The 72,089-nt window shown below is 51.3% G+C and overlaps 1 protein-coding gene across 1 annotated transcript; it reads left to right on the top strand.

Moving 5' to 3' along the window:
• Window positions 1-12,819: 12,819 nt before the first annotated feature.
• On the top strand, window positions 12,820-50,803 carry LOC142486422 (cell adhesion molecule 4-like). The gene is made up of 3 exons (XM_075585010.1): window positions 12,820-13,163; window positions 15,902-16,030; window positions 50,619-50,803. The coding sequence occupies exons 1-3, from the start codon at window positions 12,971-12,973 to the stop codon at window positions 50,726-50,728; spliced, it is 432 nt and encodes a 143-aa protein (XP_075441125.1). The 5' UTR covers window positions 12,820-12,970; the 3' UTR covers window positions 50,729-50,803.
• Window positions 50,804-72,089: the final 21,286 nt, after the last annotated feature.

Genomic DNA, 72,089 nt, shown 5'->3' with positions numbered 1-72,089 from the left:
TGACTGTACGGGGTAGCAGAGTGACTGTACGGGGTGGCAGAGGAGTGACTGTACGGGGTGGCAGAGTGACTGTACGGGGTGGCAGAGTGACTGTACGGGGTGGCTGAGGAGTGACTGTACGGGGTGGCAGAGTGACTGTACGGGGTGGCAGAGTGACTGTACGGGGTGGCTGAGGAGTGACTGTACGGGGTGGCTGAGGAGTGACTGTACGGGGTGGCAGAGTGACTGTACGGGGTGGCTGAGGAGTGACTGTACGGGGCGGCAGAGTGACTGTACGGGGTGGCAGAGTGACTGTACAGGGTGGCAGAGTGACTGTACGGGGTGGCTGAGGAGTGACTGTACGGGGTGGCTGGTATAGGGACTGTACGGGGTGGCAGAGTGACTGTACGGTGCGGCAGAGTGACTGTACGGGGCGGCAGAGTGACTGTACGGGGCGGCAGAGTGACTGTACGGGGCGGCAGAGTGACTGTACGGGGCGGCAGAGTGACTGTACGGGGTGGCAGAGTGACTGTACGGGGCGGCAGAGTGACTGTACGGGGCGGCAGAGTGACTGTACGGGGCGGCAGAGTGACTGTACGGGGCGGCAGAGTGACTGTACGGGGCGGCAGAGTGACTGTACGGGGCGGCAGAGTGACTGTACGGGGTGGCAGAGGAGTGACTGTACGGGGCGGCAGAGTGACTGTACGGGGCGGCAGAGTGACTGTACGGGGTGGCAGAGTGACTGTACGGGGCGGCAGAGTGACTGTACGGGGCGGCAGAGGAGTGACTGTACGGGGCGGCAGAGTGACTGTACGGGGTTGAGTTACTATACGGGGCTGAGTTACTATACGGGGCTGAGTTACTATACGGGGCTGAGTTACTATACGGGGCTGAGTTACTATACGGGGCTGAGTTACTATACGGGGCTGAGTTACTATACGGGGCTGAGTTACTATACGGGGCTGAGTTACTATACGGGGCTGAGTTACTATACGGGGCTGAGTTACTATACGGGGCTGAGTTACTATACGGGGCTGAGTTACTAAACGAGGCTGTTTTCTGAAGAGTTTGCGATGAGCATTTTTACGAAGGACCCGAACATTTCATTTTCCAGCCAGAAAGCACTAGAAGATTTCGCAGTGAAATACGCGATGCGCAGGACGGCAGTGGGATAAATGTACAATAAATTCCTTTTTTTGGACTCGGGGACCGTTACCCGCTCACTTGTTATAAATCCTTCCTGTCGCTTCTCTGCTGCCACCGCACGGATATAGAAACCTCACAGGCGTCCTGGTGACGCGCGGGCGGAACATAAAATGGGGTTTAATAGGACCTGCACACCCCGTATATCTCCCACTGCAGCGGCACACGCACACACAACACAACCTCCCACTGCAGCGGCACACACACACACACGCACACACACACACACAACCTCCCACTGCAGCAGCACACACACACACACAACCTCCCACTGCAGCGACACACACACACACACACACACACAACCTCCCACTGCAGCGGCACACACACACACACACACACACAACCTCCCACTGCAGCGGCACACACACACACACACACACAACCTCCCTCTGCAGCCCCGGAAACAAGGCAGAATCGTACTGTTCAGGACATTCCTGTGGGCCAGGGCTGGGCAACTCCAGTCCTCAAGGGTCCCCAACATGTCAGGGTTTCAGGATATCCCTGCTTCAGCACAGGTGCATCAATCAGTGACTCTAGTGGGCAACTCCAGTCCTCAAGGGCCACCAACAAGTAACCTTTTTAAGGATATCCCTGCTTCAGCACAGGATGCACAGTCAAAGACAGCCACTGATTGAGCCACCTGTGCTGAAGCAGGGATAACCCTAATACCTGGACCTGTTGGTGGCCCTTGACTGGAGTTGACCACCAGAGCCGCTGATGGAGCCACCTGTGCTGAAGCAGGGATATCTTGAAAACCTGACCTGGTGGTGGCCCTTGAGGACTGGAGTTCCCCAGCCCTCGTGTAGACAAAGACCCACTGAAAAAAGCATTCCTAATCAGGCCGTTCCCATGATGAGAACATTCCTTATCAATACAGTATATTCCCCTACAAAGACTTCCCTTTCTATAACAACATCCTAGGAACATCTCATGAGGCATTGTCTTATAAGAAGACCTCATTACGGAAGCTTCCTTATCAGATCTTCCTGCGTAAGGAGACACCATTAAAAGACCATCTCCTGGGCAGGCCTTCCACCCAAAGGAGATCTCATTATAGAAATGTCTCATCAGGCCATTCCTGGATACGGAGGACCATTCGTAAGGAGGACAACCTGAACACAAGTATCTCTCTTCCAATAAACCCAATGTAATAAGAACATTTCTCTTACATGAGAATATCCCTAAACGGGAATGAAGTTCAGTCACTTGACCTGATTTTACAAAGCTCTCCGTGAAGTCACTGGCCGTGACGTTACCCGAACTTAATGTCACATTAAAGGCTGGCCGTGTATCTTCAAAGAACATAATGTCAGGTAATGTTTTCTCCCATAAAGAGCATCGCTTAAACTGTAATGAGCATTAGTGCTAATGAGTCGCATTCCGTGCAAACGAGATATCGCCGGAATGCACCGTTAGGCCGCACCGAAACTCGGTGTAACTCAGATACAGGCCATGAAATAGGGGCTTTTGTGGGGTCTGAGTGGACGTAACGCCACAGTGAGGTTTCATGTAACTAACATAGCGTTATTTCCCCCTCTCTCTGAACGTGAGATAAAGATTTATTGTAGGGTCTGGACGGGTGTAACGGTGACTGATCTGACATCGCGTTATAGGGAGGTACCCCTATGTTACAGTAACGGGGTGCTAGACCTGTCCGGATGACACGTGCTTGCATAGAATTAGCCGTGTGGGCACCATATTAACTCTGAGAGTACCACGTCTGCTCCAGTGTCGAGGTACAAGCCCGGATGTACCCGAGCTGTGTGTACCTGACCCAGTACAAACGAGATAGTGACAGAGGCCCGGAGGCCCGCGTTAACCCCATCCTGTCGTCGCTCTGGGCCCGGAGGCCCGCGTTAACCCCACCCTGTCGTCGCGCTGGGCCCGGAGGCCCGCGTTAAGCCCACCCTGTCGTCGCGCTGGGCCCGGAGGCCCGCGTTAACCCCACCCTGTCGTCGCGCTGTGCCCGGAGGTCCGCGTTAACCCCACCCTGTCGTCGCGCTGGGCCCGGAGGCCCGCGTTAACCCCACCCTGTCGTCGCGCTGTGGCCGGAGGTCCGCGTTAACCCCACCCTGTCGTCGCGCTGGGCCCGGAGGCCCGCGTTAACCCCACCCTGTCGTCGTGCTGGGCCCGGAGGCCCGCGTTAACCCCACCCTGTCGTCGCGCTGGGCCCGGAGGCCCGCGTTAACCCCACCCGGTCGTCGCGCTGGGCCCGGAGGCCCGCGTTAACCCCATCCTGTCGTCGCTCTGGGCCCGGAGGCCCGCGTTAACCCCATCCTGTCGTCGCGCTGGGCCCGGAGGCCCGCGTTAACCCCATCCTGTCGTCGCGCTGGGCCCGGAGGCCCGCGTTAACCCCACCCTGTCGTCGCGCTGGGCCCGCGTTAACCCCACCCTGTCGTCGCGCTGGGCCCGCAGGCCCGCGTTAACCCCATCCTGTCGTCACGCTGGGCCCGGAGGCCCGCGTTAACCCCACCCTGTCGTCGCGCTGGGCCCGCGTTAACCCCATCCTGTCGTCGCGCTGTGCCCGGAGGCCCGCGTTAACCCCACCCGGTCGTCGCGCTGGGCCCGGAGGCCCGCGTTAACCCCACCCGGTCGTCGCGCTGGGCCCGGAGGCCCGCGTTAACCCCATCCTGTCGTCGCGCTGGGCCCGGAGGCCCGCGTTAACCCCACCCTGTCGTCGCGCTGGGCCCGGAGGCCCGCGTTAACCCCACCCTGTCGTCGCGCTGGGCCCGGAGGCCCGCGTTAACCCCACCCTGTCATCGCGCTGGGCCCGGAGGCCCGCGTTAACCCCATCCTATCGTCGCGCTGGGCCCGGAGGCCCGCGTTAACCCCACCCCGTCGGTGCGCTGGGCCCGGCCCGCGTTAACCCCACCCTGTCGTCGCGCTGGGCCCGGAGGCCCGCGTTAACTCCACCCTGTCATCGCGCTGGGCCCGGAGGCCCGCGTTAACCCCACCCTGTCATCGCGCTGGGCCCAGAGGTCCGCGTTAACCCCACCCTGTCGTCGCGCTGGGCCCGGAGGCCCGCGTTAACCCCACCCTGTCATCGCGCTGGGCCCAGAGGTCCGCGTTAACCCCACCCTGTCGTCGCGCTGGGCCCGGAGGCCCGCGTTAACCCCACCCTGTCGGTGCGCTGGGCCCGGCCCGCGTTAACCCCACCCTGTCGTCGCGCTGGGCCCGGAGGCCCGCGTTAACCCCACCCTGTCGTCGCGCTGTGCCCGGAGGTCCGCGCCCACCCTGTCGTCGCGCTGGGCCCGGAGGCCCGCGGTAACCCCACCCTGTCGTCGCGCTGGGCCCGAAGGCCCGCGGTAACCCCACCCTGTCGTCGCGCTGGGCCCGGAGGCCCGCGGTAACCCCACCCTGTCGTCGCGCTGGGCCCGGAGGCCCGCGGTAACCCCACCCTGTCGTCGCGCTGGGCCCGGAGGCCCGCGGTAACCCCACCCTGTCGTCGCGCTGGGCCCGGAGGCCCGCGGTAACCCCACCCTGTCGTCGCGCTGGGCCCGGAGGCCCGCGGTAACCCCACCCTGTCGTCGCGCTGGGCCCGGAGGCCCGCGGTAACCCCACCCTGTCGTCGCGCTGGGCCCGGAGGCCCGCGTTAACCCCACCCTGTCGTCGCGCTGGGCCCGGAGGTCCGCGCCCATCCTGTCGTCGCGCTGGGCCCGGAGGTCTGCGGGTTCTTTCCTATCTTGATGGATCTTTCTGGATAATGATGATGTTTGAAATAACTCAGCCCTGATCACTGGGAGTCTGAATCCCCCTCACATACGCCATTTACAATCTGGGGGGCACGTTTCCCGGGGGGGAGGGGGGTGTCCCGGGGGGGAGAGGGGGACATGTCCGCTCAATTTGGGTTTTTGTCCTAAATTTAGAAAGCTGATTACCTTATGTTTGTACCGATACAAAAAGCGTTGCACAGCTAAGTGCTTTTCCTTTCAGCTCCAGTATAGTTTCCTTTTGTATAGAGAGCGCTTATATGGGGCAATAGGAGGAGTTATAGGGAGGGGTTATATGGGTTAATAGGAGGAGTTATAGGGAGCAGTTATATGGGGTAATAGGAGGAATTATGGGGAGCGGATATATGGGACAATAGTAGGTGTTATGGGGAGCGGTTATATGGGGTAATAGGATGAGTTATGGGGAGCGGTTGTATGTGGTAATAGGAGGAGTTATGGGGAGCGGTTATATGGGGTAATAGGAGGAGTTGTAGGGAGCGGTTATATGGGGTAATAGGAGGAGTTATAGGGAGCGGTTGTATAGGGTAATAGGAGGAGTTATTTGGAGCGGTTATATGGGGTAATAGGAGTTATGGGGAGCGGTTATGTGGGGTAATAGGAGGAGTTATGGGGAGCGGTTATATGGGGTAATAGGAGGAGTTATGGGGAGCGGTTATATGGGGTAATAGGAGGAGTTATGGGGAGCGGTTGTATAGGGTAATAGGAGTTATTTGGAGCGGTTATATGGGGTAATAGGAGGAGTTATAAGGAGCGGTTATATGGGGTAATAGGAGGAGTTGTAGGGAGCGGTTATATGGGGTAATAGGAGGAGTTATGGGGAGCGGTTACATGGGGTAATAGGAGGAGTTATAGGGAGCGGTTGTATAGGGTAATAGGAGGAGTTATAGGGAGCGGTTGTATAGGGTAATAGGAGGAGTTATTTGGAGCGGTTATATGGGGTAATAGGAGTTATAGGGAGCGGTTGTATAGGGTAATAGGAGGAGTTATTTGGAGCGGTTATATGGGGTAATAGGAGGAGTTATTTGGAGCGGTTATATGGGGTAATAGGAGGAGTTATGGGGAGCGGTTATATGGGGTAATAGGAGGAGTTATGGGGAGCGGTTATGTGGGGTAATAGGAGGAGTTATGGGGAGCGGTTATGTGAGGAGGAGTTATTTGGAGCGGTTATATGGGGTAATAGGAGGAGTTATGGGGAGCGGTTATATGGGGTAATAGGAGGAGTTATGGGGAGCGGTTATGTGGGGTAATAGGAGGAGTTATGGGGAGCGGTTATGTGGGGTAATAGGAGGAGTTATGGGGAGCGGTTGTATAGGGTAATAGGAGGAGTTATGGGGAGCGGTTATGTGGGGTAATAGGGGGAGTTATGGGGAGCCGCACTGGAACCTGGATAAATGCATTTTGTCTGCTGTGAAGCCCAAGGATTATTTTAATAGAGGTCTTACATTAAAAATCCTGTCCGGCTTCATCTCCTCTCCGCTTTATACCTCAGCCTCACCACATTCCTCCTTCTCAAAGGTTGGGCATTTCTGGCCACAGCGCTTACAAAGGACCTCCCACTCCAGGCTGAAGGGGGCGCTGTATGCGCTGGGGTTACTTTAATACCATTACTTTGCTTTACCCCATCTTCTGATTGGGCCAGTCTATTATCAGGAACTATCTGCATAGTAGCAGCAATTTCAGGCTCTACAACCTTAATTTCACTTCCAGGCATTACAGGGTTAATGCTGTCTCCATTGCTGCTAATTACCACCTGCTTTTCTCCCCTCTCAGGGTTCTGAATCACAGGACCTGCTAATAAGCAGGGGATGGTTCTGTAAGTCCAGGTGAGCATGGGATCTCTGGCTCACTGCTCTCAGGTACAAACTCCATTTCTAGCTGCTCCTGATCTCCACCCAGTGGTTCTAGATTCTCACTTTGCTGCTCTCCAGCGTTCCCTGTAATCTCTGCAACTTCTCCCAGGGTGGGAGTCGGAGATAACCTAACCTCACAGGTGTCTGCTGCTTTCTTTGCATCCAATGGGCTTTTTACCAAATCTTCTGCTATTAACCCCGGGGATGCTGGAAGCTCTGGAATAGATCCTTGCTCACAGTCTGATACAGCCTGGGGTGATCCCCTCCCCTGAAGTCTTTGGACCCTATTTCAGGGCTGTTACCTTCTCCTGTGGAAACCTTTAGCCGCCGGTCCTTTGCTTTCCTTTCTTTAGCAGCTTTACCCTTTGGGATTTTCCTGGCAGTTGATTGATTTAAACTGTCTGAGTCTTCCAGGGATAAGTTCTCTGATTCAGCCTCTGTTTTATCTTTCCACTTTGCAGACTTGTTCTTGGATCTTGTTTCACTCACACTTTTTTTTTTTAAGGAGTCTCTGAGTTTTTAATGTGACTCTTACTGGAATTCCGGCTTCTTGTTCCACAACATGAATCGGCGCCTTGCTCTGCGCCTCGCTTTGCACTTTGCTCTGCGCCCCGCTCAGCACCGTGAGTTAGCATTTCAATTGTTTTCAAAAGGGAACGTTTCTGTTTGGCTGGATCCACCGTTATTTTAGTAATCTCACTCAATCTTGTATTTGCTCCTTGCGCCCGCTTCTCCCATAAGTGTAACATTTATTTAATTCAATGTTTTCTTTCTCTAACTCTGCCTTCTTCCTGTTATACCTGTGTAATAAAGCTTCTCTCTCTTTTCTTCCTGTTATACCTCTGCAATAAAGCTTCTCTCTCTTCTTTCTGTTATACCTCTGCAATAAAGCTTCTCTCTCTCCTTCCTGTTATACCTCTGCAATAAAGCTTCTCTCTCTTCTTCCTGTTATACCTCTGCAATAAAGCTTCTCTCTCTTCTTCCTGTTATACCTCTGCAATAAAGCTTCTCTCTCTTCTTCCTGTTATACCTCTGCAATAAAGCTTCTCTCTCTTCTTCCTGTTATACCTCTGCAATAAAGCTACTCTCTCTTCTTCCTGTTATACCTCTGCAATAAAGCTTCTCTCTCTTCTTCCTGTTATACCTCTGCAATAAAGCTACTCTCTCTTCTTCCTGTTATACCTCTGCAATAAAGCTTCTCTCTCTTCTTCCTGTTATACCTCTGCAATAAAGCTTCTCTCTCTTCTTCCTGTTATACCTCTGCAATAAAGCTCGGTTCTCTTCTTCCTGTTATACCTCTGCAATAAAGCTTCTCTCTCTTCTTCCTGTAATACCTCTGCAATAAAGCTTCTCTCTCTTCTTCCTGTTATACTTCTGCAATAAAGCTTCTCTCTCTTCTTCCTATTATACCTCTGCAATAAAGCTTCTCTCTCTTCTTCCTATTATACCTCTGCAATAAAGCTCGGTTCTCTTCTTCCTGTTATACCTCTGCAATAAAGCTTGGTTCTCTTCTTCCTTAAGCAGACTCTGTTCTGCTCTTTCCTTTCTCTCCAAACTCTCCTGTACCTTGCATTCAGGCTCCCCAAGGCCTACACCGCTGCTGCAGCCTGCAGCCTCTCCTACTTCCATCTCCAACTCACAGCCACCAACCCCTGGGTCTAAGGCCATCCTGGCTCCCCTGCAGGAGCTCACCTGCAGCCCATCCTGGAGGAGTTATAGGGAGCGGTTATATGAGGTAATAGGAGTTATAGGGAGCGGTTATATGGGGTAATAGGAGGAGTTATATGGAGCGGTTATATGGGTAATAGGAGGAGTTATAGGGATAGGTTATATGGGGTAATAGGGTGAGTTATAGGGAGGGGTTATATGGGGTAATAGGAGGAGTTATAGGGAGCGTTATATGGGTAATAGGAGGAGTTATAGGGAGCGGTTATATGGGATAATAGGAGGAGTTATAGGGAGCGGTTATATGGGGTAATAGGGTGAGTTATAGGGAGGGGTTATATGGGGTAATAGGAGGAGTTATAGGGAGCGGTTATATGGGTAATAGGAGGAGTTATCGGGAGCAGTTTATTTGACACAGGTCATACTGCATTTATAATGTCGATCCTTTTTGTTAGCCAGGTATTTGGGGTATAAGCCCTCCCCAGTTACACTGTTTCACACAGAAGAAAAAAGATTTTTTGACATTCAATGCAAACAAAGAGGGGAAATGTGTAATGTGTAATGTGGACTGACCTCGTTACAGGACAATAAAGAATACACACGGGTAAAACATAACAGCTTACTGTACACATCAAAGAACCCGTAATAAAGGTGACACCCGCTCGCAGGACCGTGACCACACCCCGTGGAGTTTACCCCAATGAACTAAGGTGCTCCAGGCCCCGGCCTGTCCCTACAGGACCAATCGCCCACCCAGGTGTGGGAGACAGCGCTGTCCCCCACTCGCCCGTGTATGGTTGGTGCACTTCGTTGGGTACCTGCCGGGTGTGTCCACACCCGGGCGCGCAGTGATGCTGATGGGATCCACGGATCCAGTGACGGTAACCGCGAAGCCTCCGCCTCTACGTGGGGTGGGTCCCGCAAGGATTGGACCCCCGTGTGAAATGTTCTTTGTTGCAGGTGTCTGGGCCAGATCACCTGAGATCAGAATGCAGCCGTGTCCTGACCGTGTCCCTCACTCTGGTCCCACAGGGCAGTGTCCCTATCTATGGGCCTGTCCCTGCAGCAACCACAAGCTGAGGGGAGTGACGACCTAGCTGGGGCCAAAAGGGGTCTCTGGCCTAGTGCAGTGGGTCACTGGGTCACTGACTCCCTGCACACTCACACACACCCCCTAGCTTTCTGCTGTCCCAGCTATCACTGAATCACTCACTAACTGTCTAACTGCCAGCGCAAGCTCCCTCGCGCCAAACTGCCTCTCTCCCTTAATTACAATTGCAGCACCACGTGACTACTGACCTAGAGGCTCATGGGACATGTAGTTCGCACCACGTGGCTACTCGCACCACGTGACAACTGCCCTAGAGGCTCATGGGACATGCAGTTCCCGTAGAGAGCCTTTCCCTATTGGCCACCGCTGGCGCGATCTTCTGCGCATGCTCGCTATTTGTAATGGCTGCCGCACCAGCGGAAGACACTGCGCATGCGTGCTCAAAGGCAAGATGGCGGCGCCCTGAGTACTTGCTCCCGTCGGAGCTCTGGGGAGCCTCTTGCCACTCCGGTGTCCCCCATACTCTCCCCAGCCTCATCGGAGGTGCGTGCACGCCCCCGCCGGCACCCGCGTTACTATTCTGGTCTGTGCTGAAGCAGGGAAATGTCTGCTGCTTAACACTCCAGGAATAAGAAGACACACATATACAGTTTTATCACAAAACACGGTGTTTCTGCCATGATTGGGTTGCACAGCTGACATTTTACAATTCCCCAATATGGCTCAGGGGCACCCAGCTGGGCCAATTACCTTTATTAAGGGCCTGGGTACCCCCTCACCGTCACACCTAGGAACCTAGACTTTGGGGGGGCCATTCCTTGAGTGGTCCTATTCATGCAGTATTGCGTTGCCACGACGATGTCGGAGCTCTCTATCTCCCGCTTTACTCCCACCTCTCACACTCAGTAATTCCCCTCCCCACATTCCATAACCCCCCACACGCAATAGCCCCCCTGCCCCAATGCTCACAGTAACCCCCCTTCCAAATATACACAATAACCCCCCCGCTCCCCGATACACACAATAACCCCCCCCATTCCCCAATACACACAATAATACCCCCCTCCCCCAATACACACAATAATACCCCCTCCCCCAATACATACAATAACCCCCCCATTCCCCAATGCACACAATAACCCCCCCCCGTTCCCCAATACACACAATAATACCCCCCTCCCCCAATACACACAATTATACCCCCCCTCCCCCAATACACACAATTATACCCCCCCTCCCCCAATACACACAATAATACCCCCTCCCCCAATACATACAATAACCCCCCCGTTCCCCAATGCACACAATAACCCCCCTCGTTCCCCAATACACACAATAATACCCCCCTCCCCCAATACACACAATAATACCCCCCTCCCCCAATACACACAATAATACCCCCCTCCCCCAATACACACAATAATACCCCCCTCCCCCAATACACACAATAATACCCCCCTCCCCCAATACACACAATAATACCCCCCTCCCCCAATACACACAATAATACCCCCCTCCCCCAATACACACAATAATACCCCCCTCCCCCAATACACACAATAATACCCCCCTCCCCCAATACACACAATAATACCCCCTCCCCCAATACACACAATAATAACCCCCCCCCCGTTCCCCAATGCACACAATAACCCCCCTCGTTCCCCAATACACACAATAATACCCCCCTCCCCCAATACACACAATAATACCCCCCTCCCCCAATGCACACAATACCCCCCCTCGTTCCCCAATACACACAATAATACCCCCCTTCCCCAATACACACAATAATACCCCCCACCCCCAATACACACAATAATACCCCCCTCCCCCAATACACACAATAATACCCCCACCCCCAATACACACAATAATACCCCCACCCCCAATACACACAATAATACCCCCCTCCCCCAATACACACAATAATACCCCCCCTCCCCAATACACACATTAATACCCTCACTCCCAAAATACACACAATAATACCCCCCTCCCCCAATACACACAATAATCCCCCCCCTCCCCAATACACACAATAATACCCCCCCTCCCCCAATACACACAATAATACCCCCCTTCCCCCAATACACACAATAATACCCCCCACCCCCAATACACATAATAATACCCCCCTCCCCCAATACACACAATAATACCCCCCACCCCAATACACACAATAATACCCACCTCCCCCAATACACACAATAATACCCCCTCCCCCAATACACACAATAATACCCCCCCCTCCCCCAATACACACAATAATACCCCCCTCCCCCAATACACACAATAATACCCCTCTCCCCCAATACACACAATAATACCCCCCACCCCCAATACACACAATAAAACCCCCCTCCCCCAATACACACAATAATACCCCCCACCCCCAATACACACAATAATATCCGCCCACCCCCAATACACACAATAATATCCCCCTCCCCCAATACACATCCTTCCTTGTTGTGGGGAGTCCTCGGGCTGTGGGCAGATGCAAGCGGGCGTGGGTCTCAAAGGCTGGTCCCGCCGTAGCAGGGGGGAGTCTGAGGAGAGGCCGGCTGGGCCCCTCACTGCTGCCGGCTGGGCCCCTCACTGCTGCCGGCCTGGGCCCCTCACTGCTGCCGGCCTGGGCCCCTCACTGCTGCCGGCTGGGCCCCTCACTGCTGCCGGCCTGGGCCCCTCACTGCTGCCGGCCTGGGCCCCTCACTGCTGCCGGCCTGGGCCCCTCACTGCTGCCGGCTGGGCCCCTCACTGCTGCCGGCCTGGGCCCCTCACTGCTGCCGGCCTGGGCCCCTCACTGCTGCCGGCCTGGGCCCCTCACTGCTGCCGGCTGGGCCCCTCAATGCTGCCGGCCTGGGCCCCTCACTGCTGCCGGCCTGGGCCCCTCACTGCTGCCGGCTGGGCCCCTCACTGCTGCCGGCCTGGGCCCCTCACTGCTGCCGGCCTGGGCCCCTCACTGCTGCCGGCCTGGGCCCCTCACTGCTGCCGGCTGGGCCCCTCAATGCTGCCGGCCTGGCCCCTCACTGCTGCCGGCCTGGGCCCCTAGCTGCTGCCGGCCTGGCCCCTCACTGCTGCCGGCCTGGGCCCCTAGCTGCTGCCGGCCTGGCCCCTCGCTGCTGCCGCCCTGGCCTCTCCTCCCCTGTCAGCGGCTCTGCTAGACAGCACAGCATCAGTTAAAATGACATGCACCTACAGGGGCCCCTAGGCACGTACCTACTGTGCCCGGTGGGTAATCCGACCCTGGGGGCGCGGGCAGCTACCAAGTCCCTGAAGCTCTCCCCCACATGCTCCGCTTGGGACTGTTAATCATCCCCTTTCCTGAGTCACAGCCATTGGCTGGAAGGCATGCCAATCAATGCCTGACTCTAGAACATGCTCTACCCATACCCACAGGGGGCAGCATGCGTATAGCGCTTTATATCGCCACGGTGCTGACGTATGTCATGTTCTATAGGGAGGGACAGAATTAACTCTTCTACATGAATTCCCATCCTGTCAGGCCGGCGGAGATCATCTGGAGTCGCCTGAACGATTCGTTACCGGTCCGAGCGCAGATACAGGGCGACCTCCTGACCTTCCACGCGCTGAGCCTGCAGGACAACGGGACGTACAGCTGTCAGGTGTCCAACAAGCACGGGCGCTCATCCGACCAGTATGTGCTCGTGGTGTATGGTGAGTAACAGGACAGGTACAGGGGGGCATGCAAATAGGGACCGGTGCAGGGGGTATAAGGAATAAGACAGGACGGGGTGCAGGGTGTATAATGGATAAGACAGGACGGGTGCAGGGTGTATAAGGAATAAGACAGGACGGGTGCAGGGTGTATAAGGAATAAGACAGGACGGGTGCAGGGTGTATAAGGAATAAGACAGGACGGGGTGCAGGGTGTATAAGGAATAAGACAGGACGGGTGCAGGGTGTATAAGGAATAAGACAGGACGGGGTGCAGGGTGTATAAGGAATAAGACAGGACGGGGCGCAGGGTGTATAAGGAATAAGACAGGACGGGGCGCAGGGTGTATAAGGAATAAGACAGGACGGGGTGCAGGGTGTATAAGGAATAAGACAGGACGGGGTGCAGGGTGTATAAGGAATAAGACAGGACGGGGTGCAGGGTGTATAAGGAATAAGACAGGACGGGGTGCAGGGTGTATAAGGAATAAGACAGGACGGGGTGCAGGGTGTATAAGGAATAAGACAGGACGGGGTGCAGGGTGTATAAGGAATGACAGGACGGGGTGCAGGGTGTATAAGGAATAAGACAGGACGGGGTGCAGGGTGTATAAGGAATAAGACAGGACGGGATGCAGGGTGTATAAGGAATAAGACAGGACGGGGTGCAGGGTGTATAAGGAATAAGACAGGACGGGGTGCAGGGTGTATAAGGAATGACAGGACGGGGTGCAGGGTGTATAAGGAATAAGACAGGACGGGGTGCAGGGTGTATAAGGAATAAGACAGGACGGGGTGCAGGGTGTATAAGGAATAAGACAGGACGGGGTGCAGGGTGTATAAGGAATAAGACAGGACGGGGTGCAGGGTGTATAAGGAATAAGACAGGACGGGGTGCAGGGTGTATAAGGAATAAGACAGGACGGGGTGCAGGGTGTATAAGGAATGACAGGACGGGGTGCAGGGTGTATAAGGAATAAGACAGGACGGGGTGCAGGGTGTATAAGGAATAAGACAGGACGGGGCGCAGGGAGTATAAGGAATAAGACAGGACGGGGTGCAGGGTGTATAAGGAATAAGACAGGACGGGGTGCAGGGTGTATAAGGAATAAGACAGGACGGGGTGCAGGGTGTATAAGGAATAAGACAGGACGGGGTGCAGGGTGTATAAGGAATGACAGGACGGGGTGCAGGGTGTATAAGGAATAAGACAGGACGGGGTGCAGGGTGTATAAGGAATAAGACAGGACGGGATGCAGGGTGTATAAGGAATAAGACAGGACGGGGTGCAGGATGTATAAGGAATAAGACAGGACGGGGTGCAGGGTGTATAAGGAATAAGACAGGACGGGGTGCAGGGTGTATAAGGAATAAGACAGGACGGGGTGCAGGGTGTATAAGGAATAAGACAGGACGGGGTGCAGGGTGTATAAGGAATAAGACAGGACGGGGTGCAGGGTGTATAAAGAATAAGACAGGACGGGGTGCAGGGTGTATAAGGAATAAGACAGGACGGGGTGCAGGGTGTATAAGGAATAAGACAGGACTGTGTGCAGGGTGTATAAGGAATAAGACAGGACGGGGTGCAGGGTGTATAAGGAATAAGACAGGACTGTGTGCAGGGTGTATAAAGAATAAGACAGGACGGGATGCAGGGTGTATAAGGAATAAGACAGGACGGAGCGCAGGGTGTATAAGGAATAAGACAGGACGGGGCGCAGGGTGTATGAGGAATAAGACAGGACGGGGTGCAGGGTGTATAAGGAATAAGACAGGACGGGGTGCAGGGTGTATAAGGAATAAGATAGGACGGGGTGCGGGTGTATAAGGAATAACAAAACACAGAACCCCAGTAAGCTCTTTTTGGGAACCAGTGAGCCCCCACAAAATATATATATATATGTATGTGTCAAAATGGAGTGCTATTGAGCGTGGCATATGTATTCAACAGACGACAGAGAAGCCCAATGCTACATCCAACATGACAGAAATACACAGTAAAATACTTATATATTCTCTTGAAGTAGGGTCATTTAGTTTAACCCTTTGGCCAAAGCGTTGTAAGCTTGCGAGCTACGTCAAGGCAGACACCTGTTCGCAAGTCCTAACACTACCAGATAAAATACTAATATACCTCTATTAGGATTAAAATTCTCATTTACCTCTATTAGGAGGGAGAAAGACCACAGTGGGTGCAGGGGGTATAAGGAATAAGACAGGACGGGGCGCAGGGTATATAAGGAATAAGACAGGACGGGGCGCAGGGCGTATAAGGAATAAGACAGGACAGGGTGCAGGGTGTATAAGGAATAAGACAGGACGGGGTGCAGGGTGTATAAGGAATAAGACAGGACGGGGTGCAGGGTGTATAAGGAATAAGACAGGACGGGTTGGAGGGTGTATAAGGAATAAGACAGGATGGGGTTCCTCACTGTGTAATACAACGGATATCTGCTGCACCAGGAGTAATATATATAACGATATAATGACCGGTGTTCCTGGCTCAGGGAATCCCTGTCTGTTCTCCAAAGTCAGCGAGCCAAATTACAAGCTGCGGGTTTCTGCAAAGCCACGGCCATTTGCTTAGCCGACGTTGCGACGTTTCGGCAGATACAGCGCCCGTTCCGAAGTGCAGCTGCCGAAACGTCGGAACGTCGGCTAAGCAAATGGCCGTAGCTTTGCAGAAACCCGCAGCGCCCTGCTTCTAATCTGACCCGGTTCCTCGCCGTGTCCCACAGACCCCGGAGCGATCATCGAAGCGCAGACACAGGTCCCATACGCGGTCATCGGGGGTATCCTGGCAATCCTCGTCTTCCTTATCATCTGCGTCCTCACGGTCATGGTGTGGTGCTCCGTCCGGCAGAAAGGTGAGGAGGTCGGCCGGGGGACGCAGACCCAGGGAGATGACCCCTCTCACGGGAGGGAGATGAGGGGGAGGTGGGACGGGAGGGAGATGAGGGGTAGGTGGGACGGGAGGGAGATGAGGGGTAGGTGGGACGGGAGGGAGATGAGGGCAGGTGGGACGGGAGGGAGATGAGGGGCAGGTGGGACGGGAGGGAGATAAGGGGCATGTGGGACGGGAGGGAGATGAGGGGCAGGTGGGACGGGAGGGAGATGAGGGGCAGGTGGGACGGGAGGGAGATGAGGGGCAGGTGGGATGGGAGGGAGATGAGGGGCAGGTGGGACAGGAGGGAGATGAGGGGCAGGTGGGACAGGGGAGGGAGATGAGGGGCAGGTGGGACGGGAAGGAGATGAGGGGTAGGTGGGACGGGAGGGAGATGAGGGGTAGGTGGGACAGGAGGGAGATGAGGGGTAGGTGGGACGGGAGGGAGATGAGGGGTAGGTGGGACAGGTGGGAGATGAGGGGTAGGTGGGACGGGATGGAGCTGAGGGTAGGTGGGACGGGAGGGAGATGAGGGGTAGGTGGGATGGGAAGGAGATGAGGGGTAGGTGGGACGGGCAGCTGATCTCTCACCCCTGGAGGTTAGTCCGCTGTGAATGGGGACGGCACCGGTGGGAAGGGTATGAAGAATTGGGCTGCCCACTTGTCCAGCAGTAACACCGGTGTCCTAACGCAAGCTTCGGGACGGGCAAGTTTGAAGGCTTGGCAGCTGAGCGGTGTCACCCGTATGGCTGTCCCTTATACGCAGTATATAGACCAGTCCTTCCGGATATCCCTGCTTCAGAACAGGTGGCTCAGCTGTTGACTGGCCAACTCATCCAGAAGAGCCACCAATAGGGCAGCTTCTCGGGATCTCCCTGCTTCAGCACAGGTGGCTCAATCAGTGGCTCAGTCTTCCAAGCCGTGACATCCTGGTAACCTGAGGTGTTGGTGGCCCTTTGAGGGTAGGGTCGCTAGGCGGCTTCTCCAAAAATACTGGACGCACAATGGTGAAAGCCACGCACACCATGCTTAGCCCCGCCCCCAGGCTCCTGACACCTCCTCCTGATTGGCTGCATTATCCAATCAAGATGGAGAAAGCTGCCCAGCCCCCTAGCAACAGCCCCGCTCTCTCCCTACTCGGGGAAATCCCGCGGCCCCCCAAGCCGGTCAGGTCACTATGTCCAGAGAGGTAATACCGGTATACACACACACGCCCAGAGAGGTAATACCGGTATACACATACACGCCCAGAGAGGTAATACCGGTATACACATACACGCCCAGAGAGGTAATACCGGTATACACATACGCTCCCAGAGAGGTAATACCGGTATACACATACCCGCCCAGAGAGGTAATACCGGTATACACATACACTCCCAGAGAGGTAATACCGGTATACACATACACGCCCAGAGAGGTAATACCGGTATACACATACACGCCCAGAGAGGTAATACCGGTATACACATACATGCCCAGAGAGGTAATACCGGTATACACATACACGCCCAGAGAGGTAATACCGGTATACACATACACGCTCAGAGAGGTAATACCGGTATACACATACACGCCCAGAGAGGTAATACCGGTATACACATACACGCCCAGAGAGGTAATACCGGTATACACATACACGCCCAGAGAGGTAATACCGGTATACACATACACGCCTAGAGAGGTAATACCGGTATACACATAGACGCCCAGAGAGGTAATACCGGTATACACATACACGCCCAGAGAGGTAATACCGGTATACACATACACGCCCAGAGAGGTAATACCAGTATACACATACACGCCCAGAGAGGTAATACCGGTATACACATACACGCCCAGAGAGGTAATACCGGTATACACATACACGCCCAGAGAGGTAATACCGGTATACACATACACGCCCAGAGAGGTAATACCGGTATACACATACACGCCCAGAGAGGTAATACCGGTATACACATACACGCCCAGAGAGGTAATACCGGTATACACATACACGCCCAGAGAGGTAATACCGGTATGCACACACACACCCAGAGAGGTAATACCGGTATGCACATACACGCCCAGAGAGGTAATACCGATATACACATACACACCCAGAGAGGTAATACCGGTATACACATACACGCCCAGAGAGGTAGTACCGGTATACACATACACGCTCAGAGAGGTAATACCGGTATACACATACACACCCAGGGAGGTAATACCGGTATACACATACACGCCCAGAGAGGTAATACCGGTATACACATACACACCCAGAGAGGTAATACCGGTATACACATACACTCCCAGAGAGGTAATACCGGTATACACATTCACACCCAGAGAGGTAATACCGGTATACACATACACGCCCAGAGAGGTAATACGGTATACACATACACGCCCAGAGAGGTACGGTATACACATGCACGCCCAGAGAGGTAATACCGGTATACACATATACGCCCAGAGAGGTAATACCGGTATACACATACACGCCCAGAGAGGTAATACCGGTATACACATACACGCCCAGAGAGGTAATACCGGTATACACATATACGCCCAGAGAGGTAATACCGGTATTCACATACACTCCCAGAGAGGTAATACCGGTATACACATACACGCCCAGAGAGGTAATACCGGTATACACATATACGCCCAGAGAGGTAATACCGGTATACACATACACGCCCAGAGAGGTAATACCGGTATATACATACACGCCCAGAGAGGTAATACCGGTATACACATACACTCCCAGAGAGGTAATACCGGTATACACATACACGCCCAGAGAGGTAATACCGGTATACACATACACACACAGAGAGGTAATACCGGTATACACATACACGCCCAGAGAGGTAATACCGGTATACACATACAGGCCCAGAGAGGTAATACCGGTATACACATACACGCCCAGAGAGGTAATACCGGTATACACATACACGCCCAGAGAGGTAATACCGGTTTACACATACAGGCCCAGAGAGGTAATACCGGTATACACATACACGCCCAGAGAGGTAATACCGGTATACACATACACGCTCAGAGAGGTAATACCGGTATACACATACAGCCCAGAGAGGTAATACCGGTATACACATACCAGCCCAGAGAGGTAATACCGGTATACACATACACGCCCAGAGAGGTAATACCGGTATACACATACACGCCCAGAGAGGTAATACCGGTATACACATACACGCCCAGAGAGGTAATACCGGTATACACATACAGGCCCAGAGAGGTAATACCGGTATACACATACACGCCCAGAGAGGTAATACCGGTATACACATACACGCCCAGAGAGGTAATACCGGTATACACATACACACCCAGAGAGGTAATACCGGTATACACATACACGCCCAGAGAGGTAATACCGGTATACACATTCACGCCCAGAGAGGTAATACCGGTATACACATACACGCACAGAGAGGTAATACCGGTATACACATACACTCCCAGAGAGGTAATACCGGTATACACATACACGCCCAGAGAGGTAATACCGGTTTACACATACAGGCCCAGAGAGGTAATACCGGTATACACATACACGCCCAGAGAGGTAATACCGGTATACACATACACGCTCAGAGAGGTAATACCGGTATACACATACAGCCCAGAGAGGTAATACCGGTATACACATACACGCCCAGAGAGGTAATACCGGTATACACATACACGCCCAGAGAGGTAATACCGGTATACACATACACGCCCAGAGAGGTAATACCGGTATACACATACACGCCCAGAGAGGTAATACCGGTATACACATACAGGCCCAGAGAGGTAATACCGGTATACACATACACGCCCAGAGAGGTAATACCGGTATACACATACACGCCCAGAGAGGTAATACCGGTATACACATACAGGCCCAGAGAGGTAATACCGGTATACACATACACGCACAGAGAGGTAATACCGGTATACACATACACTCCCAGAGAGGTAATACCGGTATACACATACACGCCCAGAGAATTAATACCGGTATAAACATACAGGCCCAGAGAGGTAATACCGGTATACACATACACGCCCAGAGAGGTAATACCGGTATACACATACACGCCCAGAGAGGTAATACCGGTATACACATACACGCCCAGAGAGGTAATACCGGTATATACATACACGCCCAGAGAGGTAATACCGGTATACACATACACGCCCAGAGAGGTAATACCGGTATACACATACACGCCCAGAGAGGTAATACCGGTATACACATACACGCCCAGAGAGGTAATACCGGTATACACATACACGCCCAGAGAGGTAATACCGGTATACACATACACACCCAGAGAGGTAATACCGGTATACACATACATGCCCAGAGAGTTAATACCGGTATACACATACACGCCCAGAGAGGTAATACCGGTATACACATACACGCCCAGAGAGGTAATACCGGTTTACACATACAGGCCCAGAGAGGTAATACCGGTATACACATACACGCCCAGAGAGGTAATACCGGTATACACATACACGCTCAGAGAGGTAATACCGGTATACACATACAGCCCAGAGAGGTAATACCGGTATACACATACACGCCCAGAGAGGTAATACCGGTATACACATACACGCCCAGAGAGGTAATACCGGTATACACATACACGCCCAGAGAGGTAATACCGGTATACACATACAGGCCCAGAGAGGTAATACCGGTATACACATACACGCCCAGAGAGGTAATACCGGTATACACATACACGCCCAGAGAGGTAATACCGGTATACACATACACGCCCAGAGAGGTAATACCGGTATGCACACACACACCCAGAGAGGTAATACCGGTATGCACATACACACCCAGAGAGGTAATACCGATATACACATACACACCCAGAGAGGTAATACCGGTATACACATACACGCCCAGAGAGGTAATACCGGTATACACATACACGCTCAGAGAGGTAATACCGGTATACACATACACACCCAGGGAGGTAATACCGGTATACACATACACGCCCAGAGAGGTAATACCGGTATACACATACACACCCAGAGAGGTAATACCGGTATACACATACACTCCCAGAGAGGTAATACCGGTATACACATTCACGCCCAGAGAGGTAATACCGGTATACACATACACGCCCAGAGAGGTAATACGGTATACACATACACGCCCAGAGAGGTACGGTATACACATACACGCCCAGAGAGGTAATACCGGTATACACATATACGCCCAGAGAGGTAATACCGGTATACACATACACGCCCAGAGAGGTAATACCGGTATACACATACACGCCCAGAGAGGTAATACCGGTATACACATATACGCCCAGAGAGGTAATACCGGTATTCACATACACTCCCAGAGAGGTAATACCGGTATACACATACACGCCCAGAGAGGTAATACCGGTATACACATATACGCCCAGAGAGGTAATACCGGTATACACATACACGCCCAGAGAGGTAATACCGGTATATACATACACGCCCAGAGAGGTAATACCGGTATACACATACACTCCCAGAGAGGTAATACCGGTATACACATATACGCCCAGAGAGGTAATACCGGTATACACATACACACACAGAGAGGTAATACCGGTATACACATACACGCCCAGAGAGGTAATACCGGTATACACATACAGGCCCAGAGAGGTAATACCGGTATACACATACACGCCCAGAGAGGTAATACCGGTATACACATACACGCCCAGAGAGGTAATACCGGTTTACACATACAGGCCCAGAGAGGTAATACCGGTATACACATACACGCCCAGAGAGGTAATACCGGTATACACATACACGCTCAGAGAGGTAATACCGGTATACACATACAGCCCAGAGAGGTAATACCGGTATACACATACACGCCCAGAGAGGTAATACCGGTATACACATACACGCCCAGAGAGGTAATACCTGTATACACATACACGCCCAGAGAGGTAATACCGGTATACACATACAGGCCCAGAGAGGTAATACCGGTATACACATACACGCCCAGAGAGGTAATACCGGTATACACATACACGCCCAGAGAGGTAATACCGGTATACACATACACGCCCAGAGAGGTAATACCGGTATACACATACACGCCCAGAGAGGTAATACCGGTATACACATACACGCCCAGAGAGGTAATACCGGTATACACATACACGCCCAGAGAGGTAATACCGGTATACACATACACGCCCAGAGAGGTAATACCGGTTTACACATACAGGCCCAGAGAGGTAATACCGGTATACACATACACGCCCAGAGAGGTAATACCGGTATACACATACACGCTCAGAGAGGTAATACCGGTATACACATACAGCCCAGAGAGGTAATACCGGTATACACATACACGCCCAGAGAGGTAATACCGGTATACACATACACGCCCAGAGAGGTAATACCGGTATACACATACACGCCCAGAGAGGTAATACCGGTATACACATACAGGCCCAGAGAGGTAATACCGGTATACACATACACGCCCAGAGAGGTAATACCGGTATACACATACACGCCCAGAGAGGTAATACCGGTATACACATACACGCCCAGAGAGGTAATACCGGTATACACATACACGCCCAGAGAGGTAATACCGGTATACACATACACGCCCAGAGAGGTAATACCGGTATACACATACACGCACAGAGAGGTAATACCGGTATACACATACACTCCCAGAGAGGTAATACCGGTATACACATACACGCCCAGAGAATTAATACCGGTATAAACATACAGGCCCAGAGAGGTAATACCGGTATACACATACACGCCCAGAGAGGTAATACCGGTATACACATACACGCCCAGAGAGGTAATACCGGTATACACATACACGCCCAGAGAGGTAATACCGGTATATACATACACGCCCAGAGAGGTAATACCGGTATACACATACACGCCCAGAGAGGTAATACCGGTATACACATACACGCCCAGAGAGGTAATACCGGTATACACATACACGCCCAGAGAGGTAATACCGGTATTCACATACACGCCCAGAGAGGTAATACCGGTATACACATACACACCCAGAGAGGTAATACCGGTATACACATACACGCCCAGAGAGTTAATACCGGTATACACATACACGCCCAGAGAGGTAATACCGGTATACACATACACGCCCAGAGAGGTAATACCGGTTTACACATACAGGCCCAGAGAGGTAATACCGGTATACACATACACGCCCAGAGAGGTAATACCGGTATACACATACACGCTCAGAGAGGTAATACCGGTATACACATACAGCCCAGAGAGGTAATACCGGTATACACATACACGCCCAGAGAGGTAATACCGGTATACACATACACGCCCAGAGAGGTAATACCGGTATACACATACACGCCCAGAGAGGTAATACCGGTATACACATACAGGCCCAGAGAGGTAATACCGGTATACACATACACGCCCAGAGAGGTAATACCGGTATACACATACACGCCCAGAGAGGTAATACCGGTATACACATACACGCCCAGAGAGGTAATACCGGTATGCACACACACACCCAGAGAGGTAATACCGGTATGCACATACACGCCCAGAGAGGTAATACCGATATACACATACACACCCAGAGAGGTAATACCGGTATACACATACACGCCCAGAGAGGTAATACCGGTATACACATACACGCTCAGAGAGGTAATACCGGTATACACATACACACCCAGGGAGGTAATACCGGTATACACATACACGCCCAGAGAGGTAATACCGGTATACACATACACACCCAGAGAGGTAATACCGGTATACACATACACTCCCAGAGAGGTAATACCGGTATACACATTCACGCCCAGAGAGGTAATACCGGTATACACATACACGCCCAGAGAGGTAATACGGTATACACATACACGCCCAGAGAGGTACGGTATACACATACACGCCCAGAGAGGTAATACCGGTATACACATACACGCCCAGAGAGGTAATACCGGTATACACATACACGCCCAGAGAGGTAATACCGGTATACACATACACGCCCAGAGAGGTAATACCGGTATACACATATACGCCCAGAGAGGTAATACCGGTATTCACATACACTCCCAGAGAGGTAATACCGGTATACACATACACGCCCAGAGAGGTAATACCGGTATACACATATATGCCCAGAGAGGTAATACCGGTATACACATACACGCCCAGAGAGGTAATACCGGTATATACATACACGCCCAGAGAGGTAATACCGGTATACACATACACTCCCAGAGAGGTAATACCGGTATACACATATACGCCCAGAGAGGTAATACCGGTATACACATACACACACAGAGAGGTAATACCGGTATACACATACACGCCCAGAGAGGTAATACCGGTATACACATACAGGCCCAGAGAGGTAATACCGGTATACACATACACGCCCAGAGAGGTAATACCGGTATACACATACACGCCCAGAGAGGTAATACCGGTTTACACATACAGGCCCAGAGAGGTAATACCGGTATACACATACACGCCCAGAGAGGTAATACCGGTATACACATACACGCTCAGAGAGGTAATACCGGTATACACATACAGCCCAGAGAGGTAATACCGGTATACACATACACGCCCAGAGAGGTAATACCGGTATACACATACACGCCCAGAGAGGTAATACCGGTATACACATACACGCCCAGAGAGGTAATACCGGTATACACATACAGGCCCAGAGAGGTAATACCGGTATACACATACACGCCCAGAGAGGTAATACCGGTATACACATACACGCCCAGAGAGGTAATACCGGTATACACATACACACCCAGAGAGGTAATACCGGTATACACATACACGCCCAGAGAGGTAATACCGGTATACACATACACGCCCAGAGAGGTAATACCGGTATACACATACACGCACAGAGAGGTAATACCGGTATACACATACACTCCCAGAGAGGTAATACCGGTATACACATACACGCCCAGAGAGGTAATACCGGTTTACACATACAGGCCCAGAGAGGTAATACCGGTATACACATACACGCCCAGAGAGGTAATACCGGTATACACATACACGCTCAGAGAGGTAATACCGGTATACACATACAGCCCAGAGAGGTAATACCGGTATACACATACACGCCCAGAGAGGTAATACCGGTATACACATACACGCCCAGAGAGGTAATACCGGTATACACATACACGCCCAGAGAGGTAATACCGGTATACACATACAGGCCCAGAGAGGTAATACCGGTATACACATACACGCCCAGAGAGGTAATACCGGTATACACATACACGCCCAGAGAGGTAATACCGGTATACACATACACGCCCAGAGAGGTAATACCGGTATACACATACACGCCCAGAGAGGTAATACCGGTATACACATACACGCCCAGAGAGGTAATACCGGTATACACATACACGCACAGAGAGGTAATACCGGTATACACATACACTCCCAGAGAGGTAATACCGGTATACACATACACGCCCAGAGAATTAATACCGGTATAAACATACAGGCCCAGAGAGGTAATACCGGTATACACATACACGCCCAGAGAGGTAATACCGGTATACACATACACGCCCAGAGAGGTAATACCGGTATACACATACACGCCCAGAGAGGTAATACCGGTATATACATACACGCCCAGAGAGGTAATACCGGTATACACATACACGCCCAGAGAGGTAATACCGGTATACACATACACGCCCAGAGAGGTAATACCGGTATTCACATACACGCCCAGAGAAGTAATACCGGTATACACATACACACCCAGAGAGGTAATACCGGTATACACATACACGCCCAGAGAGTTAATACCGGTATACACATACACGCCCAGAGAGGTAATACCGGTATACACATACACGCCCAGAGAGGTAATACCGGTTTACACATACAGGCCCAGAGAGGTAATACCGGTTTACACATACACGCCCAGAGAGGTAATACCGGTATACACATACACGCTCAGAGAGGTAATACCGGTATACACATACAGCCCAGAGAGGTAATACCGGTATACACATACACGCCCAGAGAGGTAATACCGGTATACACATACACGCCCAGAGAGGTAATACCGGTATACACATACACGCCCAGAGAGGTAATACCGGTATACACATACAGGCCCAGAGAGGTAATACCGGTATACACATACACGCCCAGAGAGGTAATACCGGTATACACATACACGCCCAGAGAGGTAATACCGGTATACACATACACACCCAGAGAGGTAATACCGGTATACACATACACGCCCAGAGAGGTAATACCGGTATACACATACACGCCCAGAGAGGTAATACCGGTATACACATACACGCACAGAGAGGTAATACCGGTATACACATACACGCCCAGAGAGGTAATACCGGTATACACATACACGCCCAGAGAGGTAATACCGGTATACACATACACGCACAGAGAGGTAATACCGGTATACACATACACTCCCAGAGAGGTAATACCGGTATACACATACACGCCCAGAGAGGTAATACCGGTTTACATATACAGGCCCAGAGAGGTAATACCGGTATACACATACACGCCCAGATAGGTAATACCGGTATACACATACAGCCCAGAGAGGTAATACCGGTATACACATACACGCCCAGAGAGGTAATACCGGTATACACATACACGCTCAGAGAGGTAATACCGGTATACACATACAGCCCAGAGAGGTAATACCGGTATACACATACACGCCCAGAGAGGTAATACCGGTATACACATACACGCCCAGAGAGGTAATACCGGTATACACATACACGCCCAGAGAGGTAATACCGGTATACACATACACGCCCAGAGAGGTAATACCGGTATACACATACACGCCCAGAGAGGTAATACCGGTATACACATACACGCCCAGAGAGGTAATACCGGTATACACATACACGCCCAGAGAGGTAATACCGGTATACACATACACGCCCAGAGAGGTAATACCGGTATACACATACACGCACAGAGAGGTAATACCGGTATACACATACACTCCCAGAGAGGTAATACCGGTATACACATACACTCCCAGAGAGGTAATACCGGTATACACATACACGCCCAGAGAATTAATACCGGTATAAACATACAGGCCCAGAGAGGTAATACCGGTATACACATACACGCCCAGAGAGGTAATACCGGTATACACATACACGCCCAGAGAGGTAATACCGGTATACACATACACGCCCAGAGAGGTAATACCGGTATACACATACACGCCCAGAGAGGTAATACCGGTATACACATACACGCCCAGAGAGGTAATACCGGTATACACATACACGCCCAGAGAGGTAATACCGGTATACACATACACGCCCAGAGAGGTAATACCGGTATACACATACACGCCCAGAGAGGTAATACCGGTATACACATACACGCCCAGAGAGGTAATACCGGTATACACATACACGCCCAGAGAGGTAATACCGTTATACACATACACGCCCAGAGAGGTAATACCGGTATACACATACACGCCCAGAGAGGTAATACCGGTATACACATACACGCCCAGAGAGTTAATACCGGTATACTGCTGCGGCACAGTTTATTCGAGCATTTGCCCGTTCTGTGCCGCAGCAGTAGCCTGGCGCGCGCCCGAGAGTGACGGGCGCGCGCCGAAGCAGCGGAAGAGCGCCCTCCGATCGGGGCGCTCTCCCTACCGCTGCCGGGTCCGCCGGGTCCCCCGGAACCCCCTGCCGCTGTCCCGCGATCGCGGGACACCAGGGCTCCCTCGGGGAGCCCCTGGACGCGCGTGCAGGGGTGCACGCTCCCGAAGACGCGTGACCGCGCGTCTATGACGCGCGGCACGCCGAGGGGCGGCCACTAGCAAGCCGGGAAATCTCCCGGCTTGCGGATCTGGCCGCAGTGTAATAAACTGTGTCGCCAGTGTACACATACACGCCCAGAGAGGTAATACCGGTATACACATACACGCCCAGAGAGGTAATACCGGTTTACACATACAGGCCCAGAGAGGTAATACCGGTATACACATACACGCCCAGAGAGGTAATACCGGTATACACATACAGGCTCAGAGAGGTAATACCGGTATACACATACAGCCCAGAGAGGTAATTCCGGTATACACATACACGCCCAGAGAGGTAATACCGGTATACACATACACGCCCAGAGAGGTAATACCGGTTTACACATACAGGCCCAGAGAGGTAATACCGGTATACACATACACGCCCAGAGAGGTAATACCGGTATACACATACACGCTCAGAGAGGTAATACCGGTATACACATACAGCCCAGAGAGGTAATACCGGTATACACATACACGCCCAGAGAGGTAATACCGGTATACACATACACGCCCAGAGAGGTAATACCGGTATACACATACAGGCCCAGAGAGGTAATACCGGTATACACATACACGCCCAGAGAGGTAATACCGGTATACACATACACGCCCAGAGAGGTAATACCGGTATACACATACACACCCAGAGAGGTAATACCGGTATACACATACACGCCCAGAGAGGTAATACCGGTATACACATACACGCCCAGAGAGGTAATACCGGTATACACATACACGCACAGAGAGGTAATACCGGTATACACATACACGCCCAGAGAGGTAATACCGGTATACACATACACGCCCAGAGAGGTAATACCGGTATACACATACACGCCCAGAGAGGTAATACCGGTATACACATACACGCCCAGAGAGGTAATACCGGTATACACATACACGCCCAGAGAGGTAATACCGGTATGCACACACACGCCCAGAGAGGTAATACCGGTATGCACATACACGCCCAGAGAGGTAATACCGATATACACATACACACCCAGAGAGGTAATACCGGTATACACATACACGCCCAGAGAGGTAATACCGGTATACACATACACGCCCAGAGAGGTAATACCGGTATACACATACACGCACAGAGAGGTAATACCGGTATACACATACACGCCCAGAGAGGTAATACCGGTATACACATACACGCCCAGAGAGGTAATACCGGTATACACATACACGCCCAGAGAGGTAATACCGGTATACACATACACGCCCAGAGAGGTAATACCGGTATACACATACACGCCCAGAGAGGTAATACCGGTATGCACACACACGCCCAGAGAGGTAATACCGGTATGCACATACACGCCCAGAGAGGTAATACCGATATACACATACACACCCAGAGAGGTAATACCGGTATACACATACACGCCCAGAGAGGTAATACCGGTATACACATACACGCTCAGAGAGGTAATACCGGTATACACATACACACCCAGGGAGGTAATACCGGTATACACATACACGCCCAGAGAGGTAATACCGGTATACACATACACACCCAGAGAGGTAATACCGGTATACACATACACTCCCAGAGAGGTAATACCGGTATACACATTCACACCCAGAGAGGTAATACCGGTATACACATACACGCCCAGAGAGGTAATACGGTATACACATACACGCCCAGAGAGGTACGGTATACACATACACGCCCAGAGAGGTAATACCGGTATACACATATACGCCCAGAGAGGTAATACCGGTATACACATACACGCCCAGAGAGGTAATACCGGTATACACATACACGCCCAGAGAGGTAATACCGGTATACACATATACGCCCAGAGAGGTAATACCGGTATTCACATACACTCCCAGAGAGGTAATACCGGTATACACATACACGCCCAGAGAGGTAATACCGGTATACACATATACGCCCAGAGAGGTAATACCGGTATACACATACACGCCCAGAGAGGTAATACCGGTATATACATACACGCCCAGAGAGGTAATACCGGTATACACATACACTCCCAGAGAGGTAATACCGGTATACACATACACGCCCAGAGAGGTAATACCGGTATACACATACACACACAGAGAGGTAATACCGGTATACACATACACGCCCAGAGAGGTAATACCGGTATACACATACAGGCCCAGAGAGGTAATACCGGTATACACATACACGCCCAGAGAGGTAATACCGGTATACACATACACGCCCAGAGAGGTAATACCGGTTTACACATACAGGCCCAGAGAGGTAATACCGGTATACACATACACGCCCAGAGAGGTAATACCGGTATACACATACACGCTCAGAGAGGTAATACCGGTATACACATACAGCCCAGAGAGGTAATACCGGTATACACATACACGCCCAGAGAGGTAATACCGGTATACACATACACGCCCAGAGAGGTAATACCGGTATACACATACACGCCCAGAGAGGTAATACCGGTATACACATACAGGCCCAGAGAGGTAATACCGGTATACACATACACGCCCAGAGAGGTAATACCGGTATACACATACGCCCAGAGAGGTAATACCGGTATACACATACACACCCAGAGAGGTAATACCGGTATACACATACACGCCCAGAGAGGTAATACCGGTATACACATTCACGCCCAGAGAGGTAATACCGGTATACACATACACGCACAGAGAGGTAATACCGGTATACACATACACTCCCAGAGAGGTAATACCGGTATACACATACACGCCCAGAGAGGTAATACCGGTTTACACATACAGGCCCAGAGAGGTAATACCGGTATACACATACACGCCCAGAGAGGTAATACCGGTATACACATACACGCTCAGAGAGGTAATACCGGTATACACATACAGCCCAGAGAGGTAATACCGGTATACACATACACGCCCAGAGAGGTAATACCGGTATACACATACACGCCCAGAGAGGTAATACCGGTATACACATACACGCCCAGAGAGGTAATACCGGTATACACATACAGGCCCAGAGAGGTAATACCGGTATACACATACACGCCCAGAGAGGTAATACCGGTATACACATACACGCCCAGAGAGGTAATACCGGTATACACATACACGCCCAGAGAGGTAATACCGGTATACACATACACGCCCAGAGAGGTAATACCGGTATACACATACACGCCCAGAGGTAATACCGGTATACACATACACGCACAGAGAGGTAATACCGGTATACACATACACTCCCAGAGAGGTAATACCGGTATACACATACACGCCCAGAGAATTAATACCGGTATAAACATACAGGCCCAGAGAGGTAATACCGGTATACACATACACGCCCAGAGAGGTAATACCGGTATACACATACACGCCCAGAGAGGTAATACCGGTATACACATACACGCCCAGAGAGGTAATACCGGTATATACATACACGCCCAGAGAGGTAATACCGGTATACACATACACGCCCAGAGAGGTAATACCGGTATACACATACACGCCCAGAGAGGTAATACCGGTATACACATACACGCCCAGAGAGGTAATACCGGTATACACATACACGCCCAGAGAGGTAATACCGGTATACACATACACACCCAGAGAGGTAATACCGGTATACACATACACGCCCAGAGAGTTAATACCGGTATACACATACACGCCCAGAGAGGTAATACCGGTATACACATACACGCCCAGAGAGGTAATACCGGTTTACACATACAGGCCCAGAGAGGTAATACCGGTATACACATACACGCCCAGAGAGGTAATACCGGTATACACATACACGCTCAGAGAGGTAATACCGGTATACACATACAGCCCAGAGAGGTAATACCGGTATACACATACACGCCCAGAGAGGTAATACCGGTATACACATACACGCCCAGAGAGGTAATACCGGTATACACATACAGGCCCAGAGAGGTAATACCGGTATACACATACACGCCCAGAGAGGTAATACCGGTATACACATACACGCCCAGAGAGGTAATACCGGTATACACATACACGCCCAGAGAGGTAATACCGGTATGCACACACACACCCAGAGAGGTAATACCGGTATGCACATACACGCCCAGAGAGGTAATACCGATATACACATACACACCCAGAGAGGTAATACCGGTATACACATACACGCCCAGAGAGGTAATACCGGTATACACATACACGCTCAGAGAGGTAATACCGGTATACACATACACACCCAGGGAGGTAATACCGGTATACACATACACGCCCAGAGAGGTAATACCGGTATACACATACACACCCAGAGAGGTAATACCGGTATACACATACACTCCCAGAGAGGTAATACCGGTATACACATTCACGCCCAGAGAGGTAATACCGGTATACACATACAGCCCAGAGAGGTAATACCGGTATACACATACACGCCCAGAGAGGTAATACCGGTATACACATACACGCCCAGAGAGGTAATACCGGTATACACATACACGCCCAGAGAGGTAATACCGGTATACACATACAGGCCCAGAGAGGTAATACCGGTATACACATACACGCCCAGAGAGGTAATACCGGTATACACATACACGCCCAGAGAGGTAATACCGGTATACACATACACACCCAGAGAGGTAATACCGGTATACACATACACGCCCAGAGAGGTAATACCGGTATACACATACACGCCCAGAGAGGTAATACCGGTATACACATACACGCCCAGAGAGGTAATACCGGTATACACATACACGCCCAGAGAGGTAATACCGGTATACACATACACGCCCAGAGAGGTAATACCGGTATACACATACACGCACAGAGAGGTAATACCGGTATACACATACACTCCCAGAGAGGTAATACCGGTATACACATACACGCCCAGAGAATTAATACCGGTATAAACATACAGGCCCAGAGAGGTAATACCGGTATACACATACACGCCCAGAGAGGTAATACCGGTATACACATACACGCCCAGAGAGGTAATACCGGTATACACATACACGCCCAGAGAGGTAATACCGGTATATACATACACGCCCAGAGAGGTAATACCGGTATACACATACACGCCCAGAGAGGTAATACCGGTATACACATACACGCCCAGAGAGGTAATACCGGTATACACATACACGCCCAGAGAGGTAATACCGGTATTCACATACACGCCCAGAGAAGTAATACCGGTATACACATACACGCCCAGAGAGGTAATACCGGTATACACATACACGCCCAGAGAGTTAATACCGGTATACACATACACGCCCAGAGAGGTAATACCGGTATACACATACACGCCCAGAGAGGTAATACCGGTTTACACATACAGGCCCAGAGAGGTAATACCGGTTTACACATACACGCCCAGAGAGGTAATACCGGTATACACATACACGCTCAGAGAGGTAATACCGGTATACACATACAGCCCAGAGAGGTAATACCGGTATACACATACACGCCCAGAGAGGTAATACCGGTATACACATACACGCCCAGAGAGGTAATACCGGTATACACATACACGCCCAGAGAGGTAATACCGGTATACACATACAGGCCCAGAGAGGTAATACCGGTATACACATACACGCCCAGAGAGGTAATACCGGTATACACATACACGCCCAGAGAGGTAATACCGGTATACACATACACACCCAGAGAGGTAATACCGGTATACACATACACGCCCAGAGAGGTAATACCGGTATACACATACACGCCCAGAGAGGTAATACCGGTATACACATACACGCACAGAGAGGTAATACCGGTATACACATACACGCCCAGAGAGGTAATACCGGTATACACATACACGCCCAGAGAGGTAATACCGGTATACACATACACGCACAGAGAGGTAATACCGGTATACACATACACTCCCAGAGAGGTAATACCGGTATACACATACACGCCCAGAGAGGTAATACCGGTTTACATATACAGGCCCAGAGAGGTAATACCGGTATACACATACACGCCCAGATAGGTAATACCGGTATACACATACAGCCCAGAGAGGTAATACCGGTATACACATACACGCCCAGAGAGGTAATACCGGTATACACATACACGCTCAGAGAGGTAATACCGGTATACACATACAGCCCAGAGAGGTAATACCGGTATACACATACACGCCCAGAGAGGTAATACCGGTATACACATACACGCCCAGAGAGGTAATACCGGTATACACATACACGCCCAGAGAGGTAATACCGGTATACACATACACGCCCAGAGAGGTAATACCGGTATACACATACACGCCCAGAGAGGTAATACCGGTATACACATACACGCCCAGAGAGGTAATACCGGTATACACATACACGCCCAGAGAGGTAATACCGGTATACACATACACGCCCAGAGAGGTAATACCGGTATACACATACACGCACAGAGAGGTAATACCGGTATACACATACACTCCCAGAGAGGTAATACCGGTATACACATACACTCCCAGAGAGGTAATACCGGTATACACATACACGCCCAGAGAATTAATACCGGTATAAACATACAGGCCCAGAGAGGTAATACCGGTATACACATACACGCCCAGAGAGGTAATACCGGTATACACATACACGCCCAGAGAGGTAATACCGGTATACACATACACGCCCAGAGAGGTAATACCGGTATACACATACACGCCCAGAGAGGTAATACCGGTATACACATACACGCCCAGAGAGGTAATACCGGTATACACATACACGCCCAGAGAGGTAATACCGGTATTCACATACACGCCCAGAGAGGTAATACCGTTATACACATACACGCCCAGAGAGGTAATACCGGTATACACATACACGCCCAGAGAGGTAATACCGGTATACACATACACGCCCAGAGAGTTAATACCGGTATACTGCTGCGGCACAGTTTATTCGAGCATTTGCCCGTTCTGTGCCGCAGCAGTAGCCTGGCGCGCGCCCGAGAGTGACGGGCGCGCGCCGAAGCAGCGGAAGAGCGCCCTCCGATCGGGGCGCTCTCCCTACCGCTGCCGGGTCCGCCGGGTCCCCCGGAACCCCCTGCCGCTGTCCCGCGATCGCGGGACACCAGGGCTCCCTCGGGGAGCCCCTGGACGCGCGTGCAGGGGTGCACGCTCCCGAAGACGCGTGACCGCGCGTCTATGACGCGCGGCACGCCGAGGGGCGGCCACTAGCAAGCCGGGAAATCTCCCGGCTTGCGGATCTGGCCGCAGTGTAATAAACTGTGTCGCCAGTGTACACATACACGCCCAGAGAGGTAATACCGGTATACACATACACGCCCAGAGAGGTAATACCGGTATACACATACACGCCCAGAGAGGTAATACCGGTATACACATACACGCCCAGAGAGGTAATACCGGTATACACATACAGGCTCAGAGAGGTAATACCGGTATACACATACAGCCCAGAGAGGTAATTCCGGTATACACATACACGCCCAGAGAGGTAATACCGGTATACACATACACGCCCAGAGAGGTAATACCGGTTTACACATACAGGCCCAGAGAGGTAATACCGGTATACACATACACGCCCAGAGAGGTAATACCGGTATACACATACACGCTCAGAGAGGTAATACCGGTATACACATACAGCCCAGAGAGGTAATACCGGTATACACATACACGCCCAGAGAGGTAATACCGGTATACACATACACGCCCAGAGAGGTAATACCGGTATACACATACAGGCCCAGAGAGGTAATACCGGTATACACATACACGCCCAGAGAGGTAATACCGGTATACACATACACGCCCAGAGAGGTAATACCGGTATACACATACACACCCAGAGAGGTAATACCGGTATACACATACACGCCCAGAGAGGTAATACCGGTATACACATACACGCCCAGAGAGGTAATACCGGTATACACATACACGCACAGAGAGGTAATACCGGTATACACATACACGCCCAGAGAGGTAATACCGGTATACACATACACGCCCAGAGAGGTAATACCGGTATACACATACACGCCCAGAGAGGTAATACCGGTATACACATACACGCCCAGAGAGGTAATACCGGTATACACATACACGCCCAGAGAGGTAATACCGGTATACACATACACGCCCAGAGAGGTAATACCGGTATGCACACACACGCCCAGAGAGGTAATACCGGTATGCACATACACGCCCAGAGAGGTAATACCGATATACACATACACACCCAGAGAGGTAATACCGGTATACACATACACGCCCAGAGAGGTAATACCGGTATACACATACACGCTCAGAGAGGTAATACCGGTATACACATACACACCCAGGGAGGTAATACCGGTATACACATACACGCCCAGAGAGGTAATACCGGTATACACATACACACCCAGAGAGGTAATACCGGTATACACATACACTCCCAGAGAGGTAATACCGGTATACACATTCACACCCAGAGAGGTAATACCGGTATACACATACACGCCCAGAGAGGTAATACGGTATACACATACACGCCCAGAGAGGTACGGTATACACATACACGCCCAGAGAGGTAATACCGGTATACACATATACGCCCAGAGAGGTAATACCGGTATACACATACACGCCCAGAGAGGTAATACCGGTATACACATACACGCCCAGAGAGGTAATACCGGTATACACATATACGCCCAGAGAGGTAATACCGGTATTCACATACACTCCCAGAGAGGTAATACCGGTATACACATACACGCCCAGAGAGGTAATACCGGTATACACATATACGCCCAGAGAGGTAATACCGGTATACACATACACGCCCAGAGAGGTAATACCGGTATATACATACACGCCCAGAGAGGTAATACCGGTATACACATACACTCCCAGAGAGGTAATACCGGTATACACATACACGCCCAGAGAGGTAATACCGGTATACACATACACACACAGAGAGGTAATACCGGTATACACATACACGCCCAGAGAGGTAATACCGGTATACACATACAGGCCCAGAGAGGTAATACCGGTATACACATACACGCCCAGAGAGGTAATACCGGTATACACATACACGCCCAGAGAGGTAATACCGGTTTACACATACAGGCCCAGAGAGGTAATACCGGTATACACATACACGCCCAGAGAGGTAATACCGGTATACACATACACGCTCAGAGAGGTAATACCGGTATACACATACAGCCCAGAGAGGTAATACCGGTATACACATACACGCCCAGAGAGGTAATACCGGTATACACATACACGCCCAGAGAGGTAATACCGGTATACACATACACGCCCAGAGAGGTAATACCGGTATACACATACAGGCCCAGAGAGGTAATACCGGTATACACATACACGCCCAGAGAGGTAATACCGGTATACACATACGCCCAGAGAGGTAATACCGGTATACACATACACACCCAGAGAGGTAATACCGGTATACACATACACGCCCAGAGAGGTAATACCGGTATACACATTCACGCCCAGAGAGGTAATACCGGTATACACATACACGCACAGAGAGGTAATACCGGTATACACATACACTCCCAGAGAGGTAATACCGGTATACACATACACGCCCAGAGAGGTAATACCGGTTTACACATACAGGCCCAGAGAGGTAATACCGGTATACACATACACGCCCAGAGAGGTAATACCGGTATACACATACACGCTCAGAGAGGTAATACCGGTATACACATACAGCCCAGAGAGGTAATACCGGTATACACATACACGCCCAGAGAGGTAATACCGGTATACACATACACGCCCAGAGAGGTAATACCGGTATACACATACACGCCCAGAGAGGTAATACCGGTATACACATACAGGCCCAGAGAGGTAATACCGGTATACACATACACGCCCAGAGAGGTAATACCGGTATACACATACACGCCCAGAGAGGTAATACCGGTATACACATACACGCCCAGAGAGGTAATACCGGTATACACATACACGCCCAGAGAGGTAATACCGGTATACACATACACGCCCAGAGGTAATACCGGTATACACATACACGCACAGAGAGGTAATACCGGTATACACATACACTCCCAGAGAGGTAATACCGGTATACACATACACGCCCAGAGAATTAATACCGGTATAAACATACAGGCCCAGAGAGGTAATACCGGTATACACATACACGCCCAGAGAGGTAATACCGGTATACACATACACGCCCAGAGAGGTAATACCGGTATACACATACACGCCCAGAGAGGTAATACCGGTATATACATACACGCCCAGAGAGGTAATACCGGTATACACATACACGCCCAGAGAGGTAATACCGGTATACACATACACGCCCAGAGAGGTAATACCGGTATACACATACACGCCCAGAGAGGTAATACCGGTATACACATACACGCCCAGAGAGGTAATACCGGTATACACATACACACCCAGAGAGGTAATACCGGTATACACATACACGCCCAGAGAGTTAATACCGGTATACACATACACGCCCAGAGAGGTAATACCGGTATACACATACACGCCCAGAGAGGTAATACCGGTTTACACATACAGGCCCAGAGAGGTAATACCGGTATACACATACACGCCCAGAGAGGTAATACCGGTATACACATACACGCTCAGAGAGGTAATACCGGTATACACATACAGCCCAGAGAGGTAATACCGGTATACACATACACGCCCAGAGAGGTAATACCGGTATACACATACACGCCCAGAGAGGTAATACCGGTATACACATACAGGCCCAGAGAGGTAATACCGGTATACACATACACGCCCAGAGAGGTAATACCGGTATACACATACACGCCCAGAGAGGTAATACCGGTATACACATACACGCCCAGAGAGGTAATACCGGTATGCACACACACACCCAGAGAGGTAATACCGGTATGCACATACACGCCCAGAGAGGTAATACCGATATACACATACACGCCCAGAGAGGTAATACCGGTATACACATACACGCCCAGGGAGGTAATACCGGTATACACATACACGCTCAGAGAGGTAATACCGGTATACACATACACACCCAGGGAGGTAATACCGGTATACACATACACGCCCAGAGAGGTAATACCGGTATACACATACACACCCAGAGAGGTAATACCGGTATACACATACACTCCCAGAGAGGTAATACCGGTATACACATTCACGCCCAGAGAGGTAATACCGGTATACACATACACGCCCAGAGAGGTAATACGGTATACACATACACGCCCAGAGAGGTACGGTATACACATACACGCCCAGAGAGGTAATACCGGTATACACATATACGCCCAGAGAGGTAATACCGGTATACACATACACGCCCAGAGAGGTAATACCGGTATACACATACACGCCCAGAGAGGTAATACCGGTATACACATATACGCCCAGAGAGGTAATACCGGTATTCACATACACTCCCAGAGAGGTAATACCGGTATACACATACACGCCCAGAGAGGTAATACCGGTATACACATACACGCCCAGAGAGGTAATACCGGTATACACATACACGCCCAGAGAGGTAATACCGGTATATACATACACGCCCAGAGAGGTAATACCGGTATACACATACACTCCCAGAGAGGTAATACCGGTATACACATATACGCCCAGAGAGGTAATACCGGTATACACATACACACACAGAGAGGTAATACCGGTATACACATACACGCCCAGAGAGGTAATACCGGTATACACATACAGGCCCAGAGAGGTAATACCGGTATACACATACACGCCCAGAGAGGTAATACCGGTATACACATACACGCCCAGAGAGGTAATACCGGTTTACACATACAGGCCCAGAGAGGTAATACCGGTATACACATACACGCCCAGAGAGGTAATACCGGTATACACATACACGCTCAGAGAGGTAATACCGGTATACACATACAGCCCAGAGAGGTAATACCGGTATACACATACACGCCCAGAGAGGTAATACCGGTATACACATACACGCCCAGAGAGGTAATACCGGTATACACATACACGCCCAGAGAGGTAATACCGGTATACACATACAGGCCCAGAGAGGTAATACCGGTATACACATACACGCCCAGAGAGGTAATACCGGTATACACATACACGCCCAGAGAGGTAATACCGGTATACACATACACACCCAGAGAGGTAATACCGGTATACACATACACGCCCAGAGAGGTAATACCGGTATACACATACACGCCCAGAGAGGTAATACCGGTATACACATACACGCCCAGAGAGGTAATACCGGTATACACATACACTCCCAGAGAGGTAATACCGGTATACACATACACGCCCAGAGAGGTAATACCGGTTTACACATACAGGCCCAGAGAGGTAATACCGGTATACACATACACGCCCAGAGAGGTAATACCGGTATACACATACACGCTCAGAGAGGTAATACCGGTATACACATACAGCCCAGAGAGGTAATACCGGTATACACATACACGCCCAGAGAGGTAATACCGGTATACACATACACGCCCAGAGAGGTAATACCGGTATACACATACACGCCCAGAGAGGTAATACCGGTATACACATACAGGCCCAGAGAGGTAATACCGGTATACACATACACGCCCAGAGAGGTAATACCGGTATACACATACACGCCCAGAGAGGTAATACCGGTATACACATACACGCCCAGAGAGGTAATACCGGTATACACATACACGCCCAGAGAGGTAATACCGGTATACACATACACGCCCAGAGAGGTAATACCGGTATACACATACACGCACAGAGAGGTAATACCGGTATACACATACACTCCCAGAGAGGTAATACCGGTATACACATACACGCCCAGAGAATTAATACCGGTATAAACATACAGGCCCAGAGAGGTAATACCGGTATACACATACACGCCCAGAGAGGTAATACCGGTATACACATACACGCCCAGAGAGGTAATACCGGTATACACATACACGCCCAGAGAGGTAATACCGGTATACACATACACGCCCAGAGAGGTAATACCGGTATATACATACACGCCCAGAGAGGTAATACCGGTATACACATACACGCCCAGAGAGGTAATACCGGTATACACATACACGCCCAGAGAGGTAATACCGGTATACACATACACGCCCAGAGAGGTAATACCGGTATTCACATACACGCCCAGAGAGGTAATACCGGTATACACATACACACCCAGAGAGGTAATACCGGTATACACATACACGCCCAGAGAGTTAATACCGGTATACACATACACGCCCAGAGAGGTAATACCGGTATACACATACACGCCCAGAGAGGTAATACCGGTTTACACATACAGGCCCAGAGAGGTAATACCGGTATACACATACACGCCCAGAGAGGTAATACCGGTATACACATACACGCTCAGAGAGGTAATACCGGTATACACATACAGCCCAGAGAGGTAATACCGGTATACACATACACGCCCAGAGAGGTAATACCGGTATACACATACACGCCCAGAGAGGTAATACCGGTATACACATACACGCCCAGAGAGGTAATACCGGTATACACATACAGGCCCAGAGAGGTAATACCGGTATACACATACACGCCCAGAGAGGTAATACCGGTATACACATACACGCCCAGAGAGGTAATACCGGTATGCACATACACGCCCAGAGAGGTAATACCGGTATGCACACACACGCCCAGAGAGGTAATACCGGTATGCACATACACGCCCAGAGAGGTAATACCGGTATACACATACACGCCCAGAGAGGTAATACCGGTATACACATACACGCCCAGAGAGGTAATACCGGTATACACATACACGCTCAGAGAGGTAATACCGGTATACACATACACACCCAGGGAGGTAATACCGGTATACACATACACGCCCAGAGAGGTAATACCGGTATACACATACACACCCAGAGAGGTAATACCGGTATACACATACACTCCCAGAGAGGTAATACCGGTATACACATTCACGCCCAGAGAGGTAATACCGGTATACACATACACGCCCAGAGAGGTAATACGGTATACACATACACGCCCAGAGAGGTACGGTATACACATACACGCCCAGAGAGGTAATACCGGTATACACATATACGCCCAGAGAGGTAATACCGGTATACACATACACGCCCAGAGAGGTAATACCGGTATACACATACACGCCCAGAGAGGTAATACCGGTATACACATATACGCCCAGAGAGGTAATACCGGTATTCACATACACTCCCAGAGAGGTAATACCGGTATACACATACACGCCCAGAGAGGTAATACCGGTATACACATATACGCCCAGAGAGGTAATACCGGTATACACATACACGCCCAGAGAGGTAATACCGGTATATACATACACGCCCAGAGAGGTAATACCGGTATACACATACACTCCCAGAGAGGTAATACCGGTATACACATATACGCCCAGAGAGGTAATACCGGTATACACATACACACACAGAGAGGTAATACCGGTATACACATACACGCCCAGAGAGGTAATACCGGTATACACATACAGGCCCAGAGAGGTAATACCGGTATACACATACACGCCCAGAGAGGTAATACCGGTATACACATACACGCCCAGAGAGGTAATACCGGTTTACACATACAGGCCCAGAGAGGTAATACCGGTATACACATACACGCCCAGAGAGGTAATACCGGTATACACATACACGCTCAGAGAGGTAATACCGGTATACACATACAGCCCAGAGAGGTAATACCGGTATACACATACACGCCCAGAGAGGTAATACCGGTATACACATACACGCCCAGAGAGGTAATACCGGTATACACATACACGCCCAGAGAGGTAATACCGGTATACACATACAGGCCCAGAGAGGTAATACCGGTATACACATACACGCCCAGAGAGGTAATACCGGTATACACATACACGCCCAGAGAGGTAATACCGGTATACACATACACACCCAGAGAGGTAATACCGGTATACACATACACGCCCAGAGAGGTAATACCGGTATACACATACACGCCCAGAGAGGTAATACCGGTATACACATACACGCACAGAGAGGTAATACCGGTATACACATACACTCCCAGAGAGGTAATACCGGTATACACATACACGCCCAGAGAGGTAATACCGGTTTACACATACAGGCCCAGAGAGGTAATACCGGTATACACATACACGCCCAGAGAGGTAATACCGGTATACACATACACGCTCAGAGAGGTAATACCGGTATACACATACAGCCCAGAGAGGTAATACCGGTATACACATACACGCCCAGAGAGGTAATACCGGTATACACATACACGCCCAGAGAGGTAATACCGGTATACACATACACGCCCAGAGAGGTAATACCGGTATACACATACACGCCCAGAGAGGTAATACCGGTATACACATACAGGCCCAGAGAGGTAATACCGGTATACACATACACGCCCAGAGAGGTAATACCGGTATACACATACACGCCCAGAGAGGTAATACCGGTATACACATACACGCCCAGAGAGGTAATACCGGTATACACATACACGCCCAGAGAGGTAATACCGGTATACACATACACGCCCAGAGAGGTAATACCGGTATACACATACACGCACAGAGAGGTAATACCGGTATACACATACACTCCCAGAGAGGTAATACCGGTATACACATACACGCCCAGAGAATTAATACCGGTATAAACATACAGGCCCAGAGAGGTAATACCGGTATACACATACACGCCCAGAGAGGTAATACCGGTATACACATACACGCCCAGAGAGGTAATACCGGTATACACATACACGCCCAGAGAGGTAATACCGGTATATACATACACGCCCAGAGAGGTAATACCGGTATACACATACACGCCCAGAGAGGTAATACCGGTATACACATACACGCCCAGAGAGGTAATACCGGTATACACATACACGCCCAGAGAGGTAATACCGGTATTCACATACACGCCCAGAGAGTTAATACCGGTACACATACACGCCCAGAGAGTTAATACCGGTATACACATACACGCCCAGAGAGGTAATACCGGTTTACACATACAGGCCCAGAGAGGTAATACCGGTATACACATACACGCCCAGAGAGGTAATACCGGTATACACATACAGGCTCAGAGAGGTAATACCGGTATACACATACAGCCCAGAGAGGTAATTCCGGTATACACATACACGCCCAGAGAGGTAATACCGGTATACACATACACGCCCAGAGAGGTAATACCGGTTTACACATACAGGCCCAGAGAGGTAATACCGGTATACACATACACGCCCAGAGAGGTAATACCGGTATACACATACACGCTCAGAGAGGTAATACCGGTATACACATACAGCCCAGAGAGGTAATACCGGTATACACATACACGCCCAGAGAGGTAATACCGGTATACACATACACGCCCAGAGAGGTAATACCGGTATACACATACAGGCCCAGAGAGGTAATACCGGTATACACATACACGCCCAGAGAGGTAATACCGGTATACACATACACGCCCAGAGAGGTAATACCGGTATACACATACACACCCAGAGAGGTCATTCCGGTATACACATACACGCCCAGAGAGGTAATACCGGTATACACATACACGCCCAGAGAGGTAATACCGGTATACACATACACGCACAGAGAGGTAATACCGGTATACACATACACGCCCAGAGAGGTAATACCGGTATACACATACACGCCCAGAGAGGTAATACCGGTATACACATACACGCACAGAGAGGTAATACCGGTATACACATACACTCCCAGAGAGGTAATACCGGTATACACATACACGCCCAGAGAGGTAATACCGGTATACACATACACGCCCAGAGAGGTAATACCGGTATACACATACACGCCCAGAGAGGTAATACCGGTATACACATACAGCCCAGAGAGGTAATACCGGTATACACATACACGCCCAGAGAGGTAATACCGGTATACACATACACGCTCAGAGAGGTAATACCGGTATACACATACAGCCCAGAGAGGTAATACCGGTATACACATACACGCCCAGAGAGGTAATACCGGTATACACATACACGCCCAGAGAGGTAATACCGGTATACACATACACGCCCAGAGAGGTAATACGCCCAGAGAGGTAATACCGGTATACACATACACGCCCAGAGAGGTAACACCAGTATACACATACACGCCCAGAGAGGTAATACGCCCAGAGAGGTAATACCGGTATACACATACACGCCCAGAGAGGTAATAACAGTATACGCATACACGCCCAGAGAGGTAATACCGGTATACGCATACACACCCAGAGAGGTAATACCGGTATACACATACACGCCCAGAGAGGTAATACCGGTATACACATACACGCCCAGAGAGGTAATAACAGTATACACATACACACCCAGAGAGGTAATACCGGTATACACATACACGCCCAGAGAGGTAATACCGGTATACACGTACACGCCCAGAGAGGTAATACCGGTATACACATACACGCCCAGAGAGGTAATACCGGTATACACATACACGCCCAGAGAGGTAATAACAGTATACACATACACACCCAGAGAGGTAATACCGGTATACACATACACGCCCAGAGAGGTAATACCGGTATACACATACACGCCCAGAGAGGTAATACCGGTATACACATACACGCCCAGAGAGGTAATACCGGTATACACATACACGCCCAGAGAGGTAATACCGGTATACACGTACACGCCCAGAGAGGTAATACCGGTATACACATACACGCCCAGAGAGGTAATACCGGTATACACATACACGCCCAGAGAGGTAATACCGGTATACACATACACGCCCAGAGAGGTAATACCGGTATACACATACAGGCCCAGAGAGGTAATACCGGTATACACATACACGCCCAGAGAGGTAATACCGGTATACACATACACGCCCAGAGAGGTAATACCGGTATACACATACACACCCAGAGAGGTAATACCGGTATACACATACACGCCCAGAGAGGTAATACCGGTATACACATACACGCCCAGAGAGGTAATACCGGTATACACATACACACCCAGAGAGGTAATACCGGTATACACATACACGCCCAGAGAGGTAATACCGGTATACACATACACGCCCAGAGAGGTAATACCGGTATACACATACACGCACAGAGAGGTAATACCGGTATACACATACACTCCCAGAGAGGTAATACCGGTATACACATACACGCCCAGAGAGGTAATACCGGTTTACACATACAGGCCCAGAGAGGTAATACCGGTATACACATACACGCCCAGAGAGGTAATACCGGTATACACATACACGCTAAGAGAGGTAATACCGGTATACACATACAGCCCAGAGAGGTAATACCGGTATACACATACACGCCCAGAGAGGTAATACCGGTATACACATACACGCCCAGAGAGGTAATACCGGTATACACATACACGCCCAGAGAGGTAATACCGGTATACACATACAGGCCCAGAGAGGTAATACCGGTATACACATACACGCCCAGAGAGGTAATACCGGTATACACATACACGCCCAGAGAGGTAATACCGGTATACACATACACGCCCAGAGAGGTAATACCGGTATACACATACACGCCCAGAGAGGTAATACCGGTATACACATACACGCCCAGAGAGGTAATACCGGTATACACATACACGCACAGAGAGGTAATACCGGTATACACATACACTCCCAGAGAGGTAATACCGGTATACACATACACGCCCAGAGAATTAATACCGGTATAAACATACAGGCCCAGAGAGGTAATACCGGTATACACATACACGCCCAGAGAGGTAATACCGGTATAAACATACAGGCCCAGAGAGGTAATACCGGTATACACATACACATACACTCCCAGAGAGGTAATACCGGTATACACATACACGCCCAGAGAATTAATACCGGTATAAACATACAGGCCCAGAGAGGTAATACCGGTATACACATACACGCCCAGAGAGGTAATACCGGTATACACATACACGCCCAGAGAGGTAATACCGGTATACACATACACGCCCAGAGAGGTAATACCGGTATACACATACACGCCCAGAGAGGTAATACCGGTATACACATACACGCCCAGAGAGGTAATACCGGTATACACATACACGCCCAGAGAGGTAATACCGGTATACACATACACGCCCAGAGAGGTAATACCGGTATACACATACACGCCCAGAGAGGTAATACCGGTATACACATACACGCCCAGAGAGGTAATACCGGTATACACATACACGCCCAGAGAGTTAATACCGGTATACACATACAAGCCCAGAGAGGTAATACCGGTGTACACATACACGCCCAGAGAGGTAATACCGGTATACACACACACGCCCAGAGAGGTAATACCGGTATACACATACACGCCCAGAGAGGTAATACCGGTATACACGTACACGCCCAGAGAGGTAATACCGGTATACACATACACGCCCAGAGAGTTAATACCGGTATACACATACAAGCCCAGAGAGGTAATACCGGTGTACACATACACGCCCAGAGAGGTAATACCGGTATACACACACACGCCCAGAGAGGTAATACCGGTATACACATACACGCCCAGAGAGGTAATACCGGTATACACATACACACACCCAGAGAGGTAATACCGGTATATACATACACGCCCAGAGAGGTAATACCGGTATACACATACACACACCCAGAGAGGTAATACCGGTATACACATACACGCCCAGAGAGGTAATACCGGTATACACATACACACACCCAGAGAGGTAATACCGGTATACACATACACACGCCCAGAGAGGTAATACCGGTATACACATACACGCCCAGAGAGGTAATACCAGTGTAACGGGTTTTCTGGACTGGCCCGACCCACCCAATCTCACATTGGCCCCTGTGGTCTAACCAGTCCCCATTACAGTGTAGTGTCTGGTGGTGCACCTGTTGGCAACAGGACTCCTGAGTCTCCCGCATGATGTTGTGTGGGGAATGCCAACCCAGACAGGCAGCTGAGGTAGTGTGCTGAGTCCTACCTATATCCAGTGCAGCGCCTCCACCTCATCAGGATCCCTTCTGTCGCTTGGGGATGGTCCTGTTGAGGAACTCCTCTGTGGTGCCCCTCTCGGTGTAATGACTCCACACTTACACACGAGAGTATCTTTAATCAGGAACATCTTTATTGTACGGTTGTGGGCTAACTGCCCCTCACAGTGATCTTCTAGCCACACATAATTATTCAGCTGCTTCCCTATGAAAGGTATGTCTCTGTCTTTGATTTGGGGATTCCCTATCCCTGCAGGGATGTCTTTCCTGTGCCAGGTCCCTGGTCACAGTCTCATCACTTTTCAGTGTCTAACTACACCCACTACTCTTACTCCTTGCATAACATTGCAGAACCGAAAACCTCTACTTTTGAGCAGTGCTGTGCCTTATATCATCAGGGGGCAGGCACATCTCTGATGTCACTAAGGGTGGACTCAGTATGTAGCCACTCCCATCCTCACATAGGGCACCTCACCAGGGTGTGAGGGCAAACCTCCATGATTACTACTGGCATGCCCACAACTTACCAGGCCTTACTGTCAGTAGGAGAGATGACTGTTAGCCATTTTACAGCATGGCTACACCAGTATACACATACACGCCCAGAGAGGTAATACGCCCAGAGAGGTAATACCGGTATACACATACACGCCCAGAGAGGTAACACCAGTATACACATACACGCCCAGAGAGGTAATACGCCCAGAGAGGTAATACCGGTATACACATACACGCCCAGAGAGGTAATAACAGTATACGCATACACGCCCAGAGAGGTAATACCGGTATACGCATACACACCCAGAGAGGTAATACCGGTATACACATACACGCCCAGAGAGGTAATACCGGTATACACATACACGCCCAGAGAGGTAATAACAGTATACACATACACACCCAGAGAGGTAATACCGGTATACACATACACGCCCAGAGAGGTAATACCGGTATACACGTACACGCCCAGAGAGGTAATACCGGTATACACATACACGCCCAGAGAGGTAATACCGGTATACACATACACGCCCAGAGAGGTAATAACAGTATACACATACACACCCAGAGAGGTAATACCGGTATACACATACACGCCCAGAGAGGTAATACCGGTATACACATACACGCCCAGAGAGGTAATACCAGTATACACATACACGCCCAGAGAGGTAATACCGGTATACACATACACGCCCAGAGAGGTAATACCGGTATACACATACACGCCCAGAGAGGTAATACCGGTATACACATACACGCCAGAGAGGTAATACCTGTATACACATACACGCCCAGAGAGGTAATACCGGTATACACATACACACCCAGAGAGGTAATACCGGTATACACATACACGCCCAGAGAGGTAATACCAGTATACACATACACACCCAGAGAGGTAACACCGGTATACACATACACGCCCAGAGAGGTAATACCGGTATACACATACACTCCCAGAGAGGTAATACCGGTATACACATACACACACAGAGAGGTAATACCGGTATACACATACACGCCCAGAGAGGTAATACCGGTATACACATACACACACAGAGAGGTAATACCGGTATACACATACACGCCCAGAGAGGTAATACCGGTATACACATACACTCCCAGAGAGGTAATACCAGTATACACATACACACCCAGAGAGGTAATACCGGTATACACATACACGCCAGAGAGGTAATACCGGTATACACATACACACCCAGAGAGGTAATACCGGTATACACATACACGCCCAGAGAGGTAATACCAGTATACACATACACGCCCAGAGAGGTAATACCAGTATACACATACACGCCCAGAGAGGCAATACCGGTATACACATACACGCCCAGAGAGGTAATACCAGTATACACATACACGCCCAGAGAGGCAATACCGGTATACACATACACGCCCAGAGAGGTAATACCAGTATACACATACACACCCAGAGAGGTAATACCGGTATACACATACACGCCCAGAGAGGTAATACCGGTATACACATACACGCCCAGAGAGGTAATACCGGTATACACATACACGCCAGAGAGGTAATACCGGTATACACATACACGCCCAGAGAGGTAATACCGGTATACACATACACGCCCAGAGAGGTAATACCGGTATACACATACACGCCAGAGAGGTAATACCAGTATACACATACACGCCCAGAGAGGTAATACCAGTATATACATACACACCCAGAGAGGTAATACCAGTATACACATACACACCCAGAGAGGTAATACCAGTATACACGTACACGTCCAGTATTGCCCTTCATTTTGTTACTGGACAGAGCGTCTATATACCTGACACCCCAACGTTGAGGACTGGAGTTGGCCGCCGCTGATACAGAGATTCTGACCCCCCCCCCCCCCCTTTTTCTCTCTCTCCCCGCTCAGGTTCTTACCTGACCCACGAAGCCAGCGGATTGGACGAGCACGGCGAGGCGCGGGAGGCGTTCCTAAACGGCGGAGAGAACCACAAGAGAAAGGAGGAGTTTTTTATTTAAAATGACAGAAAAAGAGCAAAGTCCCGACACAGTATTAATAACCTGTATTTTTATTTTATCTTACCTTTGCAGGGTGGGGAGGTGGGGGGGGGGGGGTAAGGAAGAGTGGGGGGGGGGGGATTAGAAGGGGAAGCGTTTAACCCATTTGGTGCCAAGGGGGCCAGCAACCCAACACAGTGCTGACGCCTCTGGCAGTGAAAGAGTTAATGGCCCATATAGAGGTGGATAAACAGACCATGGAGTATGTGAGGCACTGGATGGGGTATGATTTAAGGGGGGAAGGGGGGCCCCTTTTTTTCAGAGATGGCTGGGGAAAGGAGAGCGGGGACAGTGAACCCCAACATTATGAGGAATGAAAAGACATAACAACCACAGGTTTTTTATTTTGCTCAGAGAATTTTGGGGCGGAGAGAAGAGGGGGGGGACGGGGACGGAGAGAAGAGGGGGGAGGTGGAGAGTAGAGGGGGCCGACGGGGGCGGGGAGAAGAGGGGGGAGGGGAAGATATAGCAGAGGGGAGGGGAGGGTAGGGGAGTAGAGTATTGGGGAGGAGGATGGAGGTGTGACATGAGGGAGCTGCCGTGACTGGAATTTCGTGGGATGGACAGATTAAGGGACGGCAGAAGGGATACAGACCCTGGCACCTCTGTGGGTACAGACCCTGGCACCTCTGTGGGTACAGACCCTGGCACCTCTGTGGGTACAGAACCTGGCACCTCTGTGGGTACAGACCCTGGCACCTCTGTGGGTACAGAACCTGGCACCTCTAGGGTGAACAGATAAAGGGAAGGTAGTAGCCTGGCACCTGTAGGATGGCACAGCTCAGGGGATGGGCACAGTTATAGCCTGGCACCTGTAGGACGGCACAGCTCAGGGGATGGGCACAGTTATAGCCTGGCACCTGTAGGACGGCACAGCTCGGGGTGGGCACAGTTATAGCCTGGCACCTGTAGGACGGCACAGCTCGGGGTGGGCACAGTTATAGCCTGGCACCTGTAGGACGGCACAGCTCGGGGTGGGCACAGTAATAGCCTGGCACCTGTAGGACGGCACAGCTCGGGGTGGGCACAGTAATAGCCTGGCACCTGTAGGACGGCACAGCTCGGGGTGGGCACAGTAATAGCCTGGCACCTGTAGGACGGCACAGCTCGGGGTGGGCACAGTAATAGCCTGGCACCTGTAGGACGGCACAGCTCGGGGTGGGCACAGTAATAGCCTGGCACCTGTAGGACGGCACAGCTCGGGGTGGGCACAGTTATAGCCTGGCACCTGTAGGATGGCACAGCTCTGGGTGGGCACAGTTATAGCCTGGCACCTGTAGGATGGCACAGCTCTGGGTGGGCAGTAATAGCATGGAAGGGAAGTGAGCTGGGCAGAATGGACACTCTGTGATTTGTGCCAGTACAGGCTCAATATTAAGAGCGCGACGCTTGTTTAATCGCGGTAATTAGGCAGAAAGGATGTTATGGCGCGGCGCCCCCAGCGGAGGAGGGGAGAATTACAGCTACAAGTTCCCATTAACTTACAGCTACCCGCTAGTATCGTGCACTACCGTGTACACCTAGTCACCAGCTACTTATCATGTACAAGAGACTAGTTACAGTCACCAGCTACTTATCATGTACAAGAGACTAGTTACAGTCACCAGCTACTTACAGCTACCAGTACTATCATACACAGGGAACTAGTTACAGTAACCCACTACTTACAGCTACCAGTACTATCATACACAGGGAACTAGTTACAGTGATCAGCTACTTACCTTACAGCTACCAGTACTATCATACACAGGGAACTAGTTACAGTAACCCACTACTTACAGCCACCAGTACTATCATACACAGGGAACTAGTTACAGTAACCCACTACTTACAGCCACCAGTACTATCATGCACAGGGAACTAGTTACAGTAACCCACTACTTACAGCCACCAGTACTATCATGCACAGGGAACTAGTTACAGTGACCAGCTACTTACCTTATAGCTACCAGTACTATCATACACAGGGAACTAGTTACAGTAACCCACTACTTACAGCTACCAGTACTATCATACACAGGCAACTAGTTACAGTAACCCACTACTTACAGCCACCAGTACTATCATGCACAGGGAACTAGTTACAGTAACCCACTACTTACAGCCACCAGTACTATCATGCACAGGGAACTAGTTACAGTGACCAGCTACTTACCTTATAGCTACCAGTACTATCATACACAGGGAACTAGTTACAGTAACCCACTACTTACAGCCACCAGTACTATCATGCACAGGGAACTAGTTACAGTAACCCACTACTTACAGCCACCAGTACTATCATGCACAGGGAACTAGTTACAGTGACCAGCTACTTACCTTATAGCTACCAGTACTATCATACACAGGGAACTAGTTACAGTAACCCACTACTTACAGCTACCAGTACTATCATACACAGGCAACTAGTTACAGTAACCCACTACTTACAGCCACCAGTACTATCATGCACAGGGAACTAGTTACAGTAACCCGCTACTTACAGCCACCAGTACTATCATACACAGGGAACTAGTTACAGTGACCAGCTACTTACAGCCACCAGTACTATCATGCACAGGGAACTAGTTACAGTGTAGAGAGTGATGCAGCGCACCGCGATCAAAATGAAGAACAGGTCTGGCTAAAAATGTATAATCTTTAATAAAGTATCATAAAACCAAGGGATGCAGCCCTTCTACGCGTTTCGTGTCTAGCACTTTATCAAGAAGTGCTTCCACACGGTATACAGAACATTTAAGTAGTAATGGCTGCCAAATCTCGCGATATCTGTGACGTCACGTCCCCATCATAGCCAATAGAGCCTAACTATCTGACGCATGCGCACTAAGACGCAGAACGGGGGAGTGACCAGCCATCACGCAATCTCCCCAACTTCTGTGACGTCACGTCCCCATCATAGCCAATAGGGGACGTGACGTCACAGATATCGCGAGATTTGGCAGCCATTACTACTTAAATGTTCTGTATACCGTGTGGAAGCACTTCTTGATAAAGTGCTAGACACGAAACGCGTAGAAGGGCTGCATCCCTTGGTTTTATGATACTTTATTAAAGATTATACATTTTTAGCCAGACCTGTTCTTCATTTTGATCGCGGTGCGCTGCATCACTCTCTACATTGCTGGACTTCACTTCTCTACAGCAGCACGCGGTGGAGGGGAGACCCTGGTGGCAGCAATACTGTGAGTACTTAGGGCCAACCCAATGAGGTAGGGGAGGCAGTCCTTGGACTACCTACCCCGACCTTCAGGGTATCTGGTGCCCCATTTTTGATACTCAAATGTATACAATTATTCAATACCCAGAGTGTACTCCCCTCTTTCTTGTGTATAGCACACTTTGAGCACCTTACCTCACCAAAACTAGTTACAGTGACCCGCTACTTACAGCCACCAGTACTATCATGCACAGGGAACTAGTTACAGTGACCAGCTACTTACAGCCACCAGTACTATCATGCACAGGGAACTAGTTACAGTAACCAGCTACTTACAGCCACCAGTACTATCATGCACAGGGAACTAGTTACAGTAACCCGCTACTTACAGCCACCAGTACTATCATGCACAGGGAACTAGTTACAGTAACCCACTACTTACAGCCACCAGTACTATCATGCACAGGGAACTAGTTACAGTAACCCACTACTTACAGCCACCAGTACTATCATACACAGGCAACTAGTTACAGTAACCAGCTACTTACAGCCACCAGTACTATCATGTAAAAGAGACTAGTTACAGTGACCCGCTACTTACAGCCACCAGTACTATCATGTAAAAGAGACTAGTTACAGTAACCCGCTACTTACAGCCACCAGTACTATCATGCACAGGGAACTAGTTACAGTAACCCGCTACTTAGAGCCACCAGTACTATCATGTCAAAGAGACTAGTTACAGTGACCCGCTACTTACAGCCACCAGTACTATCATGGACAGGGAACTAGTTACAGTGACCCGCTACTTACCTTACAGCCACCAGTACTATCATGTACAGGGAACTAGTTACAGTAACCCGCTACTTACAGCCACCAGTACTATCATGCACAGGGAACTAGTTACAGTAACCAGCTACTCGTTATAGTGACCCGCTACTTACCTTACATCTACCTTCTAGTTACAGTTACAGTGACCCGCTACTTACAGCTACCAGTACTATCATACACAGGGAACTAGTTACAGTGACCCGCTACTTACAGCCACCAGTACTATCATGTAAAAGAGACTAGTTACAGTGACCCGCTACTTACAGCCACCAGTACTATCATGTAAAAGAGACTAGTTACAGTGACCCGCTACTTACAGCTACCAGTACTATCATGCACAGGGAACTAGTTACTGTGACCCGCTACTTACAACCACCAGTACTATCATGCACAGGGAACTAGTTACAGTGACCAGCTACTTACAGCCACCAGTACTATCATGCACAGGGAACTAGTTACTGTGACCCGCTACTTACAGCCACCAGTACTATCATGCACAGGGAACTAGTTACAGTAACCCACTACTTACAGCCACCAGTACTATCATGCACAGGGAACTAGTTACAGTGACCCGCTATTTACAGCCACCAGTACTATCATGCACAGGGAACTAGTTACAGTGACCCGCTACTTACAGCCACCAGTACTATCATGCACAGGGAACTAGTTACAGTAACCCGCTACTTACAGCCACCAGTAATATCATGCACAGGGAACTAGTTACAGTGACCCGCTACTTACAGCCACCAGTACTATCATGTACAGGGAACTAGTTACAGTAACCAGCTACTCGTTACAGTGACCCGCTACTTACCTTACATCTACCAGTACTATCATGTACAGGGAACTAGTTACAGTGACCCGCTACTTACAGCCACCAGTACTATCATGCACAGGGAACTAGTTACAGTGACCCGCTACTTACAGCCACCAGTATTATCATGCACAGGGAACTAGTTACAGTGACCCGCTACTTACAGCCACCAGTACTATCATGTAAAAGAGATTAGTTACAGTGACCCGCTACTTACAGCCACCAGTACTATCATGCACAGGGAACTAGTTACTGTGACCCGCTACTTACAGCCACCAGTACTATCATGCACAGGGAACTAGTTACTGTGACCCGCTACTTACAGCCACCAGTATTATCATGCACAGGGAACTAGTTACAGTGACCCGCTACTTACAGCTACCAGTACTATCATGCACAGGGAACTAGTTACAGTAACCAGCTGCTCGTTACAGTGACCCACTACTTACCTTACAGCCACCAGTACTATCATGCACAGGGAACTAGTTACAGTAACCAGCTACTCGTTACAGTGACCCACTACTTACCTTACAGGCACCAGTACTATCATGTACAGGGAACTAGTTACAGTAACCAGCTACTCGTTACAGTGACCCGCTACTTACCTTACAGGCACCAGTACTATCATGCACAGGGAACTAGTTACAGTAACCAGCTACTCGTTACAGTGACCCACTACTTACCTTACAGGCACCAGTACTATCATGTACAGGGAACTAGTTACAGTAACCAGCTACTCGTTACAGTGACCCGCTACTTACCTTACAGGCACCAGTACTATCATGCACAGGGAACTAGTTACAGTAACCAGCTACTCGTTACAGTGACCCGCTACTTACCTTACAGGCACCAGTACTATCATGCACAGGGAACTTGTAATCTGCACCGGTGGAGTCCCAGCACTCTCTGCCTAAGAGAAATGGCGGCACTATGGAATATGCCAATAGAAAATGTAATGTGAATACAGATAATGCTTGGGAGGGATACGGCACAAAGCAAACACACTACAAATGCATATATAAATATGGGGGGCTAAACACAGGGACAAGGGGTGACAAAAGACACAGAAAGTGGGGGGGGGGCAAATAAAACTAATGGGGAGGGTAATCAGGGGGGCAACGTTTCGGGGGGAGACCCCTTCCTCAGGCCCGTTAAGGTACTTCCCTTGACCCTTTACACCCCAGTGACCAGAGCAGCACTCAAAACATACACAGCAAATGTGAAATAGAAAGCTGAAACGGGCACAGTCCTCAGTGCACCAGAGTACATGCAATAAGGGAATCAAACCATCCGGTGTAGTGGTCGAGTCTCTCTCCCTCCCAGGAATTTGTAGTGTGTTTGCTTTGTGCCGTATCCCTCCCAAGCATTATCTGTATTCACATTACATTTTCTATTGGCATATTCCATAGTGCCGCCATTTCCCTTAGTCAGAGAGTGCTGGGACTCCACCGGTGCTGATTAGTAGTTTTGGGGGGGATTTGGGATCCTCCTGGTCCCGTTGACACCCTGCATTTCCTATATATAATAAGTGAGTGCTGTCTACTCCAGCTGTAGGAACTCATGTACAGGGAACTTGTTACAGTGACCCGCTACTTACAGCCAACAGTACTATCATGTGAAAGGGACTAGTTACAGTGACAAGCTACTTACCTTACAGCTACCAGTACTATCATGTACAGGGAACTAGTTACAGTGACCAGCTACCAGTACAATCATGTATAAGAGACTAGTTACAGTGACCCGCTACTTGCAGCCAACAGTACTATCATGTGAAAGGGACTAGTTACAGTGACAAGCTACTTACCTTACAGCTACCAGTACTATCATGTACAGGGAACTAGTTACAGTGACCAGCTACCAGTACTATCATGTATAAGAGACTAGTTACAGTGACCCGCTACTTACAGCCAACAGTACTATCATGTGAAAGGGACTAGTTACAGTGACAAGCTACTTACCTTACAGCTACCAGTACTATCATGTACAGGGAACTAGTTACAGTGACCAGCTACCAGTACTATCATGTATAAGAGACTAGTTACAGTGACCCGCTACTTACAGCTACCAGTACTTTCATGTATATGGGACTAGTTACAGTGACCAGCTACTTGATACAGCTACCAGTACTATAATGTACAAGAGACTAGTTACAGTGACCCACTACTTATGGCTATCAGTACTCTCATGTATCAGAGACTAGTTATAATGACCAGCTACTAGTTACAGCTACCAGTACTATCATGCACAGGGAACTAATTACAATGACCAGCTACCATCATATAATGGTAACTAGTACCCAGCTACTATCTATTTACAGCCAACAGTATCTCTCATGTAAAGACAACTACTTATAAACTGCTGCCACCTCCTTACACCACCACCACAACGTACTAGTTACAACAACCAGCTCTACTTAACCACCATGTATTCTCATTACCAGCTTCTCCTCACACAGCTAGTATCGTGTATAGGGAACTAGTTAGTATAACCAGATACTATCTACTTACCAGGTACTATTATGTACATAAAAATAGCTAACTAACAAATCTTACCAATAAATATGTAGAAACAACTAGTTAAAGTATTGATCTCCTTACAGCGGCCACCTACCATCCTGTAAATAGAACTAGTTACAGTAACTATCTACTGTCTCCTTACACAGCTACCAGATGCTACCATGTGCAGGGAACTAGTTACAGTAACTATCTACTGTCTCCTTACACAGCTACCAGATGCTACCATGTGCAGGGAACTAGTTACAGTAACAATCTACTGTCTCCTTACACAGCTGCCAGATACTATCATGTGCAGGGAACTAGTTACAGTAACCATCTACTGTCTCCTTACACAGCTACCAGATGCTACCATGTACAGGGAACTAGTTACAGTAACCATCTACTGTCTCCTACACAGTTACCAGATACTACTATGTACAGGGAACTAGTTACAGTAACCATCTACTGTCTCATACACAGTTACCAGATACTACAATGTGCAGGGAACTAGTTACTGTAACCATCTACTGTCTCCGTACACAGCTACCAGATACTAACATGTACAGGGAACTAGTTACAGTAACCATCTACTGTCTCCTACACAGTTACCAGATATTAACATGTACAGGGAACTAGTTACAGTAACCATTTACTGTCTCCTACACAGTTACCAGATACTACAATGTGCAGGGAACTAGTTACAGTAACCATCTACTGTCTCCGTACACAGCTACCAGATACTAACATGTACAGCAGGGGGGCGCAAACTTTTTTCCCTGCGCCCCCCTGCCGGCTGTCCCCTCACTCCCGCGCCCCCCCCCCCCAACCCCAACTTACCCTCGCACCGGCGTAATGACGTCACGTTGCCATAGCAACGTGACGTCACATGACCTCGCAGCGTCATTTTGACGCCGCGTTGCCATGGCGACGCCGGGAGGAAGCCGCCGGAGCCACGGGTAAGTGTGGTTTACAGAGGCCCTGCAGCTCCCCCGGCACTTAATTTAAGTGCCTTCGGGAAGCGCGCGGGGCCTCTGTAAACCCCGCGCCCCCCGTCGGCAGTCTCGCGCCCCCCCTGGGGGTCGCGCCCCACAGATTGCGCACCGCTGATGTACAGGGAACTAGTTACAGTAACCATCTACTGTCTCCTACACAGTTACCATATACTACTATGTGCAGGGAACTAGTTACAGTAACCATCTACTGTCTCCTTACACAGCTACCGGATACTACCATGTATAGGGAACTAGTTACAGTAACTATTGTCTCCGTACACAGCTACCAGATACTAACAATTACAGGGAACTAGTAACAATCTACTGTCTCCGTACACAGCTACAAGATACTACCATGTACAGGGAACAAGTTACAGTAACCAGCATTTAATTTCACAACTATTTGCTATTATGTGGTGGTTAGTGCTACCAGCTAATAACTGGTAAAAACGCTATGATTATACAGATAAGTTACAGTAAGCAGACAAGTAACTGGTTACGATTACCAGCTGCAGTATCTCACATACCTAAATCTAGTTAATAGTCGCACACATACTGTATGTAACTAGTGATGCTTACAGAATAGTATCAGCCACCCATATAAGTGATTATACTGTAGTTCCAGGACCTGCCTGTAACCCGTGCTAGGCACTCTCAGATATCTGCAGTCAGATAGTCCGAGCCTCCAGCACATAGCGGGCATAGCCAGGGCCCTGCCTGTAACCCGTGCTAGGCACTCTCAGATATCTGCAGTCAGATAGTCCGAGCCTCCAGCACATAGCGGGCATAGCCAGGGCCCTGCCTGTAACCCGTGCTAGGCACTCTCAGATATCCGCAGTCAGATAGTCCGATCCTCCAGCACATAGCGGGCATAGCCAGGGCCCTGCCTGTAACCCGTGCTAGGCCCTCAGATATCCGCAGTCAGATAGTCCGAGCCTCCAGCACATAGCGGGCATAGCCAGGGCCTGCCTGTAACCCGTGCTAGGCACTCTCAGATATCCGCAGTCAGATAGTCCGAGCCTCCAGCACATAGCGGGCATAGCCAGGGCCCTGCCTGTAACCCGTGCTAGGCACTCTCAGATATCCGCAGTCCGATAGTCCAAGCCTCCAGCACATAGCGGGCACAGCCAGGGCCCTGCCTGTAACCCGTGCTAGGCACTCTCAGATATCCGCAGTCCGATAGTCCGAGCCTCTCTCCAGCACATAGTGGGCACAGCCAGGACCCCCATTCTCCCCATATCTGAGTGATACTCCATGGTTTATCTGTCCTGACCTACTGGGACACCCCAGGTGGTTTAGTCAGAACAAGCGGGTTATCTCTGTTATAGAGGAAATGTGCAAAGTGTTTTGTCACAAGTGTAGATGGTTCCCAATATTTTGGGGGGTGTATCGTGCAGACTATTGTCACAGGAGGGTTTTGTACGTTTGTTGCAGGCTTCTTGGGATGAGAGTAACAGCGGTTCAGAGCTGGAGGATTAAGTAATGAAGAGATATCAAACTAATATACGTTATAAAACAGGCATTCATCGGACATCTCATTCTCCTCCAGGAACCCTAAGGAGTGGTTTTATATAGAGCAGGAGGCGTTATATGGAGAGGTTATATGGGGTAATAGGAGGTGTTATAGGGAGCAGTTATATGGGGTAATAGGAGGAGTTATGGCGAGCAATAGGAGTTATAGGGAACGGTTATATGGAGCAATAGGAGGTTATTGGGAACGGTTATATAGAGTAATAGGAGGAGTTATAGGGTATAGGGTTATATAGGATAATAGGAGGAGTTACAGGGAGCGATTATATGGGTAATAGGAGGAGTTATAGGGTTTGGTTATAGGGGGTAATAGGAAGAGTTATAGGGAGGGGTTATATGGGGTAATAGGAGGAGTTACAGGGAGCGATTATATGGGGTAATAGGAGGAGTTACAGGGAGCGATTATATGGGATAATAGGAGTTACAGGGAGAAGTTATATGGGGTAATAGGAGGAGTTACAGAGAGCGGTTATATGGGGTAATAGGAGGAGTTACAGGGAGCGATTATATGGGATAATAGGAGTTACAGGGAGAAGTTATATGGGGTAATAGGAGGAGTTACAGGGAGAAGTTATATGGGGTAATAGGAGGAGTTACAGGGAGAAGTTATATGGGGTAATAGGAGGAGTTACAGGGAGAAGGAATATGGGGTAATAGGAGGCGTTACAGGGAGCAGCTATATGGGGTAGTAGGAGGAGATAAAAATGCAATAATAAGGTATTATAGGGAGGGGTTCTTATATGGAGTAATAGGAGCAGTTATATGGAGCAAAAAGAAGAGTTATAGGGAGTGTGTGTTTGACACATGATAATGGGGGTTATCCGTTTATTGCATTCATTTTCTCCTTTTTAGCCTCATCTAATTCTCCAAATCTGAACAGGCCTTATCCTCGTCACCTTGAGAACCTGATGTTAGACGTATCGCAGCGGTTCCTACATTTGGGAATACAATATCTAGCTGGCTACGTTCAGACATTGACCCATAACCCTCTCTGGCTCATGATACCTTTGTGACACTAGGTGGCAGGAGCCAAGAATACTGCTTTGTGACATCACTTCCTGTTTGACAGGAAGTCCGTGGCGGGCTGTGCATAGTTGTCGTTTTTTTTTCCTGGCGGGGGGGAGGGGTTGTTTTTTTTTCTGTGCTGTGTTAATTTTCTGTTTGTTTTTTACGCCCACACCGTCTCTCTCGTTGTTTATTGTTAACTGTAAACCTTTAAAAAGCCATGAACCTAGGGAAAATTAATATATATATATATATGTAAATAAAACTGTAGCATCAAAGTCGAACCCAGAGTGTGCAGAGGGGCCGGAGCAGGGAGGGGCGCGGCCGTCTCGTATCGCATGGAAGCGCTCACCCATGCAACGCGTACTCTGCCATCTTTTGCGTTTAGGGCATTGTTTTAACCCTTTCGTTTGCCACGAGACTTGTCTGGCAGCGAAAGTACTAAGCTCGTCAAACTCCGGCCTGAAAGCCATATACTCTGAACAGCACAACAGGTCCGGAGAGGGAGAGGGGCGGCGAAGGCGCCGGGGCAAAATGCACATCCGCCGTATATATATATATATGTACGTGGAGCTTTCCGAGGGTCTCCCTGGCCGGGAGGTGGAGCCCCTCCCCACCCTCCGCCATGCTCTGCGGGTTGTCGGCCTTGTAGTGGGGGCTGCGGCCTGGCTTGGAGGTGTGAGATGGCTCTTGTGTATTTTTCCTTGATGTCCCTTTCCTCTCTCCCCGCTCCCTCCCCTCCTTTCCGCGCTGCACTCTCCCCATCTCCTCGCTCCCATCCTCAGCATCCCTCCAATCCTATCCCTGCTCCTCCCCCCCACCCCCCTTTCCTCTCCCTGGTCCCTCTCCCTGCTCCCCCCCCCCCCTTCCTCTCCCTGCTCCCCCCCCCCTCTCCCTGCTCCTCTCTCCCCATCTCCCTGGTCTCCCCCCACCCCCCTCACCTGTCATCTCACAGCCTGTCTGGCTCACCCATTTTGTACAGAATGTACCAAATAAAACACAGAAGAAAAAATACGGACAGATTGAAAAAAAAAAAAACTAATAAGAAAACAGCAAAAAAATAAAGTTCATGTTTAGTTATGTTGATGTTGCGTGTTTTTATTAAAACTGAAAAAAGCAGGGAGAGCAGCAGACACGGAGTCACATAGCAGCACACAGGGAGCACGGAGTCACAGAGCAGCACACACAGGGAGCAGGGAGTCACAGAGCAGCACACACGGAGTCAGAGCAGAACACACAGGGAGTCACAGAGCAGAACACACAGGGAGCAGGGAGTCACAGAGCAGCACACGGGGCAGGGAGTCACAGAGCAGCGCACAGGGAGCAGGGAGTCACAGAGCAGCACACAGGGAGCACGGAGTCACAGAGCAGCACACACAGGGAGCAGGGAGTCACAGAGCAGCACACACGGAGTCAGAGCAGAACACACAGGGAGTCACAGAGCAGAACACACAGGGAGCAGGGAGTCACAGAGCAGCACACGGGGCAGGGAGTCACAGAGCAGCACACAGGGAGCAGGGAGTCACAGAGCAGCGCACAGGGAGCAGGGAGTCACAGAGCAGCACACAGGGAGCAGGGAGTCACAGAGCAGCACACGGAGTCACAGAGCAGCGCACACAGGGAGTCACAGAGCAGCACACACAGGGAGTCACAGAGCAGCACATGCAGGGAGTCACAGAGCAGCACACAGGGAGCAGGGAGTCACAGCAACACACACAGGGAGCAGGGAGTCACAGAGCAGCACACAGGGAGCAGAGAGTCACAGAGCAGCACACACAGGGAGCAGGGAGTCACAGAGCAGCACACACAGGGAGCAGGGAGTCACAGAGCAGCACACACAGGAAGCAGGGAGTCACAGAGCAGCACACGGAGTCACAGCAGCACACGGAGCAGGGAGTCACAGAGCAGCACACACAGGGAGCAGGGAGTCACAGAGCAGCACACACAGGGAGTCACAGAGCAGCACACACAGGGAGCAGGGAGTCACAGAGCAGCACACACAGGGAGTCACAGAGCAGCACATGCAGGGAGTCACAGAGCAGCACACATAGGGAGCAGGGAGTCACAGAGCAGCACACAGGGAGCAGGGAGTCACAGCAACACACACAGGGAACAGGGAGTCACAGAGCAACACACACGGAGCAGGGAGTCACAGAGCAGCACATACAGGGAGTCACAGTGCAGCGCACATGGAGTCACAGAGCAGCACACACGGAGTCACAGAGCAGCGCACACAGGGAGCAGGGAGTCACAGAGCAGCACACACAGGGAGTCACAGAGCAGCACATGCAGGGAGTCACAGAGCAGCACACACAGGGAGTCACAGAGCAGCACACAGGGAGCAGGGAGTCACAGCACACACGGAGCAGGGAGTCACAGAGCAGCACACAGGGAGCAGGGAGTCACAGAGCAGCACACAGGGAGCAGGGAGTCACAGAGCAGCACACACAGGGAGTCACAGAGCAGCACACGCAGGGAGTCACAGAGCAGCACACACAGGGAGTCACAGAGCAGCACACACAGGGAGCAGGGAGTCACAGCAGCACACAGGGAGCAGGGAGTCACAGCAACACACACAGGGAGCAGGGAGTCACAGAGCAGCACACACAGGGAGTCACAGAGCAGCACACAGGGAGCAGGGAGTCACAGAGCAGCACACACGGAGTCACAGAGCAGCACACAGGGAGCAGGGAGTCACAGAGCAGCACACACAGGGAGTCACAGAACAGCACACACAGGGAGCAGGGAGTCACAGAGCAGCACACACGGAGTCACAGAGCAGCACACACAGGGAGCAGGGAGTCACAGAGCAGCACACACAGGGAGCAGGGAGTCACAGAGCAGCACACAGGGAGCAGGGAGTCACAGCAACACACACAGGGAGCAGGGAGTCACAGAGCAGCACACACAGGGAGTCACAGAGCAGCACACACGGAGTCACAGAGCAGCTCACACAGGGAGGAGGGAGTCACAGAGCAGCACACACAGGGAGTCACAGAGCAGCACATGGAGGGAGTCACAGAGCAGCACACACAGGGAGCAGGGAGTCACAGAGCAGCACAAAGGGAGCAGGGAGTCACAGAGCAGCACACACGGAGTCAGAGCAGAACACACAGGGAGTCACAGAGCAGCACACGGGGCAGGGAGTCACAGAGCAGCACACACAGGGAGTCACAGAGCAGCACACAGGGAGCAGGGAGTCACAGAGCAGCACACACAGGGAGTCACAGAGCAGCGCACACAGGGAGTCACAGAGCAGCACACACAGGGAGTCACAGAGCAGCACACACAGGGAGCAGGGAGTCACAGAGCAGCACACAGGGAGCAGGGAGTCACAGAGCAGCACACACAGGGAGCAGGGAGTCACAGAGCAGCACACACAGGGAGTCACAGAGCAGCACACACAGGAAGCAGGGAGTCACAGAGCAGCACACGGAGTCACAGCAGCACACAGGGAGCAGGGAGTCACAGAGCAGCACACACAGGGAGCAGGGAGTCACAGAGCAGCACACACAGGGAGTCACAGAGCAGCACACACAGGGAGCAGGGAGTCACAGAGCAGCACACGCAGGGAGTCACAGAGCAGCACACACAGGGAGCAGGGAGTCACAGAGCAGCACACAGGGAGCAGGGAGTCACAGCAACACACACAGGGAGCAGGGAGTCACAGAGCAGCACACACAGGGAGCAGGGAGTCACAGAGCAGCACACACAGGGAGTCACAGAGCAGCACACACAGGGAGTCACAGAGCAGCACACACAGGGAGTCACAGTGCAGCGCACACGGAGTCACAGAGCAGCACACACGGAGTCACAGAGCAGCGCACACAGGGAGCAGGGAGTCACAGAGCAGCACACACAGGGAGTCACAGAGCAGCACATGCAGGGAGTCACAGAGCAGCACACAGGGAGCAGGGAGTCACAGTGCAGCACACAGGGAGTCACAGAGCAGCGCACACAGGGAGTCACAGAGCAGCACACACAGGGAGTCACAGAGCAGCACATGCAGGGAGTCACAGAGCAGCACACAGGGAGCAGGGAGTCACAGCAACACACACAGGGAGCAGGGAGTCACAGAGCAGCACACAGGGAGCAGAGAGTCACAGAGCAGCACACACAGGGAGTCACAGAGCAGCACACACAGGGAGCAGGGAGTCACAGAGCAGCACACACAGGGAGCAGGGAGTCACATAGCAGCACACACAGGAAGCAGGGAGTCACAGAGCAGCACACGGAGTCACAGCAGCACACGGAGCAGGGAGTCACAGAGCAGCACACACAGGGAGCAGGGAGTCACAGAGCAGCACACACAGGGAGTCACAGAGCAGCACACACAGGGAGCAGGGAGTCACAGAGCAGCACACACAGGGAGTCACAGAGCAGCACATGCAGGGAGTCACAGAGCAGCACACACAGGGAGCAGGGAGTCACAGAGCAGCACACAGGGAGCAGGGAGTCACAGCAACACACACGGAGCAGGGAGTCACAGAGCAGCACACACAGGGAGTCACAGAGCAGCACATACAGGGAGTCACAGTGCAGCGCACATGGAGTCACAGAGCAGCACACACGGAGTCACAGAGCAGCACACACAGGGAGCAGGGAGTCACAGAGCAGCACACACAGGGAGTCACAGAGCAGCACATGCAGGGAGTCACAGAGCAGCACACAGGGAGCAGGGAGTCACAGAGCAGCACACAGGAAGCAGGGAGTCACAGCACACACGGAGCAGGGAGTCACAGAGCAGCACACAGGGAGCAGGGAGTCACAGAGCAGCACACAGGGAGCAGGGAGTCACAGAGCAGCACACACAGGGAGTCACAGAGCAGCACACGCAGGGAGTCACAGAGCAGCACACACAGGGAGTCACAGAGCAGCACACACAGGAAGCAGGGAGCAAGGAGTCACAGAGCAGCACACACAGGGAGTCACAGAGCAGCACACAGGGAGCAGGGAGTCACAGAGCAGCACACACAGGGAGTCACAGAACAGCACACACAGGGAGCAGGGAGTCACAGAGCAGCACACACAGGGAGCAGGGAGTCACAGAGCAGCACACAGGGAGCAGGGAGTCACAGCAACACACACAGGGAACAGGGAGTCACAGAGCAGCACACACAGGGAGTCACAGAGCAGCACACACAGGGAGTCACAGAGCAGCACACACAGGGAGTCACAGTGCAGCACACACGGAGTCACAGAGCAGCTCACACAGGGAGGAGGGAGTCACAGAGCAGCACACACAGGGAGTCACAGAGCAGCACACGCAGGGAGTCACAGAGCAGCACACACAGGGAGCAGGGAGTCACAGAGCAGCACAAAGGGAGCAGGGAGTCACAGAGCAGCACACACGGAGTCAGAGCAGAACACACAGGGAGTCACAGAGCAGCTCACACAGGGAGTCACAGAGCAGCACACAGGGAGTCACAGAGCAGCACATGGAGGGAGTCACAGAGCAGCACACACAGGGAGCAGGGAGTCACAGAGCAGCACACACAGGGAGTCACAGAGCAGCACATGGAGGGAGCAGGGAGTCACAGAGCAGCACAAAGGGAGCAGGGAGTCACAGAGCAGCACACACGGAGTCAGAGCAGAACACACAGGGAGTCACAGAGCAGCACACACAGGGGGCAGGGAGTCACAGAGCAGCACACAGGGAGCAGGGAGTCACAGAGCAGCACACAGGGAGCAGGGAGTCACAGAGCAGCACACACAGGGAGTCACAGAGCAGCGCACACAGGGAGTCACAGAGCAGCACACACAGGGAGTCACAGAGCCGCACACACAGGGAGCAGGGAGTCACAGAGCAGCACACAGGGAGCAGGGAGTCACAGAGCAGCACACACAGGGAGCAGGGAGTCACAGAGCAGCACACACAGGGAGTCACAGAGCAGCACACACAGGAAGCAGGGAGTCACAGAGCAGCACACGGAGTCACAGCAGCACACAGGGAGCAGGGAGTCACAGAGCAGCACACACAGGGAGCAGGGAGTCACAGAGCAGCACACACAGGGAGTCACAGAGCAGCACACACAGGGAGCAGGGAGTCACAGAGCAGCACACGCAGGGAGTCACAGAGCAGCACACACAGGGAGCAGGGAGTCACAGAGCAGCACACAGGGAGCAGGGAGTCACAGCAACACACACAGGGAGCAGGGAGTCACAGAGCAGCACACACAGGGAGTCACAGAGCAGCACACACAGGGAGTCACAGTGCAGCGCACACGGAGTCACAGAGCAGCACACACGGAGTCACAGAGCAGCGCACACAGGGAGCAGGGAGTCACAGAGCAGCACACACAGGGAGTCACAGAGCAGCACATGCAGGGAGTCACAGAGCAGCACACACAGGGAGCAGGGAGTCACAGAGCAGCACACAGGGAGCAGGGAGTCACAGAGCAGCACACAGGGAGCAGGGAGTCACACAGCAGCACACAGGGAGCAGGGAGTCACAGAGCAGCACACAGGGAGCAGGGAGTCACAGAGCAGCACACACAGGGAGTCACAGAGCAGCACACAGGGAGCAGGGAGTCACAGAGCAGCACACAGGGAGCAGGGAGTCACACAGCAGCACACAGGGAGCAGGGAGTCACAGAGCAGCACACACAGGGAGTCACAGAGCAGCACATGCAGGGAGTCACAGAGCAGCACACAGGGAGCAGGGAGTCACAGAGCAGCCCACAGAGAGCAGGAAGTCACAGAGCAGCACACACAGGGAGTCACAGAGCAGCACACGCAGGGAGTCACAGAGCAGCACACACAGGGAGTCACAGAGCAGCACACACAGGAAGCAGGGAGTCACAGAGCAGCACACGGAGTCACAGCAGCACACAGGGAGCAGGGAGTCACAGAGCAGCACACAGGGAGCAGGTAGTCAGCACACACAGGGAGCAGAGAGTCACAGAGTAGCACACACAGGGAGTCACAGAGCAGCACATGCAGGGAGTCACAGAGCAGCACACACAGGGAGCAGGGAGTCACAGAGCAGCACACACAGGGAGTCACAGAGCAGCACACGGAGTCACAGAGCAGCACACACGGAGTCACAGAGTAGCGCACACAGGGAGCAGGGAGTCACAGAGCAGCACACACAGGGAGCAGGGAGTCACAGAGCAGCACACAGGGAGCAGGGAGTCACAGAGCAGCACACAGGGAGCAGGGAGTCACAGAGCAGCACACAGGGAGCAGGGAGTCACAGAGCAGCACACAGGGAGCAGGGAGTCACAGAGCAGCACACACAGGGAGCAGGGAGTCACAGAGCAGCACACACAGGGAGTAGGGAGTCACAGAGCAGCACACAGGGAGCAGGGAGTCACAGAGCAGCACACAGGGAGCAGGGAGTCAGCACACACAGGGAGCAGGGAGTCAGCACACACAGGGAGCAGGGAGTCACAGAGCAGCACACAGGGAGCAGGGAGTCACAGAGCAGCACACACAGGGAGCAGGGAGTCACAGAGCAGCGCGCAGGGAGTCAGGGAGCAGAGAGTCACAGCGCAGCACACACAGGGAGCAGGGAGTCACAGAGCAGCACACAGGGAGCAGGGAGTCACAGCACACACAGAGAGTCACAGAGCAGCAGAAACAGGGAGCAGGGAGTCACAGAGCAGCACACACAGGGAGCAGGGAGTCACAGAGCAGCACACAGTGAGCAGGGAGTCACAGAGCAGCACACAGGGAGCAGGGAGTCAGCACACACAGGGAGCAGGGAGTCAGCACACACAGGGAGCAGGGAGTCACAGAGCAGCACACAGGGAGCAGGGAGTCACAGAGCAGCACACACAGGGAGTCACAGTGCAGCGCACACGGAGTCACAGAGCAGCACACACGGAGTCACAGAGCAGCGCACACAGGGAGCAGGGAGTCACAGAGCAGCACACACAGGGAGTCACAGAGCAGCACATGCAGGGAGTCACAGAGCAGCACACACAGGGAGCAGGGAGTCACAGAGCAGCACACAGGGAGCAGGGAGTCACAGAGCAGCACACAGGGAGCAGGGAGTCACAGAGCAGCACACAGGGAGCAGGGAGTCACAGAGCAGCACACAGGGAGCAGGGAGTCACAGAGCAGCACACAGGGAGCAGGGAGTCACAGAGCAGCACACAGGGAGCAGGGAGTCACACAGCAGCACACAGGGAGCAGGGAGTCACAGAGCAGCACACACAGGGAGTCACAGAGCAGCACATGCAGGGAGTCACAGAGCAGCACACACAGGGAGCAGGGAGTCACAGAGCAGCACACAGGGAGCAGGGAGTCACTGAGCAGCCCACAGAGAGCAGGAAGTCACAGAGCAGCACACACAGGGAGTCACAGAGCAGCACACGCAGGGAGTCACAGAGCAGCACACACAGGGAGTCACAGAGCAGCACACACAGGAAGCAGGGAGTCACAGAGCAGCACACGGAGTCACAGCAGCACACAGGGAGCAGGGAGTCACAGACCAGCACACACAGGGAGTCACAGAGCAGCACGCAGGGAGTCACAGAGCAGCACACACAGGGAGTCACAGAGCCGCACACACAGGGAGTCACAGAGCAGCACACAGGGAGCAGGGAGTCACAGAGCAGCACACACAGGGAGCAGGGAGTCACAGAGCAGCACACACAGGGAGTCACAGAGCAGCACACACAGGGAGCAGAGAGTCACAGAGCAGCACACACAGGGAGTCACAGAGCAGCACATGCAGGGAGTCACAGAGCAGCACACACAGGGAGCAGGGAGTCACAGAGCAGCACACACAGGGAGCAGGGAGTCACAGCAACACACACAGGGAGCAGGGAGTCACAGAGCAGCACACACAGGGAGTCACAGAGCAGCACACACAGGGAGTCACAGTGCAGCGCACACGGAGTCACAGAGCAGCACACACGGAGTCACAGAGCAGCGCACACAGGGAGCAGGGAGTCACAGAGCAGCACACACAGGGAGCAGGGAGTCACAGAGCAGCACACAGGGAGCAGGGAGTCACAGAGCAGCACACAGGGAGCAGGGAGTCACAGAGCAGCACACAAGGAGCAGGGAGTCACAGAGCAGCACACACAGGGAGCAGGGAGTCACAGAGCAGCACACACAGGGAGTAGGGAGTCACAGAGCAGCACACACAGGGAGCAGGGAGTCACAGAGCAGCACACAGGGAGCAGGGAGTCAGCACACACAGGGAGCAGGGAGTCAGCACACACAGGGAGCAGGGAGTCACAGAGCAGCACACAGGGAGCAGGGAGTCACAGAGCAGCACACAAGGAGCAGGGAGTCACAGAGCAGCACACACAGGGAGCAGGGAGTCACAGAGCAGCACACACAGGGAGCAGGGAGTCACAGAGCAGCACACAGGGAGCAGGGAGTCAGCACACACAGGGAGCAGGGAGTCAGCACACACAGGGAGCAGGGAGTCACAGAGCAGCACACAGGGAGCAGGGAGTCACAGAATAGCACACACAGGGAGCAGGGAGTCACAGAATAGCACACACAGGGAGCAGGGAGTCACAGAGCAGCGCGCAGGGAGTCAGGGAGCAGAGAGTCACAGCGCAGCACACACAGGGAGCAGGGAGTCACAGAGCAGAACACACGGAGTCACAGCAGCATACACAGGGAGTCACAGAGCAGCACACACAGGGAGCAGGGAGTCACAGCGCAGCACACAGGGAGCAGGGAGTCACAGCACACACAGAGAGTCACAGAGCAGCAGAAACAGGGAGCAGGGAGTCACAGAGCAGCACACGGAGTCACAGAGCAGCACACACAGGGAGCAGGGAGTCACAGAGCAGCACACAGGGAGCAGGGAGTCACAGAGCAGCACACACAGGGAGCAGGGAGTCACAGAGCAGCACACACAGGGAGCAGGGAGTCACAGAGCAGCACACACAGGGAGCCACAGAGCAGCACACGCAGGGAGTCACAGAGCAGCACACACAGGGAGTCACAGAGCAGCACACACAGGAAGCAGGGAGTCACAGAGCAGCACACGGAGTCACAGCAGCACACAGGGAGCAGGGAGTCACAGAGCAGCACACACAGGGAGTCACAGAGCAGCACACAGGGAGTCACAGAGCAGCACACACAGGGAGTCACAGAGCAGCACACAGGGAGCAGGGAGTCACAGAGCAGCACACACAGGGAGTCACAGAGCAGCACACACAGGGAGCAGAGAGTCACAGAGTAGCACACACAGGGAGTCACAGAGCAGCACATGCAGGGAGTCACAGAGCAGCACACACAGGGAGCAGGGAGTCACAGCAACACACACAGGGAGCAGGGAGTCACAGAGCAGCACACACAGGGAGTCACAGTGCAGTGCACACGGAGTCACAGAGCAGCACACAGGGAGCAGGGAGTCACAGAGCAGCGCACACAGGGAGCAGGGAGTCACAGAGCAGCACACACAGGGAGCAGGGAGTCACAGAGCAGCACACAGGGAGCAGGGAGTCACAGAGCAGCACACAGGGAGCAGGGAGTCACAGAGCAGCACACAGGGAGCAGGGAGTCAGCACACACAGGGAGC

This window comes from Ascaphus truei, unplaced genomic scaffold (genome assembly GCF_040206685.1).
Source record: "Ascaphus truei isolate aAscTru1 unplaced genomic scaffold, aAscTru1.hap1 HAP1_SCAFFOLD_858, whole genome shotgun sequence".
NCBI lineage: Eukaryota > Metazoa > Chordata > Amphibia > Anura > Ascaphidae > Ascaphus > Ascaphus truei.
Note: the sequence above shows the minus strand (reverse complement) of the source record. Positions and strands in the feature narration are given on the sequence as shown.

Coding starts and splice junctions, on each gene's coding strand:
- LOC142486422 (XM_075585010.1), top strand. CDS start 12,971: ATGAATTCCCATCCTGTCAGGCCGGCGGAGATCATCTGGAGTCGCCTG. Junction 13,164..15,901: donor GTATGTGCTCGTGGTGTATG/GTGAGTAACAGG, acceptor CGTGTCCCACAG/ACCCCGGAGCGATCATCGAA. Junction 16,031..50,618: donor GTGCTCCGTCCGGCAGAAAG/GTGAGGAGGTCG, acceptor CTCCCCGCTCAG/GTTCTTACCTGACCCACGAA.